Source organism: Callithrix jacchus, chromosome 6 (genome assembly GCF_049354715.1).
Source record: "Callithrix jacchus isolate 240 chromosome 6, calJac240_pri, whole genome shotgun sequence".
NCBI classification, from domain to species: domain Eukaryota; kingdom Metazoa; phylum Chordata; class Mammalia; order Primates; family Cebidae; genus Callithrix; species Callithrix jacchus.
Window position 1 is genome coordinate 27,322,415 of NC_133507.1, and position 63,763 is coordinate 27,386,177.

The following is a 63,763-nucleotide window of genomic DNA, read 5'->3' on the forward strand; positions in this document are numbered from 1 at the left end:
CATTATTGACAGAAGTTCATTTTGCTCCAGGTTTTTCACTGTTACAATACTCCAGTGAACATCTTTCAAAATCCCAGGGCAAAGGAACAGCAGAACTTTGACCAGACACCTATTTCTTCATTCCCAGGCCTGGCATCATAGTTATGAGTAACTATTAGCAAATGGCCGATGTTCTTAAGTTTCACACACTTGCATTCCACGACATAGAATCAAAAACCGGTTGCTGGATAACCCTGAATAATTTCCCCCAGTTAACTGTCAGCTGTCTCAAGGCACTTAAGGAGAAAAACTAGAATCTAAGCTATGCCAAGAAAGGAACAGCCCAAGTAAACAGCCAAGGATCTCAACTTGGAACCCTGGAGTGCAACACCCTAGGAGTATTGTCAGACCAAAGGTAGACACAGCTTTGTTTACAATGAGTGAACTCCACCTCAAGTGGGTTCAGTCCCTTATTGAATGGAGGTGATCTGCTTGCATGATAGTTGTTTACCAGAGAAAGTGGTGAATCCTCTCTGCAGAAAAATAACATCACCCTGAGCTGCTACAATGTTTTATATCAGTGCTCAGTAACTCACTGAAATGTTGTTCAGGTATATCAAGAAACTGAACCAAAAGAAAAAATAAACAATAGAAACAGACCCACAGATGACCTAGATATTGGAGTTATCAAGTATGGACTTAAAAAAATTATATTAGTGGCAAGGTAGAAAATAGCACTGGAGAGCTGAAAATGTTTTTAAAGCATCAAATGGAAATTCTAAAACTGAAAAGAATGGGTGAAGTGAAATGTGAATAGGTAGATTTAACAGCTGTTGGGACATAGTAAAAGACAAGGTTAATGAACTTGAAGTTAGTTCCACAGAAAATATTCAGACTACAGCATAAAAAGAAAAAAAAGGAAGAAAACATAACAAATAAAACTGTGATACAGTGAAAAGGTCTAAGTGTACCTGGAGCACCAGAAAGGGAAGAGAGATAAAATGGTACATGTGAATATTTAAAGAGGAAAGAGTCCAGAATTTTCAGAAGCTGACATCGAGTAACATTCAAGAAGTAATACAAACACTAAGTTAGAACATACAGAGAAAACCACATCTAGGCACATTCACAGCAAAACTGCTGAAAACCAAAGACAAAGAGAAAATATTTAAAGCAGGCAGAGAAAAATGCATATTCCCTTCAAAGAAGACAAGACCTTGGGGAATATTATTCACATGACCTCTTCCTGAAGGACATGCTAGACAGCAGCCTACAGCCAAACAAGAGGTGATAGGAAAACTTCAGGCAAAGGACTGGTGGGGAGCCTTAAATAGATGTCATTGTAAAACTGAGAAGGAAAACTAAGGTAGACAGAAAAGCAAAAAATAACACATAAATGTTACATACCCTAATCATGTATAAATAATGGAACTAACTGACAATGGGAAGAGAATGGGAAAGGAGGTAGAAATTAGAATAAGCTCCCTAATTTCCTAATGTCTTACAGCTGGGAATAAAAATCCATCTAAAGTTGACAATTCAAATTACAGAAACTAATGTACATTTAAAAGAACAAAGGTAAATAACTAGAAAGCTAATACCAGTGACTAAAATTAGTGGAAGAAAAAATAAGAAATAAGAGTAGGAATCAGGGATATAGGAAAAACAGTAATAAAATGCCTGTAATCCCAGCACTTTGGGAGGCTGAGGCCAGCAAATCATGAGGTCAGGAGATCAAGACCATCCTGGTTAACAGGGTGAAAACTTTTCTCTACAAAAAATTAGCTGGGCATGGTGGCACATGCCTGTGGTCCCAGGTACTTAGAAAGCTGAGGCAGAAGAATCACTTAAACCCTGGAAGCAGAGGTTGCAGTGAGCCGAGATTGCACTACTGCACTCCAGCCTGGGTGAGAGATCGAGACTCTGTCTCAAAAAAAAAAAAAAAAGAAGAAAGAAAGAAAAGAAAGTAAGTAAATAAAATGAGTATATTAATCACAACACTCTGCTTCCAAGGCCAAAAAAGGGAGATACCAAAAACTCAATAGAAAAATAGATTAAAAAATATTAACAGATAATTCACAAAAAAGGAAGAACAAATGAATCTTAAACACATGCAAAGATGCTTAACTTCATTAAGATAAATAAAAATTACTCTGAGAGCTACAAGGGTGTATGCATTCGTAAAATCTCAAAAATGATGCATTTAATATTTGTACATTTCACTGCCTATAAAATTTGCCTTTTAAGAAGTCTGTAAACAAATATTGAATTCTAGTTCATGACACACGTGCTGAAGTGCTTTGCAGTGAAGTGTACTAATGTCTTCATCTTACTTTGGAATGAATTCAAAAAATAAAAAGGATAAATAGGTGCATAAATATGACATTTTTAAAATGCAGCAAAATGTTAACAACATAGAAACTAGGTGGTGGATATAAATGTGTTTACTGTATAAATCTTTCAACTTCTTTGTGTGTTTGAAAATGTTTGTTATAAGATGTTAAGAAAAAAAATGCTTCTAGATAACATTTTTCTTCAAATTGGCAAAAATAAAGGATAGCTCTGTTTTCAAGATTGTGGGCTAGGCATAGTGGTTCACGCCTGTAATCCCAGCACTTTGGGAGGCTGAGGCAGGTGGATCACGAGGTCAGGAGATTGAGACCATCCTGGCTAACACAGTGAAACCCCATCTTTACTAAAAATACAAAAAAATTAGTTGGGGGTGGTGGCAGGCGCCTGTAGTCCCAGCTACTCGGGAGGCTCAGGAGAATGTCTTGAACCCGGGAGGTGGACGTTGCAGTGAGCTGAGATTACACCACTGCACCCCAGCCTGGCAACAGAGAAAGACTTCATCTCAAAAAGAAAGGTCAAAATGGTAGATTTTATGTTATGTGTATGTGGCTACATTTTTTTAAAGCTTATATGTGGTGTGTGTGTGTGTGTGTGTGTGTGTGTGTGTGTGTGTTTCTTTTTTATTTATTTATTTATTTTTTTGGAGACAAAGTCTCACTCTGTTCCCCAGGCTGGAGTGCAGTGGTGTGATCTTGGCTCACTGCAACCTTCACCTCCTGGATTCAAGTATTCTCCTGTCTCAGCCTCCTCCTGAACAGCTGAGATTTTTTTGTATTTTTTGTAGAGACGGGATTTTGCCACGCTGGTCTCAAACTCCTGAGCTCAAACAATCCTCCCACCTCAGCCTCTCCAAGTGCTGGGATTACAGGCATGAAAGTTGTTGTATTTTAAAAAGAGAGAAGAAATCAGCATCAAACGACGGAGTGTGGCAGCTCCCATTTCCATGCCCAGGGAGGAGCTACCTAGTCCAGTCCAGATCCAATCTGGAGCTGGGCACCTCAGGAAATAACCAGTCTTCTTTGCCCCTTTCTGTTCCAGTCACAGTCCAGCGCCCCCGCCAGCCAGCACAGAGCCTGCTCTCAGTGAAAGGCCACTGCTATCCTTGGGCATCCCCCACTATGCCTGACTGCTCCCCGTGCCTCCTGGAACAGCCAGGGTCCTTATGAAGTGGTGACCACTCCAGTCAGCAGGTCAGTGTCCCCGAGACTGGTGAGGGCTGAGACAAGGTCTAAGAGAGGGGAAGGCGTGGTTGACTTTGGTTCCAGAAATTCCCCAGCCAGTGGTCCCTAAGCTTGCACCGACAAGTATCTTCCTGAAGCTCCAGGCTGGGTGAGGAAGATGGAGCCCCCCTAGAGGAGGTAGAGACATCTAGAGACCTAGGATGTGGGACGTAGGACCTTGGGTACGTCATTTCCTTGCTAGAGACTCTGGTTATCTACAAGGCTTCAGGCTGTGACCATGTGAGTCCATATGTGCCCATCCCCCTCCCCTCCTCCAGGGTGGTCTGAGCAGCAAGCTCTGGCTGCAGGGTAGCAGATGAGAGGGAGCAGAGGTTGGCGCCCTGCAACAACCCCAGGCACGTGACCATGCCCTCTCTTCCCCACTGCCGTGGCTCTCTGCAGGGGCGGAAAATGGTACCAGTCAAGCCCAAGGTGGAGGAGGAGCAGCCCGAAGTCGCTGCCGCGAGATGGAGGAGCCCACACCCGAGCCCGTCTATGTCGATGTGGACAAAGGGCTGACCTTGGCCTGCTTTGTCTTCCTCTGCCTCTTCCTTGTGGTGATGATCATCCGCTGTGCCAAGGTCATCATGGACCCTTACAGTGCCATCCCCACATCCACCTGGGAGGAGCAGCACCTGGACGACTGAGGCTAGGCGGGCACCAGACCTGGCACTCTCTGGTGGCAGTGCCCCAGGATGCACCTCTGTGTCCCCTGCCCGCCTGCCATCCCACAGAGGAAGGAATGAATCTGACCACCCAGGGCAGGAGAAGGTGCAGCTTAGTTAGCCTTGCTGACCCTCCCTGGAGCACCAGCATGGAATGCCTGGGTACCATGGGGTTGCAACCATGGAGCAGCCAGGGGATAAGAGCCCTGGACCAGGACCCAGGAGGCTGGGGTTCCAGTGGGGGGAGTCACTTTGAGATGATGGGGTAGTCACTGGCCCAGGCTCCTCGGCACCTTTGGGAACTGGATTCAGAACAGACGCCCCACCCCCAGGCCCATCACACAACAATGGTCTCATCTTGAGGAGACTCTCTGTTCTTAAAATGCAAAGTAGCATATGGAGGCTCCCAGCCAAGAGGTCCCAGGTGAACCCCAGCCCCTCCCCGTGGACTAGCAGTGCAGTGGCAATGAGGGGAAAAGCAGGTTGAGGGAGTCTCACCTGAAAACTCACAAAAGGCACAGGATATGGGCTGCTTCCAAGCAGCATTTTTTTTAAACTATAGAGGGATATATTTTTCCTGTTATAAATAAAATGTGCATTTTAGAAACTTGGAAAAATGCAGATAAATAGGAAGAAAGAGGGGAAATCACATTTATAATCCCACCTCCCAGAAACCACCATTTTGATATATTTTCTTCCAGCCTTTTTACTGGTATTTTTTAGTCAAATTCATACTCTATGCATGACATTTTGTCACCTCATATGATAGCATGAATACGTCCCCATTACATCAAACACCCTTCTTAGCTGCCAGTCCTAGTGACTGAAGGGTAGCCCATCAGTTGGGTAAGTCATGGTCAAATGATCATCTTCCTTGGCTGGACACTGAATTTTTTTCGCTAAGTTTTCTTCACACAAAATTATTGCACCCAGTAATCTTTTTGAGGGTGCACAGTCCATAAGATGATACTGAATGGGGAGACCTGGTTCTAGTCCTACATTTACCAGTCAGGTTACTACGTGAACTTGAGCAAGTCACTTCACCTCTCAGTGCCTCCATTTCCTCATTGTAAGATAGGAAGAGCCTTGTCATCTTTAAAGTTTTATTTTTTGCATATACCTCATGTGAACAAAAGGACAGAAATGAGAGTGAATGTGCCATAAATGTGCCATAGTGGGAGGTTGGGGGACAAAGAAGAAGTTGATGATGATGACTCTTCTCAAGCCCTCCCTCCTCCCACCTCTTTCTGCCCTCTCCCCCACTCCCAGTCCATCACCTACATCTGTGACCTTGCAGCAAGATTATTGGAGTGGAGCCTACAAAGGTCCCGAGTCCCAGTTCCTCTACTTCCTTGTTATGGGACCCCCAAATAACTCACTCAGCCTCTCTGAGCCCCAATTTCCTCATCTGTAAAGTGAGGGAATAACATCTACCTCACAAGGTTGTTGTGAGGATGAAATGAGAGAACATAGGCAAACATGAGTGTTCTCAAATTCACCACCCCAGGAGAAGTCAGGGTTCTGAGCTGGGAGGAGCAGAGGTTTCAGGTGCCCCCTGCCCCTATAGAGCCTGCAACCCTCAGCTTTCCTCAGTTTCTGAGGGATGCTTCCTACAGGCCAAATCTCCCAGCCAGAATCATGTGGTCAGAGGAATACTCACAGCTGCCTTCCCCAGCACCTGACTTTAAGGGATGAGGTGTCTGCTAATTTACGTAATTGTCATTGTCATCAGTTTTCCCATAACATGATATGAAGTTAAACTGGAGCACCTGTGCTCCTGTTCCTCTGAGTGCATTTATTTTATCCCTCCAAGGTGTGGCCTTCCATCCCCATCCAAGAGACCTGCAGCTGTGAAGAAGCTCAAGCCATCTTTCTCACCATCTGCATCCCAGCCATTAGTCCCCAGCACAGCCCAGGCTACCCCGAAAATGGGTTTCCAAAGCACTGTCACTACTAGCAGACCCCTGAATGTGGACAAGGCCACAGCTGTTCAGGCTGCATTTCAGGGGACATCCAGTTGTTATCCTTCTCCCACCCCCACCCCTACTATTGTGAGATGCACAAAGGGACAGCTGGCAAAGGCAGTGAACCGAGATGCAGGCCCCATAGAAGGGGGAGGAGTCAAAGCAAAACTCTTGTGCATTGCCTGGGGTTCAGCTGCAGCAGCCCCCACTCTGAAGCCTACTTTTGAAGTGCCAGGCACTTCTGTGAAAAGCTCATCAGCATGCATTTACAACGTAAACTAGAACCAAGTCCCAGTCAGCTACTAACAGACCTCAGGAAAAAGAAAAGATCTTGCAGACATCCTCTGGGCACACTTTAGAACCCTCAGCAGTAAAAAAGAGGGTGTTCCGGGGCAGTGCTACTCAAACCATGGTTGAAGGACAAACACTCTGCAATACTTGAGGAGCTTGTTAGAAATCCAAACCCACAGCCCCCTCCAGGCCTATGTATAGAATGTACATTAACAAGATTCCCTCGGTGGTTTATATGCACATTAAAGATTAATAAGCACTGCCTGAGAATTCCTTGCTCCTAATCTTTTCCACACTCAGATTTGCTAATAGTTTTCACCTTATCTCTTGATTCATTTGATGGCAACAGAAATAGTAACATTTCAGGAAAGGTGGGAAATATAAAAAGCACTCCCAACCCAAGCCTCCAAAAAATAGCAATTTTCATTTTGTATCCATATATTCCCTTCTAATCAGTCCTCATGCAAGATTTTTTTCATAAAGTCCACCTGTTAGATAACTTTGTATCATACTTTCTCCAAACGTTACATCACCAGTATACTTTCCTGTGGCTGCTACATCATTCACACTTGTCACCTTAATGGTCACAAAACATGACATCTAGTGTACATATACAGTTATGTAGACTCCTATTATTAAATACTTGGATTTCTTTCATTTTCCCTGTTGAACATATTCCAACCAGAAAGGAAAGATCAAGATAGATATGATAACCCTGGAGCTTGCTTAGGACAGGGGAGAATAGATATTTACAGTACACTCCCTCTATCTAAGAGACACATGGAGCACATGGGGGAGGGAGACCGTCTAAGAACGGTACCATATTAAGGAGAAAAAAGCAACTGGAATCTCATGCTTCAGTTGTTGGAATGGGAGGCCCATGAAGTTGGCCACAACCCAGGACTTAAAGAGAACACAGTCTGGAGAGAAACTCTCCAAAGCAGAGAATGGGTGGTGGGTTTTCCAGGTGGTGCTGCCTAGTGGCCAGTTTTAAGTTGTTGCTTTTACTGTGCTCAGCTACACTCCCTTCATGTCACCCCAAACCCTCTCTAAAGTCTGATATATGATCCACTCTGCAGCAGTGGTATTTGGGACAATGAAGGCACCTCGGTGGCAGGTCATTTGGGGAAATACAATCTGGGAGGGGCCAGCAGTCCCAGAGACAAGTGAGGTAGCAGAAATATGCAGAACCAGGAGTTCGAAACGATGGTCCTTAGAAGAAATATGGCCCCTAAGGATGCTCAAAGAGGTGGATATGTATAGTGGGACCCTAGCTGTTCCATCCTGGCATATCATTCCCATCATAGCTATTTCATTTTTTCCAATTAGTTGTTTGAATGTCTACATGTACTTATCCAGTTGAAAGACCACTGTCTCCCTGTCTCATTAGATTTTCAGAACTTCAGAGGCTAAATCAAACTTCAGCCCCAAAAGGGGCTGGTCCTGCTTTCAAACACCAAGTGAAGAGAACTGCAAAGCTTAGTGTGTCCACTAGTGTGGTTTCCCAGCCCTAGGTCTTGCCGTTAATGACTGGTTCTGCCATGCATGATCAATGCCCACCTGCAATGCCCTGTTGCCCAGTCTGTGGAGAGGTGCCCCCACGGAGTTACCTGGGTCCACATCCACGTACCCAACTATTCTGGTCAATCACAGAATCCCACCCCCACCCCCACTATTGTGCTTGATGGTCATCGGCAAAGACTCTCTCCCTTTAGGAGGGTTCTCCTTGGAACCTTTAGGGTCTTGGCAAGAAAGAGATGGCACACACAAAGCACTGACTGAACATAGTTTAATGAAAGAATATTTACAGAGGTTAGGCAAGGGCACGGAAAACAACAGGGAACAGTAAAACACCCAGGGATGGCCAGGCAAGGTAGCTCATGTCTGTAATCCTAGCACTGTGGGAAGCCAAGGCAGGCAGATTGCGTGAGCCCAGGAGTTTGAAACCAGCCTGGGCAACATAAGCAAGACACTGCTTATCTACAAAATATTAAAACTGTTGAAAAAAATTAGCTGGGTGTGGTGTTGCACGCCTATAGTCCCAGCTACTCAGGAATCTGAAGTGGGAGGATCACTTGAGTCCACGAGATTGAGGTTACCGTGAGCTAGAATTACACTACAGCACTCCAGCCTGGGCGACAGAGAGAGACGCTGTCTCTAAAAATGAAAAAATGAAAACGAACTACCCAGGGACAGGCAGGCCACAAGCTATTAACATCTCAGCCTAAAGAGACAAGGAGAAGGATCTAGAACCCAGGGAGTGCCATAGCAATGGAGAAGGAGTCAGCCAACGAAAGCCCTGGCCACAGGTACAGGGTCAAAACTCCTGCACAAACTGCAGCTCAGTAGGAAGAGAGCTGGGGGAATAAACGCCTTGACCTCTCACCTCCTGTCCTCCAATCTCCTGTCTGGGTCTTCCATTGGCCAAAAAGAACAAAAGCTAAAGGGCAGGGGACCCCGGGTGATACAGTCTATACATGCAGCACACTGGAGCAAAAGACAAAAAACCAGCACAATTCCTCCTATTACCACTTAGGAGGCATTCACCAACTTTGCTTAGATGGGAGAAAACTATTTTGTCCCCAACACAAGGGAAACATCAAGTCTCACCAGCTGCCATATTGTTTGGGGGGGGGTCACAGCAATTTAGTCCCACTCCCACCTGCCACTTAAATCATAATGTAGCCACTCCTGGGTACGTGGAACACTTCCTGTAAAGCACAACTGCTGGTGTCCCTTTCTGTGGCTGGTCATTGGACCCAGAGTGGTAACTGTGGCCCTGTTCTCCCAGCATTCATTCCATAGCCCCTCTACCTTCCGGCAGTCCCTTAGCTGTCAGAGAATTTTATCTGGTGGAATGATTCAAATGTTCATCCACAGAGGATCCAAATTCTTGGTTCCCTGTCTTTATTGAGGTGCCACAGTATCCACAGATTCCTAAAGAACATGAAGAGGTCTTGAAGATCTCACCTGGAAGCACCGTAAAACTCAGAAAGAATATCAGGTGCTCTGAGGCAACACTGCTTCAACTGTAGTTTAAGGATGGACAGCACTGGCATCTCTGGGGAGCTTGATAGAAATCTAATTTCATGCCCCCACCTCAGGCTTACAGAATGAGGACAAGACATACAGGGAGTACCAAGTGCCCTAGTGAATCCCTGGGTTCCAAAGCTAATCCTCCTTGCCCCTATTGTGTAGCAGAAACCTCACTTTCCCTTGAATATTGGGGTAAATTATCCTGACAGTAAAGTGATCTCTTTCTCTGCCTACTGTTTCAGCATAAGGGGCCCCAGATGGCACAAGACCACCTTCCGATTTAACAGACCCATAACTATATTCCCAGGTGGAAGCAGTTCTTCTTGCTCACTAGAGAGTTCCAAAGCCACAAAACCTAAGGTTTCTTGGTTAAATGCCATGTATGTGGGATATGCTGAGATGAATATGCTACGATTTGAATGTGTCCCCCAAAGCTCCTATGTTGGAAACTTGATTCCCAATGCAGCAGTGTTGAGAGGTGGGGCGCGAGGAGAGGTGATTAGGCCATGAGGGCGAAATGAATGGATTAATGCTGTTATCTCAAGAGTGGGTTTGTTATGAAAGGGGGTGTTTGGTCCCCTTTTCTCTCTTGCCCATGCGATGCCTTCCACCATGTTTATGCCATGTTTATGATGCAGTGCAAAGGCCCTTACCAAATGCTGGTTCCTTGATCTTGGATTTTGCAGTCTTCATAATCATGAGCCAAATAAATTTCTACTCATTATAAATTACCCAGTCTGTGTTCTTCTGTTTTAACAGCACCAAATGAACAGAATGAAACAGCACAAATGGTGGGGAGGGACAGGGATGGCAACCATATCTGGAATATTCTATTCCTATGCCCTCCATGAAGAAAAGGACTTAGTGAAATTAATCTGCTACCAAGTGGCTGTTCTTTCTCCCACTACCCATCCCTGGGACTGGAGCTGTATCAGGGGCTTAGCATTGGTCTCATTCATTGGAAGGCTACATATCCAGAAGTTATGGAAACCAATGGACCTTAGCAAGGGAGAGCCCACAGTGTTGATAGCCTCTATCCCTTCCACTACGGTCACTTTGTTCATGATGTTATTGAGCAAACACCAGAGTAGACAGAGAAAGAGGCTAATACCCACAGGCTGAGTCATCTTACCTACCTGATCACCGAGAGCCTTTTCTGCAGTGGATGCCCTCTGGTAGGTATATAGATGGTCCTTGAATATCTTGACACCCAGGGCTCCTTCAAATATGTCTTCTCTGGACCCTCTCTTCCCATCCTGTTCAGTTGGATGGATACTGTGATTCTCCTATTGGAGATAGTTAGGAATTCCACAGAGCACCCCCATTTACAACAGACACTTCTAGTACCATTGGATCTGCTGATCTTAAGGTCCAAATGGCAGAGTAGCTTTCATCACAGTCTGAATATACCTTTTCTAGACCCCTTTACTTTTCTGGGCCCCATTCAAAACCAGCAATCTTATGATGTACCCAGTAAATGCATCAGACACCCACACAAACGTTCTCTACTTTGCCTCAAAAGTCCAGAGATCCATCAACTGCCGAGCCTCTTTCTTTATGGTGCAAGACACAAGTTGAAGCAACATGTTTCTCATCTTGGGATATTCCAACAGGCCTCAGACTGCTAGAACCCAAGAAATTTCCCCAATGTGGCAGATCACCGAACTTCCATGTTTTCTTCCCCACTCTGGCAAGCACGTGGCAGTATGGCACTTGCTAGTTCTCATTCACCCGATCGAATTAGCATAATGTTATCAATATAGCAGACAATCATAAAGTTCTATGGGCTGTCAAGATGACAAGGGTCTCATGTAATATGACAGAGAGGAAGAGGATTGGCAGATCCCTGAGGTAATACACTTAGGGTATGCCATGGACTTCTAACAGGTGAAAGTGAACTCCTTCTGATTATCCGTATTGATTGTGATGCAATAGAAACTATTTGTAGTACCATAGTCCTCAAACTTCGGTATGCATCGGAATCACCTGGACAGCTTGTTCTAACACAGCTGGTGAGCCCCCTAGAGTTTTTCATTGAGGTGGTCTTCAGTGGAGTTCTATTAATTGTACATCAAACACATTCCAAGGTGACGCTGAAGCTGCTGATCCAGGGACTACCCTTTGAGACTTACTGTTCTAGTCACCTGGCACAATACCAGGTGCACACCAGGTGCCAGGAGCTGAGCAGGCCTTCCCTAATAAAGATACCGCATCCAGAACAACTTCTGAAATAGCATCAATTCCTGACTGTGTTTATGAAAATCCACAGTCATTCTCTAGGACCCACCCGGCTTTTGCATAAGCCAGACAGGTGACTTAAATATTAATGCCGCCATAGGAAGGAGACTTGGTTCCCAATTAGAACCACCTGTTAGAACCACCTGTTCTATGGTTAGAACCACCTGTCCTGCATCGCGCAAGTCTTTGATGGGGACACAATTCAATTGCCCTGAAGATGCAGTATTGTTTTTGGTTTACTATCTCGGCAGTTTCAAGGGCTTCCATGGTGCCCCTTCTACAATAGCCCTCACTCCATGGGTCCAAAGACAAACGTGGTGATTTCACCAGTTACTAAGTACTCCTTTGCTGACTGTACATTTCAGGACCAGGGAAAGAACCGCAGGATAGGTCTGTGATCCCACTGGACCCACTAGGAGGCGCTCTCAGGCAACCTGACTTAAAAACCCACACTGACCAGTGGATCACAGTGTCATTTTCAGTCTTCAGAGATTAGCTTTAGATCTGTTTTCAAACTGCCTCAAAGTCTTGGTATTTCCTTTTTCTCAGTGTGTGAGCACCCTGACAAATGGTCACGGGTCCCTCTGGGAAATGCTTAGAGGAAGCTTTAAAATATAAACTTATGCCCAGATCAGACAGGTCTTCCTCAAAGTCTCTCCTCCCTTGAAGGACCCAAGTCTGTGAATGGGGTTAGGTGTGAGTATAAAGTCAATGGTCATGGTCCTCACTAGGATGACCCAAGTCAAATCTTGTTCCATAAAACCTAGAATTATTTCCGCCCGTATAGGTGATGCATCTGTTTCATTTCTAGTTACCACGAGTAACCACGAGTCACCCATACCACTGATCCCAGTGGTTCAGAACATTCTGACTGCCAGTCTGCACTGATTTTTATGGTAGTTGTACCCACCTTGTCTCTTATGATTAAGCACCACCCAGCCATCTCCCCGTCCACAGAACCCCATCATGACTACACAAATCTGAGAACCAAACACTACAGCCTCATCTCCCATTGTTATCTCCACCCTACAAAGAATAGCTCTTAAAGAATGCTAGGGCCGGGCACGGTGGCTCACACCTGTAATCCCAGCATTTTGGGAGGCCGAGGCAGGCAGATCGCACAGTCAAGAGATTGAGACCATGCTGGCCAACATGGTGAAACCCCGTCTCTACTAAAAATACAACAAAATTAGCCAGGCGTGGTGGCATGCACACGTGGTCCCAGCTACTCAGGAGGCTGAGGCAAAAGCATTGCTCGAATCCGGGAGTTGGAGGTTGCAGTGAGCCGAGATCGCGACACTGCACTCCAGCCTGGCAACAGAGCAAGACTCCGCCTCAAAAAAAAAAAAAAAAGAATGCTAGGACTCCCCTTAACAACACACTTCTTAATGCTTTCTTACAGGGATTGTTGTCAGGGCCCTCCAGAGAGGTATGCTCTGGGGCAACTGATCCAGTTGCACATAATGGACCCACGCCAACATTCCCATTTCCCTGGGCCTCCAAGCTCCTTCCCCTGAAGGATTCCAGGGAAATTGCAGTTACCTCAACCTTATTGACTGAAGTATACTTGCTGAGTTTAGATTCCAACTAAGCAGATCAACTTAGCAGACAGTTTACCCCACTCCCAGGTACTCAAGCCAACTTAAGTCCAGAATCCTCCATGAGTGTATGAACATCAATAAACTCCTACCTTACATCTTCCTTGGTCTAAATCTCTTGGAATCTATTCCTGTACATGCTCACTAGACTCCAGATAATACAAATTGGAAGGATTCTGCAACTGTTTCCATGTTTATGCTGAAGAACTTGCCCTTCTCCCTCTGGCCAATGCCAGGATCTAACTAGTTATGATTCTGAAGATAGTAAGGGTGTGTGTGAGAGGAGAGATTCCTGCCCTGCCCCAGGTGAAGTCACTGAAAGATTTTATGCAAAAAGATGCTGCTTCCTTCGGGGAGGGTTGAAGAGGCTATTTCATGGGAATTTGGGGATTCAAAGTTGTCGGCCTCATCTGTGTCTGCCCAAATGTGTCCATCTCAAGTGTCAGGGTCTCTCTTCACCACTGTCCTCACCACGGTCCTTCTCTTAAGAGGATCAGAAGGATTACATACTTACCTGGCGCTGGAGCCCTGGGACCAGATCCTCAGCCACGTCCGTCCTGTGGCTGAGTGAAGTAAAAGGTTTCTTTACTGCCACATAGGTACCGTCTGATTCTCCACCTGCAGCTTGGGTTGCGAATTCAAGATTGGACTCTACCTTTCTCTTTGTGTAATTCCAGGGCAATCAAGAGAAGCCAGCAAGGACTTCATGAACAAAACACCAAAAGCATTGGCAACAAAAGCCAAAATAGACAAATGGGACCTAATGAAACTCCACAGCTTCTGCACAGCAAAAGAAACAGTCACTAGAGTGGATCGGCAACCAACAGAATGGGAAAAAATTTTCACAGTCTACCCATCTGACAAAGGGCTGATATCCAGAATTTACAAAGAACTCAAACAGATTTACAGGAAAAAAACAAGCCCATTCAAAAGTGGGCAAAGGATATGAACAGATACTTTACGAAAGAAGACATATATGAGGCCAACAATCATATGAAAAAATGCTCATCGTCACTGGTCATCAGAGAGATGCAAATCAAAACCACATTGAGATACCATCTCACGCCAGTTAGAATGGCGATCATTAAAAAATCTGGAGACAACAGATGCTGGAGAGGATGTGGAGAAAAAGGAACACTTTTACACTGTTGGTGGGAGTGTAAATTAGTTCAACCATTGTGGAAGACAGTGTGGCGATTCCTCAAGGCCTTAGAAATAGAAATTCCATTTGACCCAGCAATCCCATTACTGGGTATATATCCAAAAGACTATAAATCGTTCTACAATAAGGACACATGTACACGAATGTTCATTGCAGCACTGTTTACAATAGCAAAGACCTGGAATCAACCCAAATGCCCATTGATAATAGACTGGATTGGAAAAATGTGGCACATATACACCATGGAATATTATGCAGCAATCAGAAATGATGAGTTTGTGTCGTTTGTAGGGACATGGATGAATCTGGAGAACATCATCCTCAGCAAACTGACACAAGAACAGAAAATGAAACACCGCATATTCTCACTCATAGGCAGGTGATGAAAAATGAGAACACATGGACACAGAAAGGGGAGTACTAAACACTGGGGTCTATTGGGGGGAAAAGGGGAGGGCCAGTGGGAGAGGGAGGTGGGGAGGGATAGCCTGGGGAGAAATGCCAAATGTGGGTGAAGGGGAGAAGAAAAGCAAAGCACACTGCCATGTGTGTACCTACGCAACTGTCTTGCATGCTCTGCTCATGTACCCCAAAACCTAAAATCCAATAAAAATTAAAAAAAAAATAAAAAAAAATAAAAAGAGAGAAGCCAGCCCACTCTGCAATCTGTGGAATCACTGATACTCCCATAGCAGAAAAGTACCAATAACTCTTATTTTCCTAAAGGCTTGCTCTCAGCCTGCTCCCGGTCTTATATTACCACTGGTGACATTTTGATAATTGTGACATTACTCCATGCCAGAGGTTATTAGTGTCCCACCTCCCACAGCAAGGAAGTGTTCCTCAAATATATGAACAGCTCAATTCCAGCATCTATTTTCAGTCTCTGAATCAATTCCTGACTGTGTTTATGAAAATCCATAGTCAGATAGGCCGGCAAGATGGCGGCGGCTGGGGCTGGCCGTCTGAGACGGGCGGCGTCGGCCCTGCTGCTCCGGAGCCCCCGCCTCCCTGCTCGGGAGCTGTCAGCCCCGGCCCGGCTCTATCACAAGAAGGTTGTTGATCATTATGAAAATCCTAGAAACGTGGGGTCCCTTGACAAGACATCTAAAAATGTTGGAACTGGATTGGTCGGGGCTCCAGCATGTGGTGATGTAATGAAATTACAGATTCAAGTGGATGAAAAGGGGAAGATTGTGGATGCTGGGTTTAAAACGTTTGGCTGTGGTTCTGCAATTGCCTGCAGCTCATTAGCCACTGAATGGGTGAAAGGAAAGACGGTGGAGGAAGCCTTGACTATCAAAAATACAGATATCGCCAAGGAGCTCTGCCTTCCTCCCGTGAAACTGCACTGCTCCATGCTGGCTGAAGATGCAATCAAGGCCGCCCTGGCTGATTACAAATTGAAACAAGAACCCAAAAAAGGAGAGGCAGAGAAGAAATGAGCCCTCCCTGGGCGAAGCCTCCAGCAGGCTACACCAGCTGTTTCCCACCTGCTGTGCAATCACCTTAGATGTTCAGAAGCCGCTCCCTCTACACTGAAGAGCTATGAGATAGGCACAATACTTTCTGTTCATGTTATGACTTATACAAGCAAAATACACAGTTTCATTGTTCTGAATCCATGGTTTCTTTCAGCCCACTCTTATCGCCTTAACCTAGTTCATGTATATTTTGAATTGTGTGTTGGCCTCAGAACTGAAATTGATAATGAAGTCTCAAGTTTTGATAGCCCGTGAAGTGTCTCAAGTTTTGATAGCCCATGAAGTGCATAAATATCTTAATTCTACCTGAATTGATTTGGGGGGGAAATTACCAGTAGAATGCCTTGGTCTGATTATTTGATAGAACCAATTGTACATAAAACAGATCTGCATATATATATATATAATAATAATAAAATAATGGAAGATTAAAAAAAAAAAGAAAATCCATAGTCATTCGCTACAACCCACCTGACTTTGGCATAAGCCAGACAGGTGACTTAAACAGTGATGTGATTAGAACCACCTGTTCTGCATCTCTCAAGTCTTTGATGAGGGCACAATTCAGGTACCCTGAAGATGCAGTATTGCTTTTGATTTACTATTTTGGCACAAGGAAGCAATTCCAAGAGCTTCCATGGGGCCCCTTCTACAATAATGGCCCTCGTTCCATGGGTCCAGTGTCACTCTAAACACCAATGACTTTATTAGTCAGTATTTAAGTGGCAAATTCAAAAGGTTCAGTGAAGAGGGTTTAATTTGGGGACAATTTTCAGAGGCACAGGTAGGGTTAAGAGAATCAGCAAGGGTTATTGATTAATCCAGGGTTAGCAGTGAGAAGAAGCCATGAAATTATATCTTAAATGCTCGTCCATCCCAAACATTGCCATCCCATCAACTTTAAGTGCAATGATAATTAGGTTTAGTTGTTATTTTACCAATTTTCAATCATATAAAAGCCATCGCTTTGCAAATATGTTTGTTTGGCAATTATGAAAGCAAATATAGGAGAAAAGAAAGTATCTTAGTTTGGTTTACACCTTAGGCCCTCCAAATACTAGAAGGAGACCTACGAATAAGACACAATCAGTGCTCCCAGTGAGCTCCCAGAATTCATTCACTTACTTAACATACATCAAGTGGCTCTTATGTGCTAGGTTCCGGTGAACTTTCAGTAAGCAAAAGCAGACTATCCTCAAAGAGCTTAAAATCTAATGGAGGCAGATACTGATCAAACCATCATAGACAACAAAGGTCCATTTATTTCTGGGATCATGACCTTGGCGGGCACAGATGGACCACGCTACTCCGCTTTCTCTCCGAGAAAGAACTTGTTGCTCCGGCTTTTGGGTGTGCTGTTAGCAAACAGTCTGAAAAGAAGAAGGACCTCAGCTTGATTTAGTTTTCAAGAGCAAGATTTTAAAAAACAAAAACAGGCTGGCAAGCAAGTATCCAGTCTTGCTCCATCTCCCATGAGTCTCTTTCTGCCTCTCTGCAGGAGGAGGGAGAGCAAAATACTCCGAAAGCCCTGGAAATCCTGCCGAAAGGACAGAAAAAGAGGGGATACACAGAAAACAAATTCGTACTGCAGGATACAACCCTGCCACATTTATTTTTCTGGGGTTGTTAAAAGGACTATGCTTCCAAACTAAAGAAAAGGAAAAAATATAAAAATAGAACCACTTTTGAGATCCATTTTGGTGTCAGGAATCTCAAAGATGATATTAATTATGATACTTCACACCCCAAAGTTGCCAGGCATGGTGGCCTGTAATCCCAGGACTTTGGGAGGCCAAGGAGGGAAGATCACGGGAGCACAGGAGTTCAAGACCAGCGTGGGCAACATTGTGAGATCCCGTCTCTAGAAAAAAATCAAAAAATCACCTGGGCACGGTGGTGTGCACCTATCATCCCAGCTACTTGGGAGGCTGAGGTGGGAAGATCACCTGAGCCTGAGATGTCGTCTGCAGTGGGCAGAGATAGTGCCATTCCATGCCAGCCTGGTGACAGAGTGAGGCGCTTTCTCAAAAATAAAAAACAAAACAAAAAAACAGAAACAATCCCGGAAGTCCCCTTGTCCCCAAAAACATTGCCGTGGTTCAAGTCTACATTCACCCCCAGGAGAGCTCTCAATGTTGTGTGTCAAAGGTATTTATTTCTTGTGCCCTGTGTACAGCGTGTGTGAGAGGCCTCGGGACAGAGAAGTCCCACAGTGGCAGCAAGAAGGCTGCTCTTCCTCCACTCCCCTCAGCAACAGGGACAGGGGCTCCCAGAACCTGGAATCTAGTGCCTGCCCTGGCCCAGCGCACTGGCGTGCCCCCAAGCCTAGCTCCCCTGCCACCCTGCAATAAAACCTGTGGTGGGCCCCATCCTGCCAGAAACGCCTTTGGGCTGGCTCCTCCTGGTCAGATAAAGTTTCAGGTGAAGTCTCTTCTCAGTTCCACAGTCATCCATTTATATTCTGAATGCGCCACTAGTCAAAAACAGGAAGGATAAATGGAGTATGAATGAATAAGGAAGACACAGTGACAACTATGGCCAACCTGCCTCAAGACGCTCATCATCCCATCTGCAAGCTCCATTCATCTGGTCAACATGCCTCTAGTGCTTAAAATACCACTGTCAAAAAGGAAATTTGGCCTTGAAAGTCATTTTTATCTATTTCACGTTATTACGTACGGATAGGTTTCAATAAATTAGATCTCCAAAACTAAAGACCATTAAAGTCACTTGTCATGTGACGCTGGCAGTGAGCATTTCCGGAGCTGGAGACAGTAAAACAGAGGCGCTTGTCGCTGAAGATTAAAGTAATTGCCACGTAAAGCCCAGGCTGGACCCGGCACTAACACCCGTTAGTTTGGTTTCTTAAGTGAATCTGGTGCCCGGAACGCTTCTGGCTCTTTCTGCTTGTGTGTGGTTCAGACTCGGGGACAGTCCAGTGGGTTCTCCTAACATCACCAAGCCCTTTAAGTGCATTAAATGCCCAATAAGGGGACAGGCTTGTGATCTCAACAGACGACATCGGCATTCTCTGGTGCCAGTAGGGACGAGTGGATTAATAACGATTTTAAGTGACCTTTGCCCATGACCCAGAGACCTCCAGTAAAGCCCTACCGTGTGGAGCATGAGAGCCTTTTATCCATGTGCAGGGGACGGCTTTGAGAAAAACATGAGTCACTCCTGCGGGTTGATGCCAAGAGAGAAAGTTTTAGGAACAATCTCAGAAAAGGCTAAAACAGCCTAGAGAGCAGGGGTTTTAGCTGAGTCAACAGAAGCCCCAGGAATTCACAAATATCCTGAGCAAGGTTTCGGTCTTCCAAATTCAAAGAAGTGTTTGTATCACTCTTATCTGGAGAGTAGCGTCTGGGAGATCCTGCTGACATCTGCCCCATACAGCATTTCCACTGAAATCAGCAAAGCCCTGGAGAACACGGCCCTGGAGTAGAGCTCTAGGAAGTAAAATCCACTGGGAGCAGTTCTGTCTCAGACCGTGATGCTTCCCAGCCTGTGCATACCAGAGACTAATTGTCCCCACCCCATACCCATTCTCCTCTTCTTTTAGAGCCATCAAACTAATTTTCACAGGGCAAGCAATGTGTTTAGATGAAAGACTGTATTTCCAGCCTTTCTTGTAAGGTGATATGGCCTTGTGACCAAATTCTCACCAATGAAATGTAAGAAATATATGGTATGGGACTACCAGGAAAGCTGCTTAAAGTGACCTAACTCAGGAAGAAGGAGGGCTCTTCTGCCCTTCCATCCTCCCAGTCCTCACCTCTTTGTTGTCTCTTTCTGTTGTCCTGGAACTTAGGTATACTGGTTGGAGCTCCAGCAGCCATTTTGTCCCATGAGGTAACCCTGAGACTGAAAACCACATGCTGAGGATGGCAGAGGAGAGGTATCTTTAATGACACTGCGGAGCAGCCATGCTAACTTCAGCCCTCCTGATCCCAGATTGCTTTTTTTTTTTTTTTTTTTTTGAGACAAAGTCTCACTCTGTCACCCAGGCTGGAGTGGCACGATCTTGGCTCACTGCAACCTCTGCCTCCCAGGTTCAGGCAATTCTCCTGCCTCAGCTTCCTGAGTAGCTGGGATTACAGGCGTGTGCCACCACGCCCAGCTAATTTTTATATTTTTAGTAGAGACGAGGTTTCACCATGTTTGTCAGGCTGGTCTTAAACTCCTGATCTCGTGATCCACCCGCCTTGGCCTCCCAAAGGGCTGGGATTATAGGCGTGAGCCACCACACCCAGCCCAGATTGCTTTCATGTAAAAGAGAAATACCAGCCTCCTTGATATTCTTTAGAAATGATAAGCATATTCCATCCTCCCAGCTTTGCACTGGCTGATTCCTGTGCCTGGAGGACTCGGCCCCCAGATATCCATCTGGCCTGCTTCCCTCACTCCTTCAACTCTCTAACAGAAAAATACTATGGGATTAAGGCCTTCTCTGACCACAATTGCAATAGCATTCAAATCCCCAAACAGTCCATAAAACATATCACCATCCGTCATGTCTTTTCCTTATTTGTTTATTGCCTGTCTCTTTCCACTAGAATGTAAGCATCACGTGGGCTATTCTGTTGATTGTTGTCCCTCTTCTCCTTAGAATTGTGCTGAACGCAGGAAGGTGCCCAAACAAGATTTGTTGAGTGAATGAATGAATGAATGAATGGTATGATCTGATGGATGGCCTCTGCATCCTCATCTATGCTCCCAGCCCCTGGTATAAGGCTCATCAGGTCCAGGAAAGGTCACTAGGCAACCTCCCCTGCTGTAGTCACCCAGGAACCAGGGTAGGACCAGGGCTGCCTGTGTGCAACTGATTGGGGCAGAAGAGATGGGGCACTCTCCTGACTCTCGTGGGCTTGTAAGAGGTGAAAAACGTGGTCCTTTTCTGCCATCATCACAGTTCAAGTGCACCTGTGACTCGGAGGCTCTTCCCAAAGCTTACAGTGTAGAGACACAGCCACAGGACCCAGGAACCAGGCCTGCAGCCCATATGAGCTCATCAGTTAGCCCCAAGAAATACCGGACATGGAGGCTGCCGTGATAGGCAATTTTATGTATTAATTTGCCTAGAAATATTATTTGCTGAAATATTATTCTACACGTCACTGGGAAAGTATTTTTTAGTGAAATTAACAATCAGCGGGGTAAAGCAGATGACCTGCCACAGTGTGGCTGGGCCTCATCTAATAAGTCTAAGGCCTTCAAGGAAACAATGACTGACTTCCTGGAGGAAGAGGGAATTTTGACAGCTGACTGCTTCAGACTCAAACTGCAGCTCTCCCTTGGGTCTCCAGCCAGCAACCCACCTGGCAGGTTTTGGACTTGCCACCCTTCAGAATCCCATGAGCCAGTTTGCTAAAAATCAACCCATCAATGAATCTCTTTCTCCTTGGCCTATTTCTCTGGAGAACCCTGATGACTACAGGTCCCACTCTCTTTCCATATTCTGTGGGATAACTGGAGGCCTGAAATGTCTAATAAGAAACCCCACAAAGACCCTAGACCTCACTAATAAGAGTGAGAAAACATATGAATGAATGTCTGGCAGGGAAGCTGTACACACCTTGACCCACTGGATCAAATCACGATCGTAAGCAGATACATCTGCACCTGCGGCTGTGCAGGCCTCTGAGCACAATGGCTTTATTTGTCACTGAATGAAGGTGCAGGCCTAAGCCCGAGGGAGGACCCCAGTCACAGGGCTGGGAGGGGTGCTTGAGCCCTGTTTCCAGAAGAGCAGAGAAAATCTCATGCTGGCAAGAGAGCAGGCAGCACTTTTCCGGCACACTGACCAAAGCCGATGCGGTAACCGTCCCCCTGGCAGTATCCTGGAACAGAGGAGGACAAGGGTCAGTCACAAAGTTGCTGGGCTTACCAGAACCAAGACCTAGGCAGTGGTAGTGTCCGTCAGCACACAGCTGGCCCAAGACAGGAAGGTGCCACCAGAATCACACATACATATCCTAAACCCAAGAATAACCCTCCACAGAAGCTGGGCAGAGTCTCAGGCAGGAGCACTTGGACTAGACCCTGGGCCTACCCCACAGCCAGGGATCCTCAGAGGCACTGCAAGGCCCAGCAGCTGTCCTGTGGCTGACACGGTTTGGCTGTGTCCCCCACCAAGCCTCATTTTGAATCACAGCTCCCATAATTCCCATGTGTTGTGGGAGGACATGGTGGGAGATAATTGAATCATGGACAGTTTCCCCCATGCTGGGCTTGTGATAGTGAATAAGTCTCATGAGAGCTGATGTTTTTATAAGGGGTTTCCACTTTCACTTGGCTCTCATTGTCTCTTGCCTGCCACCATGTAAGATATGCCTTTCGCATGCCACCATGATAGTGAGGCCTCCCAGCCATGTGGAATGTGAGTCCATTAAACCTCTTTTTCTTTATAAATTACCCAGCCTTGGGTATGTCTTTATCAGCAGTGTGAAAACAGACTAATACAGTGGTCAACTCTTCCCACATGGGTCTGGGTTCAAATCCTAGCTCTGCTCATTAGCCTGAAGCCAGGATACCTGAGTTCAAAGCCTGGCTCCTCCATGTATTGGCTCTGTGACCAAGGGTCCCTTCAGACCTCAGTTTCTTCATCTGTGCAATGGATCTAATGATAGTGCCCCTCCACAGTACTGCTGCAAGGATGGTGGATGCAAGTGCACAGGAAACGCTGAGAACAGTGTCCAGCCCATAATACCCTGTAAGTGTCAGCCATTGTAATCATTATGAGCTGGGTGGCAGGGGACAAGCTGTTTGACTTCAGAACTCAGCTCCCTCATCTCTACAAACAAGAAAAAAAAAATGCTTATCTCTCAAGGTTGTAAGGATTAGACTAAATATTTGGGTGAAATTCCCAGCACATCTCAGAAACATCAGTTTCATTCATTTAATTACATTTTAACAAGGCTGATAGAAAAACAGAGAAAAGCCTGTCTCTTCCCTTGAGAGGGGTCCACTTAGAGGGAGTGGCAGGTCTAGATGAGAGATACAGAGAAATGCCTACAAAATGCTGCATGAGAAGCAGGGAGGGAAAGGGGGCAGTAAGGGGGACATCTGAGCTGGGCCTTGATGGGTAGCTACAAGTTCATTAGGGAAGACACAGGAAAATGGCATTCCAGACAGAGGGAAGAGCATGTGCAAAGGCTCAGAGGTTCAGCCATGAGATACATTTGTCACATCCAAGGACAGTGAGGCTATCCTTTGGGGTTCCCTAAAAAGTCAGGTTACCAAGGGCTCTGAGAAGCCATGCTAAGAAGTTTGAACGTCATTCTAAAGGCAATGAGGTAACACAGAGGAGTTTTCAGCAACTGTCACTTATCAGAATCAAATCAATACAGAGGCCCTCTGACACCTGGATTGAATTGCTTCTCAAGGGCCCCAAGCCACGTTAAAGCCAGAAGAGGCAGTGCCAGGGCACCACTGAGATGACACCAGGCCCAGGATGGAGGCAAACACTACTCCTGAGAATGCTCATGACCTTGAGTTACAGAAAAACAGCATTGCACCCCCTCACCTGCTGGGCAAGCCCCAAACCTGGAGGTGTGCCTCCTGCTACCCAATGTCAACAGAAGCAATGAAGCATGACAAGATCCCAGAAGCCAAGAGAAAGAAATCTGAGCACAATGCGGAGAAGCCTCATGGCCATCTGGACCCAGAGACCAAGGGTGGATCTATGCAATGGGGTCAGCGACATCTTCCACAAGCCATCCCGGCCCAAAAGAGTACAGCTTCCCCGAGGTGTCCTCATGGCCGCCCCTGCTCAGCAGCACTCACCCAGCCTGTCTCCTCTGAACGGGCCTCCCAGCTCAGGCCATCTGACCACTCTTCTTCTCTGGAAAGGCAGCAGCTTGAACACCACAGTGGCATCCCCAGAAGTTTTGGTCCTGCGGCCCCTCCCCCTCCCCGGTACCAGCACAGTTGAGCCAGCCTCCCTGGCTGGATGCACCCTGAGACCCACACGCTGACAACACGCAGGGACGCCCTTTGTCGAGAGCGACACCCCCGCCTATCCCGTTGCTCAGTTTTATTATTTTCCTGTCAGTCACTTTTCCATCTCAATGCTCAGAAATATCCACACCACTGGGGGGAAGAAAAGCCTATTAAAGTAAACTGGCTCCCAGCAGAAACTTATTAAACATCCATCAAAACAACTAACTCAGAACTGAGGCATTTTTAAAGAGCCTTCTCCTGACCATGGCCCTGAAGGAGAAGAGTCACCACTTCTACACCCTGGGACCCCCCCTGCCAGCCTTGCCCAGGGATTCCATACCAGGCAAGGAAAACAATAACTCTGGGTAGAGAAACAGGAATAAACAGAGACACAGGAAGCCCAGGGGGACGACATACCTCTGAGAGATGCAGGGAAAGAAACGGAAGACTTTGGCTCAGATATTGTTTCCCAATAATATCAGATACCAAGATAGAAGCCACGACCAACCACAGCTATCAACACTTCGAAGATCTGAAGGAGAGTGAGAAACACACGTGTCCAGCAGTGCAGAGCCGCCAGTGCAAGCACCTGAGAGAACACATTCTTGCAAGTTGCAAACTGAACACCAGATGGGGCTTGTGAGCAAGACTAGGAGATGGATGAGTTACATCAAGACAGAGATTTTGTTGATGTTCGTTGGTTTACTTCCCCTGTTCCCTTGCTGAACATTTTGTAGTTTTTTGGACTCTCTCAGAAATCAGAATTTCATTGCACCATTTAAAGAGGCGAGAGGACACAAGAGTTCAGAGCACAGCTCCTGGAGCCCAGCTGCCTGGGTTCAAACCCTGGCTCCACCCTTTATCACCTGTGGGATCCTGGGTAAGTATGCATCTTTCTGGGCCTCAGTTTCCACATCTGAAAAATAGAGACAATAAGAGTAGCTGCCTTGTTTGGAATAGAAAATGTATTTCAGGTGGCCGGGCACGGTGGCTCACGCCTGTAATCCCAGCACTTTGGGAGGCTGAGGTGGGCAGATCACCTGAGGTCAGGAGTTCGAGAACAGCCTGGCCAACATGGTGAAACCCATCTCTACAAAAAAATACAAAAATTAGCTGGGTGTGGTGGTGCTTGCCTATAATCCCAGCTACTTGGGAGGCTGAGGCAGGAGAATCACCTGAACTCAGAAGGTGGAGGTTGCAGTGAGCCAAGATCGCGCCACTGCACTCCAGCCTGGGTGACAGCATGAGACTCTGTCTCAAAAAAAAAAGAGAGAAAATGTACTGCAGGTATCTGGTCTGCAGCAAGTGCTGCAGTGTTGGCGATGTCAGCACTTCTGAATATTCTATCGCATTTCCAGTGGTTAGAAATTGATATGAGGAATGAACATCCGTGATGAGAAAGCAGGGAAATGAGAGGCAGCCATAAAGGCACCTGAGCAGTTACAGAGAAGAAGGAAAGCCAGTAAGGGCCAAGGAAACCACGTGTGGCTTTCATGCAAGAAAGCAGCTCAGCAGGACCACGTGCCCAGAGAGGTCATGGAAGGTGGGGGCAGAGACACCCGCTGACGCCGGAAACCTTTGCACAAGGTGATACAGCTGACACACCGCCTCCACCTACCCGCTCCTCTGCTTGCCCCTCCTTTCCCCCCGTAAACACAGCCCAAATTTCAGCAATGAGCACTCACTTGAATTCTTCAGTGATCCCCCTCTGTATGAAATTCTCCTTTTTCTTCGTATGAATACATAATGTATGCCTCTCCTCTTAGCAAATTATAATTCTTCTTTCTTGGTTCCAGGGGATTTCACCCATCTGTTCCCATTTCCCTCTCCACTTGCCAACATGTGCTTCCTCAGATCCAAGGAACTGCCTTTTCCTGAATTCTCCGCTGGCCTCCAAAAATCCTTCAGAGCAAGGCATTGTGGACACAAACAAACATAGAAACAACTCTCAGGGCAACTTGGCTCCTTTCTCCCGCCTTCTCTGGCTCAAATGTCAAGAACACATGTGCATTCCTACTGCTTAACACCAGTCTCCTTCCTCCGAGGCCCTGGACAGCTGCCTGGTCTAGCACGGCTTAGTCAGGGGCCCTTAGCACAGACAACAGAGAGCTAACGCCATCATCTTCTCTTCTGCCATTCCATCTCTTTCCTTCCATTCCCCAAATCAAAACTTCAGAAAATGCTTTCACTCAATCCACAGAACCATGACGAAAGTCTGCAGTAGGTCTGGCAAGCAATGCAGAAAGACGAGAAATGAATCCGGGGACTCAGAGGACCTCAGTTGCAACCTGGCTTCCCCAGCTGTGGGACTGTTGTCAAGCAACTTGCCTTCTATCAGCCTAAGTTTTCTACTCTGCAAAATCAGGGCAATGACATTACTGTGAGTAAAAAATGAAATAAGGGGCCAAGCGTGGCAGCTCATGCCGATAATCCCAGCACTTTGGAAGGCCGAGGCGGGTGGATCAAGAGATCGAGGCCATCCTGGTCAAGATGGTGAAACCCCGTCTCTACTAAAAATACAAAAATTAGCTGGGCATGGTGGCGCGTGCCTGTAATCCCAGCTACTCAGGAAGCTGAGGCAGGAGAATTGCCTGAACCCAGGAGGCAGAGGTTGCGGTGAGCCGAGATGGTGCCGTTGCACTCCAGCCTGGGTAACAAGAACGAAACTCCATCTCAGAAAAAAAAAAAAAAAGAAATAAGGAAGGTGGATGTGCCTACAATATGGTTGGCTCCTAGCAGAGATTCAGTAAATATTGTCAAATTCAAATTAGAGAGGTATAATTAGGCTGCAGAAATGGGAGCAAAATGGGTTTTTTGCCTAATAATGGGTATCATCTGCTGTTTTGAGCTCTTCCTGCCTCTTCTCTACCAAATCCACTTGATTCAATGAACTAACCAACAGCCATTCTGAGCATGTACCACGTGGCTGCTTCTTGGACTGAACTTTGCTCTCCAAGAGTTCTGCAGTGGACAAATGTATGGTTCCCAAAGACATCAGGGCCTAAATCCCTAGGACTTGTAAACATTGCCTTATATAGTAAATATTTTGGAGATGTAATTAAGTTAGAATGTTAAAATGAGGAGACTTCTAGGTGGGTCGCAAATACTGTCACGTGTGTTATAAGAAAGAGGCAAAGGAGATGACGCAGATGTGACCATGGGGGCAGAGATCAGTGTGATGTGACCACAAGCCATAGAGGCTTCCACCAGAAGCTGGAAGGGGCAAGGAACAGACCCTCCCCAGAGTCTCCAGGAGCGCAGCACTGCCAACACGTGGAGTTCGAACTTACACCTTACGGAGCTGTAAGAGAATACATTTCAGTTGTTTTAAGCCACAAAGTTTGCAGTAATATGTTACTGCAGCCACAGAAAACTAACACAAGCTTTTAGTTAAGCATGGAAACTGACACGTTTTAATCACAATTAATCAGAATTCTGTGTTTTCCATGAATTGCTAGCAGAGAGGACATAGAGATTGATTCTACCTGAGCAAGCAGAGAAGGCAACATTTGGGCTGAGCCAGCGTATATCCAAAGGTTTGCACGCAATGAGAAGAGCAACGCCCTTATCACAGAGGGTTACATTTGAGAACAGGACTAAGCGGGTAGAGCAGATTCAAAGAGGAGGATATTGACTTGATGAAACAGGATCCATGAGAAGACCTTGAGCAGAAGAGTAATGGGAAAAGCAAACACGAAGCCTCATTTTTCAGGCACCATGAGCAGGATGGATTGCAGAGGCCAGCTGCAAAAGCTCTTCCAGAATTCCAGGCCTGGAAGGGTGGTGGTGTGGAGTAGGTCCGCGGCACAGAGATGGCAGGGCATTTTCCAACGATGCCCAATAGACGGTGCTGATGAAATGGGTGCAAGCTTCCAGCCCACAGATTGGCAGCCATACCAAGACAGTCAAGGAAGGAGGGGCAAGGGTGACAATTAGGCATCCCGAGGGAAATGTGTGGTCAGCAGGTGGAGAGCAGGACATGGAGTGTGAGTGCAGAAGCCAGGCACCACCTCATCCTGGGGGGCTGTTCCATGGGCCACCAGCTGCCGCTGATTCCTGCCCTTCATGTAGAGATCCCATTAAGAAGGGACCAGGCCGGGTGCGGTGGCTCACCCCTGTAATCTCAACACTTTCAGATGCCAAGGCGGGCAGATCACAAGGTCAAGAGATCGAGACCACCCTGGCCAATAAGTTGAAACCTCATCTCTACTAAAAATACAAAAATTAGCTGGGTGTGGTGGCACGTGACTGTAGTCTCAGCTACTTGGGAGGCTGAGGCAGGAGAATCACTTGAACCCAGGAGGCGGAGGTTGCAGTGAGCCAAGATCCCCCCCATTGCACTCCAGCCTAGGCAACAGAGTGAGACTCTGTCTAAAAAAAAAAAAAGAAGAAGAAGGGGTTAAGAGGCAAATCCTTCTAAAAACTGGGTTCTGAAAAAAACAGCAATGGAAATAAAGATGACTATGAAAAGACCATCACTATTTTTAAGCACTCACAAGGTAACAAGTGCTCTGATAGGTGCTTTAGACAGTATCAAAGGTGTTAAACATGGAGGTTCTGAAGACAAACTGCCTGGAGGGGAAACAGACGTCCTTCATTATTGCCTACAAGATCTTGGGCAAGTCATTTAACCCCACGATGCCTTCACTTTCTCATCTGAAACAGTGCAGTCATGATGACACTGGAACGTAAACCCAGAAGAGCAGAGACTTCATTTGTCTTTTCATCACCAGAACTCCAGGGTGGGACTCCGTGTAGGTGCTCAATAAATGTCTACTAAGGGAACAAATGAGTTCATTTCATCTTTACAATAATGCTGTGAGGTTAAGGATTGTATTCCCTCCATTTTAAAGATGAGGAAGGCCAGGTGTGGTGGCTCACACCTATAGTCCCAGCACTTTGGGAGGCCGAGGCGGACAGATCACAAGGTCAGGAGTTCGAGACTAGCCTGGCCAAATGGTGAAACCCCGTCTCTACTAAAAACACAAAAATTCACCGGATATACTAGGAAACTATTACAAGCTTATAGTTAAGCATGGAAGCTGACATATACACAATTCGCAGGCCTGTAATTGCAGCCACTTGGGAGGCTGAGGCAGGAGAATTGCTTGAACCTGGGAGGCAGAGGTTGCAGTGAGCCAAGATTGTGCCACTGCAGTCCAGACTGTGAGACAGAGCAAGACTTCATCTTGAAAAAGAAAATTAAAGATGAGGAAAGCGGAGTCTCGGAAAGGTTAAACAACTTAATGAAGGTCACGCAGCTGGTGGAGGACCTGGGAGTTCAACTTGATTCTTTCCCAACCATTATGGCACCCTTCCCCTCTATTAGGAAAATGTGGTAGGCAGAATGCCCCCCCGCCCCCCATCCCCAGAAGACTTAAAAGGCACCCTCACCTCCTTTGAATGGGCTGCTGAGAAGCCTCAGTCACTAACTCAGCTGAATCTTCCTTGACCCTAGTCATAGGCCACTGAGTTTCTGCACAGGGGGTTTACTGCAAAGTCTACACCCTGAGAAACCTGTCAGTATTTTATAGCTTTGCTCAGAGAGCAGGGAGACCAAGCAGAATGTCTACAGTCTTTCTGGCCTGGGGAGACTCACGCTTGAAGTCCCGGGTCGCCACAGCTGTGGGGAAGGACAGAACAAGCAGACAGAGACTCTGGGAGGCAGAGTGAGGATGCATTAGGACAGATGGCTTTGTGGCCAGGCGGGAGCGCCCCGCAGCTAGAACAGTGCATGGCAGGCGTGGAGGAAGACGAGCCGTGGGGTTTGGCAGCCCTCACCTGTTATGATGACTTCATCCCCGTCCAGCAGAAACTTCCTGGCCTGTCCGTTCCCCAGCTCTATGGGCTTTGTTCCCCTCCACGACAGTTCCAACATGGAGCCGAAGCTTTCTGGCTCCTTCATCACAGAAAAGGGAAGAAGGGGTAGCATTAATTTATGCCTTGGCTGTGGCACGGACACTGCTCAGCAAGACCTGAGAGTCCCGAGCAGCGGCAGGGGGACCGCATGCCCCTCAGAGACCCTGCCTCAGCCTTGGTGGGTCACTGCAGAGGTGCCCTCGAGACTTGGAACTCTGCCCATTCTTCCTGCGGGGACAGCCGTTCTTCCTTCACTAGAGACATCGCTTGTTTAGGAATCAGTGAATCCCCGATCAGAGTGCCCAGTACCTCCCACAGCGCCCACCCCACCCCGCTCTGGAGGCTGCAGTTTGCCCAGACCCCATGATTCTTAATACCCTCCTGTCAGGAAGCCACAGCTTTGGGAACAACAGGGCTCAGCCAAGCCCCCTGGGGGGTGACGGACACATGCACCAACCCCAGTCATCATCTCTGAAGGTTCTGCGACTCCCGCAGGCTTACAAGGGAATGGGTGGGTGGGAAGGGGCACAGACGCATGGCCACCTCACCCTGGGAGGGTACAGTGTGAGATGGTGACAACCAAGACACAATGGCCATCTCCTGACTCCTCCCCATGTGTCACTGCAATGCTTCCCTACGGAGGCACAGGCCCAGGCTTCCGCTCTCACACGTCTCTTTAGGTTTGAATTTGGATGAGAAGCCCCTCCTACACCCAGAGAGGAAGGCTATGAGGAAGACAGAGTTGTGAGCTACGCCCACCTCAGGCCTGAAATCCCTTCCGAGGGTGAGCTGAGGGCCCTCGGGGCTGTGTGGGGAGTAGGCATGCTCTGCATGGGCAGCCCTCAGTGAGGCTGGGTACTCACCGGCCCGCTGATGGTCCCAGAAGCCAGAAGGTCCCCCGGCTGCAGGTTGCAGCCATTGACAGAATGGTGAGTGAGCTGCTGCAGCATCGTCCAGTACATGTACTGCAGGTGAAGGATACAAAGTGAAATGAGCAGCTGCAGGCTTAGCCTCCCATACCGGGGACAGCTCAGCCCCACGTCCTGGAGCAGCTCAGCCTCGCATCCAGGAGGCAGCTCAGCCTCGCATCTGGGGGGCCCGGAGCAGCTCAGCCTTGCGTTCCGGGCACAGCCCGCTCTGCTCACGACAGCCTTCCTTGGCCTTTCCCTGGCCCCCAGCTCCCCCAGCCAGGTCTCTTCAGTCCCTGAGAGCAAGGACATACTGTCCTCCTGGAGAGCTGCCCAGAGGCCTCCCCCAAGCTCTGCCATCTCCCTCACCAGCTCCGACCTCAGCTCTTCTGCTACCTCAAGCCTGCTCGACCACCTTCTCCCCTCAGGGCTGACCTCGCTGCTCAGTCCCTCAGCCCACAACATGCCCATGTATACAACACTTCTTCCGCCCTGGGAACGCCCTCCAGTCCTGTGTTGGGAAGGTCTAAGTCTTCACCACAGCAGAGGCTTCTCATGAGCAAAGGCCTCACTCCCATTCCCCCATTCCAGGCCTTGGAATGGACATTGAGCAATGGAGCTGAATGATTCAAACATGGTATCAGGGCAGGCAGAAGAACGAGGGAAAACTACGGAGGTCAGGCTGTGGGCAGAGGGGACCAAGGCACCACGTGCCCATAGAGATGCTCAGAGGCAAAGCATGCCCATGCCTGCCCCAGGCCACAGCTTCTCACATTCACGTTCCTACAGCCACAACATCCCGGTATAGGAAACCCGAGAGATGGATTCTTGCCCACAAGTCCCCGTAAGGAGACCCCTTTATTTCTTCTTACTAGCCTAAGGAGCCCAGAATAATATTACATTAGAAGGGAAACTAGGGGAACTGGGAATACAGTGATTCGGAGGATATTCAAAAGGTCAGGAAACAAATGAGTAATGAACAGATGACCAACATGCCCAGCTCATTAGTCATGAGGGAAATGCAACCCGAAGTCACTATCCCCAGCATGGTTTGAAGGAAAAGGCAAACACCCCCAGAGCTGACGAGGATGTGGAGCAGGCAAAATGCTTACACACTGCTAGTGGGAGTATAAACTGGTATAACCACTTCAGAAAACTGTTTGCAAGTGCTACTAGGCTGATTCCACGTGTACTCTATGACCAGCTAGTGTACTGCTGGACGTACACTCAACAGAAATGTGCATATATGTGCACCAAAAGGTATGTATTAAAATGTTCATGGCAACTCTATTATAATAGCCAAAAAAATGGAGACAGCCAAATGTCCATCAACTGTGGAACTGACGTGACTTAAAAAATAAGTCAGTTGTGAAACGTTTATACAGCGCAACACTGTAAGGCACTGAGAAAAATGAGTTATCACTGCAAAGAGCAACAGGGTCAAATCTCACAAATATAACACTAACACGAGCCAGCTAGAAAAGAATACATGCTACTGTAGGACTCCATTTCTACAAAACTGAAAAATAGAAAAAACTTAATGTATGGAAATAGAGGTCAGGAGAGGAGTGACCTTTGCTAGAGAAGTGAAGAAGTGACCTGGAGGGGCCCAGGGGGCCACTGAGGTGCTGAAAATTTCCCATTTCTGAGCTGGGTGCTGGCTGGACAGGCATGTTCATTTTAGGAAAATCCCTCAAGCTGTACATGTAAAATATGTACTTTTTTAATGTTTGTTTTTTGAAATAGGGTCTGGCTTGGTCATGCAGGCTGGAGTTCAGTGGCGTGATCACAGCTCACTGCAGCCTCAACCTCCTGGGCTCAAGCATCCTCCAGCCTCAGCCTCCCAAGTAGCTCGGATCACAGGTGCATGCTACCATGCCCAGCTGATATTTTTATTTTTTTGCAGAGACAAGGTCTCATTATGGTGCCCAGGCTGGTCTCAAACTCCTAGGCTTAAGTGATCCTCCCACCTGGGCCTCCCAAAGTGCTGGGATTACAGTAATGTTTGCATTTTTATCAATGTGTATTGTGCTTCAGTTAAAAGTTCACTTAAAAAATAAGTCACTCTCATCAATACAGCCCCTGGCAGGACAGGATAAACCAGACACTAGACCTTTACAGGAATACCTATTGTCCCCCAAGAATATCACTGGCTGCATTTATGCAGGTCACAGAGTTCTATCTTGAGAGAACTCTGTGACCTCGTGGCCACTCCTGAAAGAGACAGGCCGTGGAAGCTCCAGGCCCACAGGCTGAACCACCATCATATCCCAAAAGGAATGCTCTCCTCCTGTTCCTGCCAGGAAGAAAAGTCTCTCTTCCCCTCAATTCTAAGAAGCAATCTGATCAGTGTCAAAACTCACCTTAAAATTGGACTTGCATATGGTAGCCGCCTGGCTCATTCCTTCTCCTGTTGGAAAGAGAAGCAATATCAATAAAGACTTAATTCCATTCATCAGAGAGGAAAATAAAGAAAGAATTGTTCTGTGGCTGAAGCTTCCCATTGTCCAATGTGATTTCACTTAGGGTCTGTGAAACAATCAGCTCCTAGGACATCAGAGCCAGGATGTCCAGGGTTGCCCAATACATGCACACGAGGCCTCACCGCTTCCTCCCACGCCCACAGCAGGCAGCATTAACTGATCACAGCACACGTTTGCTCTGGGTCCAGATGTAGCCTCAGAATCCTTCTTAACACAATGATCCCAGCACCCACAGATCCACTGGAGAGAGTGTGCCATTTGAAGGCTACTTGGGATCTTTGATTGAGGATAAACTCCTGTCCCCTCAGGAGCCCTCTGGATAGCTGGGTCATCTGTACCCCCCCGCAAGCTCCTCCAGAGATGGGCAGCATGCCACTTCACAATGTACTAAACAATATTTACTAAATACCTACTACAAGCACACAAGGTCCTAGGCTGTCACTGTTCCACTTCTGAACAGCACTAAGAAGTAGAAAGCTCCTTACTTCCTCAAAACCTGGTTTCCTCCCTTGCTCCTAACTTCCCCTCTGAGGTGGCACAGAACAGGTGTGCTCTTCAGCCATGCAAGGTCTGGGTCCCCCAAGCCTGCTCCTCCCTAGACCCTTTTGCCCATATCCCAACTCAGGACATCAGAACTGCCCATGTGGGACTATATGTCCAGACACTGCACTTTCTGCTAATCTCGTCCCTTCTCCACCAGTGCCCTCCCTGGGTGGGTTCACCTCTAGGCAGCCAGAAAGAAAGATCTAGAATGAAACCAGACAGAAAGTACACTCCAAGCACGCACTATGGGTGGCAGGAGGCCAGCCTAGAACTCGTGACACTGGGATGAGTCCCAGCCCCGCCATCAGCAAGGTAGGTGGCTCGGGGTGAATCCTTTTCCTCTCTGAGCCTCAGTTTCCCAACCTGGGACATGAAATAAAGGCCCAACACAGCTTCCCAGAGGGCCCTGGGCAGCCAGAAGGCTCTTCCTGGTAGCCCTCTCTCTGTGGAGCGTCCTGCTCCCACGGCAACAGCTCCATGCTCTGCCAGGGTACTGAGCCTCCTGCCAGAAACTGCCTCATGAAGGGCTAAGACCCTGGAACTGGCAATGAGACAGACTCAGCAGAGCCTGGGGTGTGCAGACAGAAGAAAGGAATGGAGCTGAAAAGGAGGCAGAGTGTGGCTAGGAGGTCTGTGTGTGGCCACCAGGCAGACCCTCCCTACCTGAGGGGCCCCCATGGGGACTGGAAAGTGACACCTGGCTCTTCCTAGGTGCAGACCCTGCCCTACACCTTTACATGAATTGACATGTTTGGCCCTCACAACGCACCATGAGGTCAAGGCCATTACGATCCCATTTCACAGATGACAAACGAGGACATGGACAGGCTGGGCAACTTGCCCAAAGTCCCACAGCTGAGCAGCAGTCACGGCCTGCAGAGCCAGTCTCTTTACCACCAACACCCTGCAGGGCTGTTCATGGAGCCGGGCTGTACAGCCACAGGGAGAGGTGGGCTTTGTCTATCTCAGGGCTGGCCCAGCGTGGGGATCGGGGGCCGGTCTGCAAGGCTCTTGGGGATGGCCCAGGATAGGAATCTGAGGCCTTGGTGCTCCGGCTCTGTGTGGCCCCAGGGGCTCAGCTAAGCCTCCTGCGAGCAGACCCACAAGGACAGACTTTCAAACAGGCACTCAATGAAATTGACCCTCACAGGAATGAGGGTCAGTGGGGGTATGTGAGCAGGGACCAGGCATACCCACAAGGACAGGCTTTCAAACAGGCACTCAATGAAATTGACCCTCACAGGAATGAGGGTCAGTGGGGGTATGTGAGCAGGGGCCAGGCATACCCACAAGGACAGGCTTTCAAACGGGCACTCAATGAAATTGACCCTCACAGGAATGAGGGTCAGTGGGGGTATGTGAGCAGGGGCCAGGCATACCCACAAGGACAGGCTTTCAAACAGGCACTCAATGAAATTGACCCTCACAGGAATGAGGGTCAGTGGGGGTATGTGAGCAGGGGCCCCTGGGGAGGCTGGAGAGGGGTCTGACATGGAAGACGGAGGTCTTGCACTCCTGCTTTCAGCCCTATCATTGAGCGCTGAGTGAGAGGCCAACGCCCTGCAGGCCCAGTGAGGCTCCCAGTGAACACAGGGGCATCCCCTCCCTTCCTCTTTCCTTTAGAAGAGCCATGCAGTCTCCAGGGCATGTGCCCCCACCTGTGCCAAAGCTAAGGAGCCTTCAGGTCAAGGCACACGGGCACACATGCCCTCAAAGCTCCTGGTCACATCAATCATCCCATGACATACCTTTCAGGGCAACGGAGAGGTTGATGTCAAATGTGTAGGGCCGGTCATGGCAGAGATACGGCAGGGGCCTGGGGTCCTGGGAGGGCAAAGCACAGCACAGAGGTCACTGGCAGGTGGGCTGAGCTCACCTGGGCTGGGGCCTAGACCAGCCAAGTCCCCAGCAGCACCTGCTCCCCCAGGCAGAGGGTCTGAGATAGCAGGAGCATTCCCTCTCCAGGGACCCAGCACTACGTCCCTCAGTGGCAGTGGGGGGGATCACACTGTGGGGCTCCAGGAAAAGCAGCCATGGAAGGGGCATTACCAGGTCAAAGGTCACAGGAGCCAAACCAGAGATGTCCCTAAAAGACACTCGAAGGGAGATTAAGGGAAGATGGGTGGCAGATGGACCCAGATGGGGAACAAAGTGTGGCCTGTGAGGAAAGGCAGGGGCTTGAAAGGGCACTGCAGAGCCCCTGGAAGGCAGAGGGGTCACAGCAGAGGCGGACAGCCCCAGCTGGTGCTGGAGCCAGCTGGGGGGCAGCTTGGACGGCCGGGCCAGAACATCTGCCCATTGGCCAAAAGCAGTGTTTTCCGAAGCATAGTACGTGAGTCACAGTGGGACATGAGATCATTTTTGGTGATTTTAATAGTTATGAAATGGTGCAGCTAGTGACACCAGTAGGAATACAAAGCTCCCTTCTTAATATATTACTAAGTGTTAAACTGGGAGCCACTCTGAAGAAAAACATTAAGTAAATAATCGTTCAGAAGGGGTAGCAGTAGTGATGGTTGAACATAAATGGTGTTCGGGAAGAGCAGGCACAGAGGAAGGGGGAGCCCAGTCATCACCAGCCAGGGCACAGCCCTGTGACCACAGACCCCGAAGAGGGCAGATGACTACAGGACAAGCAGAGAGAGGCTGTGGCCTTGCAGCCCTAGGGAGACTAGACAAGGCCACTGCCGGCTACAGAGAAAGTCAAGTCCTGGGGACTGAAAATGGCCGGCGGTGGGCAGGGATGCTGAAGTGAGGAGAGAGCAAGGGGCGAGTGTGAAAGCCCCACAGGACGCCGCTGGAACTGGCTTGCAGGGAAAGACCTCAGGTTGTTTGTAGCACGGCAAATATGAGATGACCCCAGAGGCCAAGGAGCACGGGAGAGCAGCGTGAGTGTGGGAGCTGCCCCAGGTGGTGGGAGAGGCTCCCAGCACGTGTGTGCGGAACTGCTCAAGGGAGGACGTGCAAATAGCTGGGAGCTCGGCCTGGATCCCCACAGAGAGGTCAGAATTGGAGAGGGGCATCGTGGGGACTCAGAGACACTGGAGGATGAGGACAGGTCACATGCCAGAAGCCAAGGGGTGAGGGAATGTCAACAAGAGTGAGGGGCCACAGGAAGTCCACGCTGAAGCGGACACAAGGTCATGGCACTGGCTATCGGGTCCCAGGTGACTCTGGCCAGGTATTACCAGAGATGGAGTGGGGCAGACTGCAGCAGGCTGAGAAGGGAGGATTGAGACCTGGTCAAGTGGTGCTGGGAACCAGAGGCTGCTGGGACGCCCTCGTTGCGGGGCTCCAAACTGCATTCTAAGAGTTGGGCTCCAGGAGGCGCCATTTGCATAGAACACGATTTGATGGCGCCCTGGGAGGTTGCACAATGTTGGTTCCTGCAAGGACTCTTTCTCCACCCGCTGGCCAGTTCCCCTGGTGTTAGAAGATTCTCGAGTTTACAAAATTCTGTGTTTCCTCCAAGAACTGTGCCACAGTCGGGGAAATCATAAAGGAGAAAGATGCCATGGCTGCCTGGAACTCCCTGGCACTCTGCTATGGGCATGCTGTGGGTACAGAGCTTCCCTCCCGATGCAAGTCTGCATGCCTGGCATGTCCACTCAGTGGGCACCCAGCCTCAGAGGCAGCAGGCCTGGATTTGGGGGCTTCCTCAGAAAGTGTGCTTACCTGCTCTGGGTTAGGCACAGCAAAGGGCATGAGAGCATCCATGGGCACCACCCATGGAGAGATGGTGGTCCCAAAACTCTTCCCGAGGAATGGCCCAAGAGGGACATACTCCCACTTCTGAATGTCTCGTGCTACAGAAGAAGGGCAGACGCGGGACTTACAAAGGCTGATCAGGGTCTCTCCCAAGACGCCCTCCTGCCCTTGACCAAGAAGCAAAAAGCACCCAGCACAGCCCTCTCCACAAAGCTCAGCCCAGCCAGGCTGCCCCAGGACCAAGGGGCAAGACCATTCAATACCAAGGACAGAGGTCCTTTGAGGACAGTGTGCCAGGTTACAGCAAAGAGAAGGATGACCAAATGGTGATCCTTTGCCACACAAGGGAGGAAGATGGCACCATAAGTCCCAGGAAGTGGCGGGAAAGCTCATCCTCAAACTATGAGAGAGACAATTCCTGGAGCTTACGGTGCCATCTTCTCCCCATGTGTGGCAAAGGGCTGAGAGCTCCAGCTGAGACGTTGGACTGTTTTGCTTCAAATCTTAGTTCAACAACTAATTGAAATCTCTCTGTGCCTCAGTTTCTCATCTGTAAAATCGGAATGATAATATGGCACATACCGTGTAGGACCAGTGGGAGGACAGATGTAGGGTGTTAAGCACAGGGCCTGACACGTAAGTGCTCAGTAGTTATTAGTTACGGTGTCAGCCATGTCCCTCTCTACTCATGAGGACACTGGAACTCGGAGGGGTGAATGGCCTGAGTTCTTCAAGCTGGAAGCCTGCCTGATACCCAAACCCAGGCTGTCAGTCACTGCATCACCTGCCACGTTGGACCAGCGCCAGATCTTCAGCTGCTATGAAATTGTCCCAAGTCCCCAGCCTCCTCCCGCTCATCTCCACAGGAGCAGAGGGCCAGTAATTACCACTCCAGTCATTCATCAGGACCATTCCAAAAATGTGCTCATGGGCCTTGGAAATGGGGATCGGCTCTCCCAATCTGTTTCCAGGGCCTACAAAAAAAGCCTGACATGGGGGAGAGTTCATCAGAATCTGGAGCTGATCAGCCATCCAGGTCACTTGCCACCTAGAGATCAAAGGTCAAGGTATTTCCACACTCCAGCCACGGACCAGGATGGCCACAGGGGCCTGGAATGAATCCACTGTGTTTCTAAGTCAGAGGTCAGGTGGCCACCTCAGGAAAGCAGCGTGCAGTGGTGTACCCTGCTCCCACCCCCGGCCCTCCCCCCAGGACCCTGAGCTCCACAGCAGCCTCCCCTCCCTTCAGTGTGTCCCAGGCCACTCTGCTCTTTCCTCTTCATCCCTTACAGGCTTTGCCTTTTAAGACCTGACAGCTGTGTGGGGCTTTTATAAAAAGTGAAACAATCAGGGTTTGTATTCGTGTCATGAAAAATCAGGCCAGGTACTGTGGCTCAAGTCTGTAATCTCAGCACTTTGGGAGGCTGACGTGGGAGGATCACTTGAGCCTAGGAGTTCGAGACCAGCCTGGGCAACACAGTGAGACCCCACCTCTACAAAAAAATAAACATAATTAGCCAGGCAGGTGTCTGCAGTCTCAGCTACTTGGGAGGCATACGTGGGAGGACGGCTTGCCAGGGAGGTCACGGCTGCACTCCACCACTGCACTCCAGCCTAGGTGACAGAGCGAGACCCTGTCTCAAAAAATATAAAATAATAAAAAATACAAATTTTAAAAATGAAAAATGAAAAACCAAAAGACTGCCTCCTTAATGCAGCAAATAGTGTCAGACAGAGCACAGCCCACAGCCTCTCACCCTGATCCATCGCCCCATGGCCTCTCAGGAAAAACAGCACCAACACGATGCCCATGAACGAAAAGAGTAGCCATTTGAAATAAGAAACTGGGAAAATCTTCAAAAACACAGAAATGACATTTGCAAAACTTAGTCACCATTTTATTTATTCTGTGACAGTATTTAAACATTGTAAAATTTACATCAAGATTAAAAAAAAAAAAAGTACCTAAAGGTGCTATCTTACAGAGAATCCCACGACCTTCAGACCTTCAGTCTGGGTGACCTGGGCTCTCCGCCCCAACCATTTCTCCACACGCTGACTCTCTCTCCCCCTCTCAACAGGGACCAGCAGAGGTGAAGCATCTGCCTGCAGAGTCCTTAGTTCTCTCAGAAAGAAGACCATGGCCCCAAACCAGGGCTCATATGCCCCACGCTGGTGACTCTCAGCTGGGAGTCCTCCAGAATCTCACGTGGCACCCTGGCTAAGGCGGGAGGAGGCAGAGGGCCGGCAAGGAGTGCCCTGCTACCCACGGGCTATTTGGCAGTGTCCACTCATTTCCCTCCTCTGGACTAAATCCAGAGAAATCGCAGGGAAGTCCAGGAGAGACAGGGAGCTTCAGAGAAGCAGACGGGCCTTCCAGCCTGCCTCCACTAACTGGGGCTTCCCACTGCCTCAGCCTGCCTTGGTGGCCCCATGGCAGCTTCCTCTACACCATCAGTGACGTAGCACTCAGAGCTCCCTGAGGTGACACCTAATGCTGCAGGTGCTGACTATGGGAAAGCCCTCCAACAGCCTGTCTGCATTTCCCACAAGGAGCCTGACTCCACCCTTGAGCATCCAACTATCCAGCAGATGCTGAAGACACTGCCGGCTCCCTCCTCCAGGTCAGCTCCTTCTGCCCATCACTTTCCTGGTCCCCTCACCTTAGGGCTGCCCAGATCTCAGTGTCCCCTCTGAAAAACAGCCCTGGAGCATGAGGGATCCTCGGGTGATGGGAACGACTGTACCCATCTCGACATCCAGGCTGTGATAGAGCACCATGATTAAAAAGGCTGTTACCACTGGGGGAGGCTGTGTGAAGGGTACTGGGATCTCTGTATCATTTCTCACAACTGCATGTGAGTCTACAATGACCTAAAAATAAAACGTTTGGCCGGGCATGGTGGTTCATGCCTGTAATCTCAGCACTTTGGGAGGCCAAGGCAGGCGGATCACAAGGTCAAGTGATCAAAGCCAGCCTGGCCAACACGATGACACCGCATCTCTACCAAGAATACGAAAATTAGCTGGGTGTGGTGGTGCACGCCTGTAGTCCCAGCTACTTGGGAGGCTGAAGCAGGAGAATTGTTTGAACCTGCAAGGTGGAGGTTGCAGTGAACCGAGACCATGTCACTGAACCCCAGCCTGGTGATAGAGAGAGCCTCTGTCTCAAAAAATAAATAAATAAAAAGTTTAATTTAAAAAAGTGTGCAGCCCTAAAGTGACCACAGTTCTGAGGTTGTGTGGGCCCAGCAATGGGGCTGATACAGTCAATTCATAAACATCGAGCTCACAGGCAGCAGCACTGTAACTCACCTGAACAAAGCTCATTAACACGCGTATTTTCTTCATAAGGCGCATCACATTCTTTCCATGGTAGGGACACTGGGCGGCACTTAGCACTGCACTTGGGGCCATTATAAACAAACAGCAACACCGCCAGAAAAGCACAGATATGCAAAAAACATGGCACCGAATAGACCACAGAGGGCACGTGTTTACAGCGTGGGCTCAGACAAGAAGGCTGAGTAACAACTTGTCCAGCCTCAGCTGGGCATTAGGTGCTCATCAGGTGGCTGAAATTTTTCACCACTCTGCGCATGTCCACACGTGCCCACAAAAGCTCTGTGAAATTAATCTTGGACTTATAAATAAATGTTAGCAAGTAGGTAATTCTCAAATACAGAATCTGCAAGTCATGAGGACTGACCATCCTCGTGATGGCCAGGTGGGGACACAGAGCGGTTGCCGATGTGGCTGAGAAGGAGAGGACTGGGCGGCTCATGGCGCAGGCAGCCATCCCAGAGGGCTCTCCCGCCAGGTGTCTATGGATCCCACGGGAATAAAACACTAAGCTCACTTACCATTTCCAGCTCCATGTCCAAGAGCTTGCAGGCACCATATACAGGAGGCTTCGCTGGAATGGCACCAGAAAAGAGGCTGCTGTGAGCAGGCCACAGAACTCACTGCGTGGGAACAGGGAGGGGGACCCCAGCAGGGCCTGGACATTGGGTCACTTACAGTCATCAGGTTGCATCTGTCCCATGGGCCTTCGGATAGGAGTACCAGACACCACGACAGAGGAGGCACGGCCATGGTAGCCCACTGGTAAGTGCAGCCTGAGAAAGGAAGGCAAGAGAATGCAAGGCATCAGAGGTGTTACATGTTGTCAATTAACTTTAAAATTTCAAAAATTAGAAAAAAAGAGTCGCCATATACACATGGCTCGAAAATTAAAAGGTGCTTACAAGTTTTCATCCATGAATGAACAGATAAACAAACAGTGGCACGTACATACAGTGGAATATTATTTAGCCTCAAAAAAGAAGGAAATTTTTGTTATGTGTGTTTTTCCCACAATTTTTACAAAATCAAAAGGTACTTCGGGATAAAGTAAGATTGTCTCCTATCCTCACCCCTAGCACCAATATGACACTGATAGAAATACTCAAAAAACAGCTAATAATAACAGTTAACCACGTACGCAGAACCTAGCTCAAGCCAGGAACCACACGAGGTGCTTTTCATGCTGTTTCCCATTTTGTGTATTCTTCACAAGAGCCCTGCCCGGCTGGCGTTGTCAGCCAGTAGGGAGCAAACTCCAGCTCTGAGACTGCCCGGGCTTGGTTCTGGCCACCAGTGTAAAGTGGTGACGCTGGGATTCAAACCCAGGTCTGATCATGAAGTTCTGCTGCTTCCTCGGTAGCCCACTCCCCACCTGATACAATGGTGGGGACCACCTGTGGACCCCAAGAATAGGTCACACAGCTCAGGAAAGAAGAGTCATCCCAGGTAACTGGAATATTCAAGAGCTCCGTTCTTAAGACATAAATATGGAACAGGAAATAAAAGCACTCCCAGATGTCAAAACGCACTAAAAAACAACTTAAAATAGTATAGCACTAATCAAAGGGATCAACACCTGAAAACCATGCACAGGTGAAAATGCTGTATGTGATAAAGACCTGTAAATGTCTTAGACAATGGGATAAGTTAGATCCTGTAATGGAGACAATGGTAGCTCCCCAAAAGATAGGGCCATGGACACCGGGCGCGGTGGCTCCTGCCTGTAATCCCAGCATTTTGGGAGGCCAAGGTGGGCAGATCACATAAGGCCAAGAGTTCAAGAACAGCCTGAGCAACATGGTGAAACCCCATCTCTACTAAAAATACATGAAAATTACCCAGGTATGGTGGCGCATGCCTGTAATCCCAGCTACTCTGGAGGCTGAGGCAGGAGAATCACTTGAACCTGGGAGGTGGAGGTTGCAGTGAACTGAGATCGAACCACTGCACTCCAGCCCGGGTGACAGAGCAAGACTCCGTCTCAAAAAAAAAAAAAAAAAGATATGGCCATGTCCTAACTCCCAGAAAACATGGAAAGAGTTTTGGTAGATACAATCAAGTTAAGGATCTTGAGATGCAATTATCCTGGATTATCTAGGTGGGCCCTGAATCCAATTAGAAATATCCTTATTAGAGATAGAAGAGAAGACATAGGAGGAGGAGGAGGAGGCCACGTGAACACGGAGGAGAGGCAGAGGCTGGAGTGATGCAGCCACGAGGCATGCCTGCAGCCCCCGGAAGCTGGAACCAACAAGGACAGGGACGGTCATCTAGCAGCTTCAGGGAGAGACGCCCCGGTGACACCCAGATTGCACACTTACAGCCTCCAGAACTGAAAGGATACATTCCTGTTGTGGTGGCATTTTCTTCCAGCAGCCCCAGGAAATGGATACAGACCCACAACACACCTCACACGTGAAAGGAAATCCAGATGGATTCAAGATCTAAATGTACGAAGAAAGGTTGGTACAAGCACTAGAAAAAAACCCACAACAAACTTGCAAATTCTTGGGGTGGAGAAAGCCTTTCTAAACATTGCCTAAAAGTAAATGCCTATAAGGAAAATGATTGACATGTTTGACTTTGTAAAAATGCAAAACTCTGTATCTAGAAAGACTGGCAAAGAAAAAAGATAACGAACTGGGGGGAAATATCTGCAAGGCATTGCAAAAAAGGGTTAATTTCTATCACTTATAAAACACTCTTGTAAACTAATAATAGAGAAGCAACTGCATAGATTAAACTGGCAGAGTATGCAAAAACATCTGTGAAAAAATATATAAGAAGGCCAGGCACAGTGGCTCACACCTGTAATCCCAGCAATTTGGGAGGCCAAGGCAGGCGGATCACTTTGGGTCCAGGAGTTTGAGATCAGCCTGGTCAACATGGTGAAACCCCATCTCTACAAAAAATACAAAAATTAGCCAGGCGTGGTGGCACAAACCTGTAATCCCAGCTACTTAGAGGGCTGAGGCAGGAGGATGGCTTCAACCTGGGAGGTCGAGGTTGCAGAGAACCAACATCATGTCACTGCACTCCAGCTGGGGTGACCAAGTGACACTCTGTCTCAAAAAAAGAAAATGAAAATATACATATATGTCACCGATTACCAGTTTTGCCTCTGGAGAAGGGAACTGGATGGTGGCACATAGGTGGTTGAATTCTGTTTTTTCCCACCGTTTACCCTTAAGTACCTTTTGATTTCTCAACCATGTATATATAATAACTTTTTTGTTGCTTTTAATTTTTTTAATGTTTGATAAATCATTTTGCAATATTTATGGCATACAAAAACATGTAATAACACAAGTACCACCAAGGAGCTAAAGAAGTAACACTTGGCTAATCCAGCGCAACGCATCCTTGGGACTTCTCCTTGGTCTCACTCTCCTTCCCTCCTTTCCTGCCCCTCACCCTCGAGGAAACCTGCATGGTCCTCAATTCCCTATATTTCTATATACTTTTATTACTGTACCATATTTTTTTTTCTTTTTTTGAGACGGAGACTTGGTCTGTCGCCAGGCTGGAGTGCAGTGGCGCAATCTCGGCTCACGGCAACCTTCGCCTCCTGGGTTCAAGTGATTCTTCTACCTCAGCCTCCCGAGTAGCTGGGATTACAGGCACGCGCCACCATGCCCGGCTATTTTTTGTATTTTTAGTATAGACGGGGTTTCACCATGTTGGCCAGGATGATCTCGATCTCTTGACCTCGTGATCTGCCCACTTCGGCCTCGCAAAGTGCTGGGATTACAGGCGTGAGCCACCGTGCCCAGCCACATTTTTGTATCTTTTTATAAAAATGGTATTTTGCTGTGTATTTGGCTTGTATTACCTACCCCCAAAAATATATTTTGTAGAAGACTGAGGCAGATTTAAACTTATTTACACGGTGATATGTAAGTTATGCCAATGATGAAGTGAAAAAGCAAATTTCAGCATCGTCTCTTTTCGTTAACTAAGGAAATAAAATCACATGCATATGCGCATACATGTAGGCAGGCACGTGTAACCTGGAGCAACGGACAGGAGGCACATCCAGCTTGCTCAAAGTCATTGCCTCTGGTGAGTGACTGAGGAAGAGCTCCCTTTTTTACCCACTTTGGTTCCCTTATTGGATTAAATTATAAAATTCAATCGCATGCAATGACATGGCATGTAATAATTTAAACAATTCAGATGAAAAAAGGAGTTAGTACTCTCTCTTTTTTTTTTTTTGAGACGGAGTTTCACTCTTGTTACCCAGGCTGGTGTGCAATGGCGCGATCTCAGCTCACTGCAACCTCTGCCTCCTGGGTTCAGGCAATTCTCCTGCCTCAGCCTCCTGAGTAGCTGGGATTACAGGCAGGTGCCACCGTGCCCAGCTAATTTTTTGTATTTTTAGTAAAGACGGGGTTTCACCATGTTGACCAGGATGGTCTCGATTTCTTGACCTTGTGATCCACCCGCCTCGGCCTCTCAAAGTGCTGGGATTACAGGTGTGAGCCACCACGCCGGCCCAGGAGTTAGTACTCTCCCCATCCAGCCACTCCCCTGAGGAAAGCAATGTTCATCTGGAGTCTAATATTTTTTGCCTTTCTCTATGCTCATACCAGCCTATGGAAATAACGTATGTATAAGTGTGTGCCTGTATGTGTGAGTGTGTGTGTTAAACTGAAAAAATGGCCCTCCAAAGGAGATCCAGGTCCTAATCCCTGGACCCTGTGGGTATTATTACATGCCAGAAAGGGTTTTGCAGATGTGATTAAGTTAGGAATCTTGAGATAGGGATACTGTCCCTGGTTATTTGGGTGAGCCCTAAATGTCATCACAAGGGTCCTCATAAGTCAGAGGCAAGGTCAAAGGAGGAAGCAGGAGATTAACAGTGGAAGCAAGTGGTTGGAGTGATGTGAGGAAGGGGCCAAAAGCCAAGGGATATAGGCAACCTCTAAAGCTGAAAAGTCAAGGAAATGGGTTCTCTCCTAGAACCTCCAGAAGGAAACAGCCCTGCGGACACCTTGACTTTAGACAGTGAGACTGACTTCAGACTTCCGGCCTCCAGAACTAGAAGAGAATGTATTTGTGTTTTAAGCCACCACGTCTGTGGTAATTTGTTACAGCAGCAACAGAAAACTAATACAGTGTGTATGTGCATATATCTTCCTTGTCCTTTCATAAAAGACACGCTTTACATAACCGCCTGTAGTTTACCTATTTCACTTAACATAGATCAATGCACGTCTCGCTTGATTTAAACCTTTCAGTAGCTACAAAACATTTCATATTGTGAACAGACCAATTTTTCAACCATTCCTCCACCAATAAGCATTCTAATGACTGCCAGCTCTGGGCCACTAGAAACTCTGGTAATTAACATGCTTGCTCTCAGACAGAACCCACTGGTGCTTTTATTTCTGTAAGATAGATGCAGGGAAGTGAGCATTGCCAGTCAAAGAGCAGACACATTTTAAATTGTAAATGTTTTACTTTACACATTTTCTGTAGTGTTTGCGTTAATTCCAATAATTGTATGTTACCTTTATAATAAAGGCCTTTATTAAAGGCTGTGAAGAGTCACAGCTGCAGGCCATCTTGCATCAAACATGGCTAGAGAAGGCCTGTTTGCTCTTATTCTGCAGAAGGACCGGGAGCAGGGATGGCTACGGACCCCACACTCAGTTTCAGACACAGTCAACACTCATTTCCCAGATCCCAGCTCTCCTCTCACTTCCTGGTGCCCCTGCCCACTGGCTATTGGAATTGTGGCACATGGGTGACAGCCAGCTCTTCTGGGCTGGGCAGTCCACCGGGTCATCACCACCAAGGACACACAGATAGACAAGTTGAAGCTGGCTGGGGAAATTACAGCCTGAAACGTGTACAGGGCAAGAGTCTCTAATATTTATTTGCCTGTCTCATGTGGAAGCCTGGAACCTGGAGCCTGGCTTCTGGTCTAGATTAACCTTGTTCTGCAACCTTGGTGTTGTTTCTCAACATCTCTGACTTGGAACTGCTCTCTCTCCCTTTCCTTCTGCTTCATCTTGGTTCTAACAGACCATTCCCGTCATGGCATAGCCTTCTGGAAACACTTGAGAGAGAGTAAGGCCCTGTCCCTACCCCAGTTCCTGTGTGTGGCTGGCGGCACCTGGCCTGGGATGCATGCCCTCCTCTGTGTCCAGGCCCTCTTCAGTTCCAAGGAACCATGACATCCAGGGCACAACACAGAACAAAGGGCAAGGATCCCGGCTCTGTGACCTCAGCTTGGTCAGCGGCCGGATCTGGGGGCTGGGAGACAGGCTTTGGTCCTGCCGTGCTCAGCTTCCTTCTCTGAGCCCATTTCCCCGTCCGTAAAATGGGGCTTACAATCATGGCCTTGTGACATCACAGAACTACTAGGAGGATCAAACTGATGAACGAAATGGATCACATATTGAGGAATATACAGCACTGGGCACATCTGAGGATTCTCATTCATCAGAAAATGTAAGTCTGGAACATGCTAGAGTCTAAGACTCGTCTACAGTACAATATACACAGCTTATCAATGAAAGACTCCAGAAGGAGCATAGTGATTCAGGGAATCCAATTCCAATCCCTGCTGTCCAAAGGAGCTGAAGGGACTTGCCCTTCAACCTCACAGCAGGTACTGAGCCAAGCTGAGCAGGAGACTAGAAGCCGAGACCAAGACTTCCAGAGGTCGCAACAGTCTAACTGTTTTTCCTCCGTTTACTTTAAGAAGAACTTGGCAGCTCCTGAGATAAACATGCTGCTGGAAATGAAAAGGCAGACTTTGAACTTATGCAAACATTTGACTCGGGACATACCAATTTGGCATCAATGCATTCTCCTTGCCTCTGAACATGACTCCGATGTTGGTAGCGTGCTGCCGAGAGGAATAGAAGTCTGTGTAGTCTCCTGCAGAGCAAAGACCCAAGAGATCCCATCAGCAACCCAGATGCCTCAGAAGAAGAATGAACTGTTCCAAGCACAAGAGCCATGAGTGTGCACACAATAGTGTTTACACATCCCGGAGCCCACCCTGCATCCACTACTCAGCAGTGACAGCACCAAATGCAACATACAATATCCTCACCGAAGATTTGTTTTTAGAGCCCTCAACTAGGAAACAATTAAGAAGTCAGGAGTCTAAACTTTCTGAAACTGACAGTGGAATGTGAATACCAAGAGGCTGACTCCACCCCTCTTCTCAGTCTCCCGACTTTTACCACACACAACTGCCATTCCCAAGTCCCCACAGGCTCCCTCACCATGCCTATGCTGACTGACTTCTCCCTTGTCCCTGTGTATTCAAATCCTGGCAATTCTTTCAGGGCCCCTCCTCCCTGAAGCCCTCCCTACTCTCTCTAGCAGGACCTCAGCCCCCTCCAAATCCCCTCCCTGAATCCTTCTCGGCAGGCTTCGCTTTGCACTGGTGCTCAGGTTACGTGTGTGCACACCTTTGCTGGCCTGTGGCCCTTCCAGGACAGCTCCAGCCCAGTCCTCATTTCTTAGACTCTGCCCCAGTACCAAGGATAAGGACTTGCATGCTGCAGATGCTAATCAGTGCCTGTCGATTATGATGAACTGAACGGGGTGGCCAGCAAGCTGCAGGCATCGTCTACCATTCGGAGAATTAAAAATCTGCATGAAAAACCAGCTGGGACAGTCTGCCTGTTTTATCTTCCTAAATCTCTCCTCAAAAAAGACAACGAAAACCAGCTGGGTATTCACCCATACCAACAGCCTAGACTAGCAATGGTCATGCTGAAGGATGCAGAGAGCAAGAAAAATCCATGGGGCAGGTGGAGCCTTTGCTGCTGTTTCCCGTCTTTCGTCCCAATGCGCAGAAGTAAGAGCAGAGAGATTTTTCAAAAGAATAATCCATAACAAAAAAACATAGAAAGGGCACCATCGGTCAACCAGACATGATGAGGAATCTCTGAAAGACATCTGTTTTGTGCAACAGATCGTTTGCCAAAAAACAGCACAGTCCCATGAGTGCATGAGATGGGGGAGTGAGAGGGGCTAGGAGGAGGCAGGTGACCGGGCTCCCATCCCCAAACCCATCCTCCAGCCAATTTAGCCGAAGCAGCCCAGCAGCAGAGGACTCTCCCAGAGAGGCAGTGTACCCCAGGGGAGGGTCAACCGGCCCCTTCCTCAGAGCACAGGTACCCAGGTGACCCAGCAGAGGAGGCCTGTGCACAAGGAGGAGGGCTGTGCTTTGGGCTGAGCCAGCCTCTCTGCTTCAGGCTGTTTCAGCAGCTCCAACTTCCTGAATGACGCTCCAAGCAGACATCCTGCCACGTGCTCAAAACAGGGCCCTTCACAGCCCTCTGGCCTCTTTCCTCAAAACTGCTGACTCACAGACTGAACTCAGAGAACTTGTCCCATAGCCTTTGCAGGGAAGGAGAGCAATTTGCTGTGCAGGGAGCCATGTAGCTAGTCATGAACTTGAGCAGCCTGCAACTCACCACCTGAGGCAAGATATGGCCTGAGTTAATGCCAGGCTTGGGTGCTGAGAAAGGTCAGTGATGGGAAGTGGGTAACAGCCCCAGAGCCCCTACTCCATCTCCTCCCCCAGGAGGGACCCTCCACCCAGATGCAGCACCAAAGCACCTGGCCAGCCCTCTTGGCCCACAAAGCTGCTCCATTCTCGTCTTCCTGAAGAGACTGCACTCACCTATGGCGGCTGGAAGGTGCATCGTGGCAGACACTTGGGAGATGAATGCACTGAAACGCAGAACCAGGGGCTTCAAAGTCAAGTAGGTGGCAAAGCACGGTCCCACCCACAGGCTCAGTCCCAACCATCCCCAAGATGATCAGCAATCTCCAGTGGGCACCTCCAGGCTGGCCTGGGGCCAGAGCCATGCTGAAACTTTCACAGCTGAGAGGGCATCCGTCCACTGAAGCCATTTCTATATTCTACCCTAACAAATGGGACTAGACAAGTGGGAACTCTTTCCGACTCTAGAAACCAGATGAGGGCACAGAGGACCCTGATGATGGCTGGCTGAGTAAGAGAGAGGGCCAATGGGCCCAGCCTGGCCTAGCTTGGACAGCTCCAGTTCAGGCACCCAGCCAATCCGAATGCTCCCTGCACCCTCCCATCTATATCCAGCCCAGGCAGGGGCAGTCTGAGTGCTTCCTGCGCCCTCCCATCGATATCCAGCCAGGCAGGGGCAGTCTGAGTGCTTCCTGTGCCCTCCCATCGATATCCAGCCAGGCAGGGGCAGTCTGAGTGCTTCCTGCGCCCTCCCATCGATATCCAGCCAGGCAGGGGCAGTTTGAGTGCTTCCTGCGCCCTCCCATCGATATCCAGCCCAGGCAGAAGCAGTCCAAGTGCTCCCTGCACCCTCCCATCGATATCCAGCCCAGGCAGAGGCAGTCTGAGTGCTTCCTGCGCCCTCCCATCGATATCCAGCCCAGGCAGAAGCAGTCCAAGTGCTCCCTGCACCCTCCCATCGATATCCAGCCCAGGCAGGGGCAGTCTGAGTGCTTCCTGCGCCCTCCCATCGATATCCAGCCCAGGCAGAAGCAGTCCAAGTACTCCCTGCACCCTCCCATCGATATCCAGCCCAGGCAGAGGCAGTCTGAGTGCTTCCTGCGCCCTCCCATCGATATCCAGCCCAGGCAGAAGCAGTCCAAGTGCTCCCTGCACCCTCCCATCGATATCCAGCCCAGGCAGGGGCAGTCTGAGTGCTTCCTGCGCCCTCCCATCGATATCCAGCCCAGGCAGAGGCAGTCTGAGTGCTTCCTGCGCCCTCCCATCGATATCCAGCCCAGGCAGAGGCAGTCTGAGTGCTTCCTGCGCCCTCCCATCGATATCCAGCCAGGCAGGGGCTGGATGGGGCCGGGTCTGACTTGGGCACACCAAGGTTGCCAAGCCATGACACAGAATGGCACTGACCAGCACACAGTCGTCATCCTCCCCGCTGCTGCAGCCTCTCCTCTCCCCTGCTGCAGCCCCTCCTCCCCGCCAATGACCATGTGCTTCTCACCGCTTCCGAAGTTCCGTGTCATCTCTGAGCCTGGCTTGACTCACAGACAGCAAGTTCTGCAAGAACACTCTTGCCTCCTTCCAGGCAGCCTGCCCCAGGCCCATGAAGCTGTTGAGTGTAGGCTAAGACCAAAACAGGGAGAAAGATCATGCACAGGAAAGCTTGGAGAGGATCCCTCCTGCCAATGGGATGCCAGGAGCCAGCCAGCCCCTGCCACATCTCTCCCGTTGACTCAAACTCTCAGCACCTCTGCTTTTAGTTTTGTCGTCTGCTCATCAAGCTGGAGAAAAGCATATACTCTCTTGATGTTGCCTCATGCCCTCATGCATCTGTACCAATTGTCCAAGCCCAGGAGCTGCTACTGGGCACTGCAACTGTGCTAAGCTTGGCCTGGCCCACAGTAGAAGGTGACTATGTCCTTCCAAGAGAAGCACACTCCCGCCTGCAGATGATCCAGTCCAAACTAATTCGTTTCACATCAGTTAAAAAGAGGTTTTGGGCCAGGTGTGATAGCTTATGTCTGGAATCCCAGCACATTGGGAGGCCGAAGTGGAGGATCACTTGAGCCCAGGAGTTCAAGACCAGCCTGGGCAATATAGTAAGACTTCATCTCTATTAAAAAGAATTTTTCGGGCTGGGCGCAGTGGCTCACGCCTGTAATCCCAGCACTTTGGGAGGCTAAGGTGGGTGGATTACGAGGTCAAGAGATCGAGACCATCCTGGTCAACATGGTGAAACCCCATCTCTACTAAAAATACAAAAAAATTAGCTGGGCATGGTGGCGCGTGCCTGTAATCCCAGCTACTCAGAAGGCTGAGGCAGGAGAATTGCCTGAACCCAGGAGGCGGAGGCTGCGGTGAGCCGAGATCGCGCCATTGCACTCCAGCCTAGGTAACAAGAGCGAAACTGCGTCTCAAAAAAAAGAAAAAATTCCCACTCTGTCATCTAGAGTACACTGATGTGAGCTCACTGCAAGCTCCACTTCCTGGGTTCAAGCAATTCTACTGCCTCAGCCTCCTGAGTAGCTGAGATTACAGGCATGCACCACCACACCCAGCTAATTTTTGTATTTTTAGTACAGAGGGGGTTTCACCATGTTGGCCAGACTGGTCTCGAACTCCTGACCTCAAGTGATCCACCTGCCTCGGCCTCCCAAAGTGCTGGGGTTACAGGTGTGAACCACCATGCCCAGCCTCTATAAAAAAATTTTTTAATAGGCTGGATATGGTGGCTCATGCCTTTAATCCCCACACTTTGGGAGACTGAGACCGGCAGGCAGGTCACTTGAACTCCGGAGATTAAGACCAGCCTGGACAGCATGGAAAAACCTTATCTCCACTAAAAATGCAAAACTTAGCCATGGTGACATTCACCTGGGATGCATGTCACCATGCAGTCTCCCAGCCACTCGGGAAGCCGAGGTGGGAGGATCACCTGAGCCTAGGGAGGCTGAAGCTGCAGTGAGCTCTGACCATTGTCACTGCACTACAGCCTGGGCAACAGAGGGAGGGCTTGTCTCAAAAAAAAAAAAAAAAAAGAAAAAAAAGCAGGAACTCTTTCCTACTCTAGAAACTAGACAAGGGCACAGATGATGCTGATGATGACCAGCTAAGCATGAGAGGTTTTTTAATTTAAAAAAAGAAGAGGTTTTGTAGCCAGTGAGGCATAGCAGAAAAAGCCCTTGCAGGTTCTAAGAGTCAGAGTTCCAGCCTCAGTTCTGAAACTTCTAGCGGTGCAGCTTGGGGAAACCATGCCTCATTCCAGAAGTTCAGGTCCCCATCTGGATGCTCAGGTCTCCATAGGAATTCCAATTCCTATGCCAGAGGGTGGTTGGGAGGACTGAAGGAGAGGATGAGTATGAAGCTCCTGGCACACAAGAGGTACCCATAAATCCCACCCTCCTTCCTGACCCATGCAGTAAGAAGACGCTCTACCAAAGTAGCAGACCATTTACAGGGAAGCAAATTCATGCCCATCCCTTGTGAACATGTCCTTCAGGGCTGACTCCTCCCTGGCTGTTTCTGCAGAACTGGAGGCCAGGGGTTCGTAGCTCCCTCCCTCGGGGGCCCTCACAGGCCTTGGACAGGCAGAGGCTCAAACAGCTTGACAAGGAAAGTAACCAGAGCTCCTGAAGAGCTTCATCTCAGAGACAAGTAGGAACGATCCGGGACTGCAGACACCAATAATTTCTTCACCTAGGAACTTGCCCAGAGGTGAGAAGCTGCCCTGAGTTGTCCCAAGGCCACCTCCTACTAGCTTGTCTGTCTCAAAACAACCTTAGACTTATCTAAGTATAAGCTCTGAGACCTCCAATGGCATGACCTCTGTTGGAAAGGGAACACAAGGAGCATTTTCTTGTTGGCATCCGCAGTAAGTGCCACTGAGGTCAGGAACAAGCTATTTTGTTTTATTTATTTATTTATTTTAATGAGATGCAGTCTCGCTCTGTCACCCAGGCTGGACTGCAATGGCATGATATCTCAGCTCCCTGCAACCACCTCCCAGGTTCAAGTGATTCTCCTGACTCAGCCTCCTGAGTAGCTGAGATTACAAGCACCCACCACCATGCCTGGCTAACTTTTATATTTTTAGTAGAGACAGGGTTTCACAATATTGGTCAGGCTGGTCTCGAACTCATGACCCACCTCGGCCTCCAAAGTGCTGGAAGTACAGGTATGAGTCACCGCGCCTGGGCTGCTTCACAATGTCTTACCTCACTGAAGACATCCTGGTGTTTGGAGAGGACAGGTCCAGTGAAGAGATGCTTGATGACGCTGAGGTCCAGGATCTGCTCGCCAATAGCCACGCCTATCCTCGGTCTTGGCTGGGAGGAGGAGGACATGGTCAGCACCAGAAAAAGCTCCTGGCCGGGCTTGGCTCAGACTCCAAAAGCCTGTCTATTGATGACCCAGGGGTCCCCCTTTAGATGGCCCTATATGCACAGTGGACTGAGGAACCACGTCCTCAGCATCCTGCCCCAGCTCCCTTGTGCCATCTCTGCTGCCAGGACTAAAAGGAAAAAGCATCTGTGTTCCCTGAATGGGAACTAAATCAAATATCCCTTAGACTTGAGGAAGAGCAGCCAGCCTGGTCCCAGCCACTTACCTGGGCAAAGCCCCCTGCAAAGCTCCCCAGGCATTACATAAATGCCTCCGGTGATGAGGAGCCCACCACCTCACCAGGAGGTTGGATTCTTTTCCAGGTTTAACCTAGGCCTTGGCTCAGGGTAATTCAGCTGTGCAGTAAAGAGTGAGTGCCCAGCGCATAGTGCTGAGGGCCAGGCGGTTTGGATTAATCAGCTCTGTTGTGGCTCAAATGGAGGTGAGGTCAGGTTGTAAGGAAGCTGCAGGAAGCCAGACTGCTCAGAACATCCAGGAGAAGTTCCTTTCTGCACCATAAAACCCCAGCATCAGCAAAGATGTCTTAAATATTTGTAAGGTCTGGTCTTTGTCGCCACAACCCTGAGTTTTGCTGGTCAACAAAGAACCAGAGGGCATGTCTCGCACTCAGCTTCCTGGGGCTCTGTCCTGAGCCAGGCTTCCAGCTCTCCCGAATGACCAACTTGGCCATTTCAGTGCCAGTGAGCTTAGTGGTGGGATTACCGGCTGGCCTTATCTCCACTGGCTGCTCATTTGGGTGGGCTGAGAAAAGATGGCCATTCCTCCATGCATGTCAGCTCTTGGGATGAGAGGTAAACCACAGCCACACTCATCTGAGGTCCCAGCAGAGCCTATCCTAGAAGAGTCTGCCTGAAGAGCTTAGCTACTCATGCTCAGCCCCACTGCCAGCTCCCTGGGCCTCAGTCTTCCCTCCTGAAAATGGCAAATCTGCAGTAGGCAAAGAGCTGAACCACCCCGATCCGAGTGGCTTTCCACTCAGGGAATGTGCAGGACAGACCCTTGGGCCACATCTCTGAACATGGTCCCCACACCCAGCTGAAAGCAAGAAGGAGCCACCTCTGCTGAGCAACCTCCAAAATGGGGTCACAAGAGCGGCTGCCTGCTGCCTCAAATGCAAACAAGCCCAGAAGCATCAGGTAGTGAGTTACCACCCTTGTGCTTCAAACTATGACCTGAGGACCCAGGAGAAGTCCGAGAGAGTGATTCCCTCTACTTTCAACCTTGGGAGTTAATTTCTTCAGCATGAAACTAGAGGGAGCTCGCAGGTCGGATCCAGGATTCCCGGGCTCCAAGTCTGCTCCCTCATTCACCATCTTATCATCTTGGACAAGTCCCTGGTCCTCTCTATGTATCAGTTTCCCATCTGCAACTTGAGGGAAACAAACTAAGGCAGGAGACTCCATGTGCCTGACTTCCAGAGAATGAATGAGTATTGCCTCTGTTTTCTAACAGTTGGTTATATCTGATATAAGGTTGTCGGAAGGAAAGCATTACCCAACCCTCAGCCTGACATAGAGGGGAAGTATGGGATTGGGAGGCTGACAGATGTGGGGATCAACCCCATATCTGCCTCCTACTGGCTGTGAGATCTGGAGCGTGATGCTTTGCTTCTCTGGGCCTCCGTTTCCTCATCTGTAGAATGGGAACAATAACTTCACAGTTTGTTTATTGCAAGAATTCAATTAATATCTATGATCTCCCCACAAGAACAGACACAGGATAGACGCTATTCATGCCGCAAACATTTACAGAGGATCTTCTCTGTACCAGGCTGGAGAGGGCGGAGGGCAGGAGGCAGCAGCAGGGCCAGACCCCAGGGATTTTAACAAGGCACTCAGCAAAGCAGCTCCACGCTACTACAATCCCATCCTCAGAGGCCACCAGCCCTGCCTTCACAGAGAGCGCTCCTATACATCTTACTAGTCCATGAGCCACCAGAAATGGAGGGAAGATGTCTTCTGTGTCTTTGATCCCCAACTCCCAGCCCAGGCAAGGTCTGGACAAGAGTTGGGGTCCATAACTATTCGCTGAATAAAACAACGAAAAAGTGATGACTGGATTGACTGTTGTTCCACTCAAATTAGGAAGGGCTGGCTGCTGACATGGGGGAAGGGAGGTTTTGCCTTCGCAACTAGTCTTGCCAGGCAAAGCAGCCATCACCATTGGAATGTTCACATGCCTGCAAAGAAAGCTCCAGATGAGGCTTGTTCAGCTGGAATGCCAGAGGGACCAACTCTCCTGGGATGGGGCTCTCTTTCCAGACATCTGTATTGGCTGCCCTGCACATTCTGATGTTCAAACGGCAGGACACGGTGTCTGAAAGTGCCAAGCCACACTCTAAGGGACATTAATTTGATCCCCCTGAGAAAGCAAGTCAGAGCACCCTACTACTGGAGTGTACCTGCCTGTCACAAATGTTTCTGTCTAATGGATTTGTGCTCCCACAGGAAAGGTGAGGGAGGACACATCTACAGAGGGCAAAGTGTTCAAGGCGGGCAGAGGGAGGGCTCTGTCTCCAGAAAGCGTTGTTGGCCATCACAGGTTAAGGTTTAACGTGCCTCAGATTGTGTCCTCCAGGGGACTGAGTGTCCACTTTCTGGGTCCTTGCAACATCTGGTCAGCCCAGCCAGTTGTGAAACCACAAACTGACTCTTCTAGACCAAGGCACTCACCGAAGACAGGCCCACAAAGGCAAGCCACTTGCGTCCAATGACAAGCCATGGGGGAAGGAAGGGACCCCACTTCCCAGGAAGAAGCCAGCTGCCAGGCCCCTCGTTTAGCAAGCATTTCCTGTTTCTAGGGTTCTATGGCTTACAGAGCTGAATCAGGAGTTTACCTTTAAAGCTGGGAGCAGAAATCTAAGCCAAAAATACCATCAATAAAGCCAAGGGAATCTGCTTTTCCAACCTAGGGACCCTCTTATAATCGATTTGCTGATACCCCCAGTTTTCAAATACTTCTACCAGTCAGACTACACTGACTTAGTCAAAGTTTGTTTCCCGGCCCTATTTCTTCTGATCAGTAGAGAAATGCCAGGGGGCCCTCACCAGGAGGTGAAAGAATTCCAGCTTAAGGCAGAGACACTTGCCGTCTTAGATCTTAGAGCTCTAAGCCAGGAAATACGCACGCCCCTCTGAGCTGCTGCGCATACCGGTTAACATTTCCCGGGTTCTAGGGTTAGAGGCTACCCAGCGAGATGAACCACCGGCCCTGACCTGGTCTCTTGGGGGAGAGAAACACACCGCAACCACCTTGGCGCGGGCAGCACGCCTGTGTGCGGCAGCTTCCGGTAACAGAATCCTGCTTGCTCTACTTGTCTGGGAGAGTGACACGCTTCATTTCATTTTGCATTTAATTCTCAGCAAACCTACGGACATTGAGGCTGAAAAGTTAAATAACTTGCACAGCTAGGAAGATACGGGGCGGGACTCGAGACCACAGGCACTGTCCGGGAACGGATCTTAAGAGAAAAATGGCCCAAGCCTCCATCCCGCCCCCAACTCCACTCCACTCCCTCCCCGCGCTCGGAAGCCGAAGCCCCTCTGCTCACGTCGCCTCTGGTGGAGAAGACGCCGTAGGGCAGGTTGTGGATGGGGAAGTCGGAATCCTCGGCCACTGGGATGAAGGACATGCTGGCGAGCACCCGACCCTGGCGTGCGGAGAGCTGGACTGAACTAGGCCGCCGCCGTCAGGTCCGGCCCCGCCCCCGACCCGCCCCCGGCCAACCCCCGCGGCCTCTCCCGATGACACAGCAGGGAACCCGGAGGCTCCTGCCTGCCTTTTGGTCTCGCCGTGAACACCCCGCCCCTGAACCCCGAACCCTGCCCTTCCCCTAGCCCCGTCCCGCGAGCCCCAGATCACTCAGTCTCTTCTCCCTCCCCGAGCCCCGCGCCTCCCTCCGCCCCGCCCCGCGAGCCCCAGGTCCTCCCGTCTCTCCTCCCTCCCAGAGCCCCGCCCCCTTGGCCCCGCCCCCCTTTGCCCCGCCCCGCGAGTCCCAGGTCACTCACAGTCTCTTCTCCCTCCCCTAGCCCTGCCTCTCACCTGGCCCCGCCCCCGCCCTGATCTCTGTCCAGTCCGCAAGTACACCTTGAAGAGATCCGGTTTCAGCCCCCGCTCACGGCAGCTGGTCCTACCGAGAGCAAATCTTAGCTTAGCATTTAAGGCTCTGGCCTGCCTGACTCCAGCCTTGCTCCCCGCAGCTGCTTCCCTGCTCTTCAGCTCAACAGGACGCTCGTCCGCTTCCTAGAAACAGCAGACACTTTCTCCCCAGAAGCTGCTTCGTGGGCTTCAGAACACCACGCAGTCGTGTCCTTTCTCCCTTCATAAACCATGCTGCTCCTTCCAGCTATGACAGTTCCACTTGTGTGTCAGAGAAGGGGACAGTTATGCCTATAGGAAGTCTTCAATTAATGGGAACTAATATTCTAAAAAATATAACTCACCTGTTTCACATGCCAGTGGTAAAATGACGTTGACAAGCTGCTCAACCTTGGACAAGTTACTTAACCTCTCTATACCTCAGCTTCCTTCCCTGTATAATGTTGATGATAATAGTTCCTACTTCACAAAGTTGATATGAGAATGGAATGAATTAATATTTGTGAGCACTTAGAATAGCGCCTGGCATATAAAGATTATGTGTGTGTGGAAAGAGAGAAGGGAGGGAAGAAGAGAAAAGGAAGGGAGGGGGATAAAGAAAAGAAAAAAGAGAAATAGGAAAAGAGAGAGAGGGAGAAAGAAAAGGAGGAAGGAAGGAAAGAAGGGCAAGGCAGACTATCTTAGGGTGGGTTCAACACGTTGTCTAATCACTCATGTGCAGTCAGCTGCAGTTTTTTGAGACCATGTCACAGCCAGGATACTGGGAACACGCCAGACTGAGTGTTGTGTTGTTGGTGTGAATGAGTCAGGCACACTTTAAAACAGCCAGGATGCCGGCTGAACGCTAGAAAAGTAGACGGTAGTCTGGGCAAGGGGTCCCTGAAGGTCCTTGAAGAACGACACAGTGACTGTGGCTTTAGGGGTGCTGCTGTGCAGTTGGGCTTGGGGAGAAGAGGCTGGAAGATGGCAGGATGATGTGAGCTAAATGGGCTTAAAACCAGAAGGCTAGAGACAAGTGGGTATGGCAAGCAGGGCCCGCTGTTGAGCCCCCTTCCTAGCCCCTGGGATCACTCTGGTGCCTGTCCACCAGGCGTGACCAGTGATCACCCAGTGAGGAGTGTGGGCACAGCCTCTTGGCTCTCATCTCCTGCCCTGAGGCATTCCAGGCAGCACTTGACACCTGCCTAATTCAAGCTACTCCTCCACCGCAAGGCAGTGAATTATTTCCACGATCTGTAGTCGCCCTGCCCTCTCCCATCAAAAGCAGGGGCTTTCTTACTCCCTGCAAAACTCTGTCAACACCCAGCAAATCACCTGGCACAGAATAGGTGCTCAATAAATACACAAGTCCTTAATATAAAGCTGACGACCAAAAGGAAATGAAGCAATAACCAATGTACGTACTCTATGCCAGGCCGTGGGAAAACGCCTGCAACTCACACACATCTTTAATTCCTTTTTCATGAAGTATGTGTTGTGTGGGGGATGCTAGGCCGGGAGCTTCTACTGAATACACACAAGTTAACAAAAGCCTAAATGATAAAACTCTTGGAGACAGAAAACCAAAATCTTTTAGGGAAAGGAGGTGGGGCAGATGTATGTGTGGTAAAGGGTGTGGGGATGAGATGGCTGAAGATGGAGTAAGAGTTCATAGTTTTAAAATAGACTTAACCAACCCACTAATTATACATAGTGTCTAAAAACGCCAAAGATGTTCTTTATTTGGGAAACAGCATTTGAAATAACTTGCAAGTACACTGTATTTTTTCATTTTCATTTTTTGGAAATGAATGTGTTAGGCATGTGCATCACAACAGTTATTTAAAAATAATTTTAAAAGAAACATATTGCCTATAATCCCACCAATGTGGTCTTCACATTTCCATGTTTTTTTTTCCCATGCCATTTGTACACACATAACTTTTCCATCCTTATAAACTTTACAAAGATAGGCAGGCGCGGTGGCTCCCGCCTGTAATCCCAGCACTTTCGGAGGCCAAGGCAGGTGGACCACCTGAGATTAGGAGTTCGAGACCAGCCTGGCCAACATGGTAAAACCCTGTAACTACTAAAAAATACAAAAATTAGCTGAGCATGGTGGCGTGAGCCTGTAGTTCCAGCTACTCAGGAGGCTGAGGCAAGAGAATCACTTGAACCCGGGAAGCGGAGGTTGCAGTGAGCCAGACATTGTGCCACTGCACTCCAGCCTGGCAACAGAGCGAGACTCCAAATAAAAAAAAAACTTTACGTAGATGCAATTTTTCAGTCTTTCTCTACCTTAGTCTCTTGAATATTTTTCCTTGAGACTCAATAGGCTTCATTATTGTCATTGTCATTGTCATTGGCTAAAGAAGTCGCAGTGTTTTAGATGGTAATAATAACAGTTCAGTGATGACGTACACTCACAGAACATTTTCCTTTCCTTGACGATTGTCTAAGGGTAGATTCATCAGTCAAAGGGTATGAACACTTTCAGGACCTCCATCAATGAAGGCTGGTTTGAGTCTCTGTAGCACCATATTTAGTGCCTCCCTCTGATACTAAAAAGCACACTGCGCTGCAGGTCTCACTCACACAAAGCAGGCCCCTTACTCCTTCACAAGAGAGCTGACAGAGAACTTTCTGGATCCAGGACACTGATGTCTTGCAATGGCTCTGAGAAGCTGGCGGTTGCCACTCAGTGTGAACGCTGCCTGCCCTGGGAGGCAGAATGGAGTGGCCTTTTCTGCAACATTCAGCTCTGCTGCATGGTCATCGAGGAAAAGAGGAAACTTTGTCAAAGGCCAAGCACTTTAGCCAAGTAAATGTCCTCTTTTTCATGTCTGAGCTCAATCATGTTTATGGTACACATTGTGTAGTGGGTGTGATGGGTTTGGCATGTGTCCAGTACATTTTAGTATCAAAGATATATGTCATGTGCAAATATACATGACATTCTGTTCTGTTAAAGGAGATCAAAGTTTAGAGGATCTTGGAAGTGAACTTAAGTAATTCAACTGCAAGTGAATGTTGTAACGGGGGGAGAAGGGGACTGGATAAAGTCCTAACCCACAGCCAGGGTTTCTGCAATTTAAACTTTCTTCTGCCCGCCCTTTTCAATTCTGCCTTTAGTCTGCTTTGTTTCAGATACTATTGTATCTAAGTTCTGAAATCCATTTTGGATTTAAGCTGGATTTGAAAGACTCACAAATAATAAGCAGCACCTTAAATAAAAACATGTCATTGATCTGACTTAATAACGTGTACCATATAATGAGTTCTCAGTTACTGTTACCAAAGCAGGAGCCCCTTTTCAGATTCTCCTTCATGGTGATTTCAACAAAATACTTCTAATTTTCTTATAAGTAAATACATATTCAATAGCTTTCCCATATGAATTGTTCCTTTTTTTTTCTCAGCCAAATGTTTAGTGCCTTTTTGAGCTGTAGCTGTGGATCCCACCCTGCTCCCAGGAATGCAGAGGAATGTTGACACGGAAGTTACAACCTCTGTATTCAACCTGTTTGGCATAGGTGAATAGATCATTCTCAGTGCCTCTCTTTGCAAACATTTAGTTTGTCAACAACAAATGCACACTAAAGTCCCTGTCTCTGTCTGTCTGTCTGTCTCTCTCTCTCTCTCAAGGTTGGTTAGGCATGATTTTCCTTGTGGCTCCTCTCCTAGATGTTGAACAAAAGAAAACTCTATGTAGTAAAAGAATGTATATGTTAAGATTTCAAATAAGAAAGACTGAATTCTCTCTAGAACGCTCGTATTGAGTTTGGGTTTAGGTTACCATACATCACCAAACCTTAATTTCATGCATTGGAAAATGAAATAAAAAATGATACCTGCCTTGGAAGGTTGTTTGGGAGATCAAGTAAGAAAACTCCTGCAGAGAATCTTAGCATATTATGGGACACACAGAGAGTTCTCAATAAACGTCGGCAATCCTGTTTTCCTCTTCCTTACCTCCTCATCACTAATGTACAAAAAGTGTAACATGCACGAGGGGAACTAGATCAACTCTAAGAGTGTCCTGTGTAATGAGAGCGTTCTGTCCTGCCCACCTTCCTCACCAGAATTCTGACTGTTACTGTCAGATGTGCTCCACATCTCGAGGCTGTCTGGGACAACACCTGGAGAATTTTTTCACTTTTTTAGTTGACAAATAAAAGTTATACATATTTATCACGTAAAACATGTCATTCTGAAAGAGCTATACATTGTGCAATGGCTAAGTTGAGCTACTTAACATAAACATTACCTCACTTTTCATCTTTTTGTCTTGAGAACACTTGAAATCTACTCTCTTGGCAATTTTCAAGAATATAATAAGGCCACTCGCGGTGGCTCACACCTGTAATCCCAGCACCTTGGGAGGCCAAGGCAAGTGGTCACCTGAGGTCAGGAGTTCGAGACTACTAGCCTGGCCAACATGGTGAAATCCCATCTCTACAAAAAAAAAAAATACAAAAATTGGCTGGCCGTGGTGGCTCATGCCTGTAATCCCAGCACTTTGGGAGGCCAAGGCCTCGGGTGGATCGCCTGAGGTCAGGAGATCCAGACCATCCTTGCTAACATGGTGAAACCTTGTCTCTACTAAAAATACAAAAAATTAGCTGGGCCTGGTGGCATGCACCTGTAGTCCCGGCCACTCAGGAGGCCAAGGCAAGAGAATCACTTGAACCGGGGAGGCAGAGGTTGCAGTGAGCTGAGATCGTGCCACTGCACTACAGCCTGGGCAACAGAGTGAGACTCCATTAAAAAAAAATGCATTGTTATTAATTATAGTAAGCATATTGTCCAGTAGATCTCTGGAACTTATTTCTCCTATCTGAAATTTTGTGGGTTTTGACCAATATCTCCCCAACCTCCCAGCCCTTAGCCCCTAGTAACCATCATTCTACTCTGACTTCAACTTTTTCTGTGATTCCAAATATAAGTGAGATCATGCAGTATTTGTTGTTCTGCATCTGGTTTATTTCATTTAATTAATGTCCTCCAGCTTCATCCATGTTGTCGTAGATGACAGGATTTTTTTTTATGGCTAAATAGTATTCCATTGTGTATATACGTCCTTTGTTTATGCATTCATCTGTTGATGGACACTCAGGTTGATTTCGTATCTTGGCTATTGTGAATAATGCTACAATGAACATGGAGTTGCAGGTATCTCTTTGACATACTGATTTGATATCCTTTGGATATATACTCCGCAGAGGGATTGCTAAATCACATGGTGGCTCTAGTTTTCATTTCTTGAGGAACCTCTATACTGTTTTCCATAATGGCTGTACTAATTTACATCCCACCAACAAAGCACAAGGCTTCCCTGTTCTCCACGCCCTCTGCAACACTTGTTATCTTTCGTCTTTTTGATAGTAGCCACTCTAACAGGTGTGAGATGATCTCTCGTTGTGGTTTTATTTTGCATTTTTCTGATAATGATGGTGAGCATGTTTTCATATACCTACTGGCCATTTTTGTGTCTTTCAAGAAATGTCTTTTCACACCCTTTACCCATTTTTTAAAAATCAGGTTGTTTTCTTACTGAGTTGTTTGACTTCATTATATATTTTAGATTCACATCCCCTATCAGAACTCTTAACGGTGTTAATATTTAGGTGTAGTGGAACTGGAAGACTGTGAATGTTTCGTGTGTGTGTGACAACTTTAAAAAGAAATACAAATTGAATGCAGAAAGCTGGAGCTTTGAACGTATAGGACCACTTACTAGAGCATCCCTCGCCACCTTTCATCTAAAGACATTGTTGTGAATTTCCTCATCACCATCCTGCTTTCTGTTCACATAAAATCTATTACATGCAAATGCATTTTAAAGTGTACATAGGTGAGCGTGTTGCTTTTTATACTGTACTTCCTGTATTTCTAAAGCTATACTTGAAGACTATTTTGCATACTATGCTTCCGTTTTGTTGTGTCACTATGGATCAGTTTTGGTTACTGTGTATTATTCCGGTATGTGAATATATCACATTATATTCATCCATTCTTCTTCAGCGGGGATTTGAA

The 63,763-nt window shown here is 48.3% G+C and overlaps 3 protein-coding genes across 5 annotated transcripts; 2 read left to right on the top strand and 1 right to left on the bottom strand.

Moving 5' to 3' along the window:
* Positions 1-3,955: 3,955 nt before the first annotated feature.
* CTXND1 (cortexin domain containing 1) lies at positions 3,956-10,235 on the top strand. The gene has a single exon (XM_035303995.3). The coding sequence runs from the start codon at positions 4,019-4,021 to the stop codon at positions 4,196-4,198; it is 180 nt and encodes a 59-aa protein (XP_035159886.1). The 5' UTR covers positions 3,956-4,018; the 3' UTR covers positions 4,199-10,235.
* Positions 10,236-15,435: 5,200 nt separating this feature from the next.
* Positions 15,436-16,126, top strand: LOC100411089 (iron-sulfur cluster assembly enzyme ISCU). The gene has a single exon (XM_008998514.4). The coding sequence runs from the start codon at positions 15,447-15,449 to the stop codon at positions 15,948-15,950; it is 504 nt and encodes a 167-aa protein (XP_008996762.1). The 5' UTR covers positions 15,436-15,446; the 3' UTR covers positions 15,951-16,126.
* A 5,474-nt stretch (positions 16,127-21,600) lies between these two features.
* On the bottom strand, positions 21,601-57,321 carry FAH (fumarylacetoacetate hydrolase). Of its 3 annotated transcripts, none has more exons than XM_002749202.5 (14): positions 57,201-57,321; positions 53,464-53,574; positions 50,751-50,872; positions 49,433-49,482; positions 47,577-47,667; positions 41,452-41,549; positions 41,295-41,347; positions 38,319-38,418; positions 37,399-37,529; positions 35,472-35,547; positions 33,061-33,107; positions 30,653-30,754; positions 29,712-29,829; positions 21,601-21,829 (listed from the first exon to the last, which is right to left on the bottom strand). In XM_002749202.5, exons 1-14 carry the CDS (start codon positions 57,279-57,281, stop codon positions 21,750-21,752), a joined length of 1,260 nt encoding a protein of 419 aa, XP_002749248.2. In that variant the 5' UTR covers positions 57,282-57,321; the 3' UTR covers positions 21,601-21,749. The 3 variants fall into 3 exon arrangements, with proteins under 3 accessions (XP_002749248.2, XP_078183054.1, XP_078183053.1); XM_078326928.1 differs by lacking the exon at positions 21,601-21,829 and adding an exon at positions 27,321-28,703; XM_078326927.1 differs by lacking the exon at positions 21,601-21,829 and adding an exon at positions 27,321-28,706.
* Between the last annotated feature and the right edge of the window lie 6,442 nt (positions 57,322-63,763).

Excerpts from the sequence above, each read along its gene's own strand:
- LOC100411089 (XM_008998514.4), top strand. The coding sequence starts at position 15,447 with ATGGCGGCGGCTGGGGCTGGCCGTCTGAGACGGGCGGCGTCGGCCCTG.
- FAH (XM_002749202.5), bottom strand. The coding sequence starts at position 57,281 with ATGTCCTTCATCCCAGTGGCCGAGGATTCCGACTTCCCCATCCACAAC. Across the intron at positions 41,550-47,576 it reads AATGCATTGATGCCAAATTG|GCTGCACTTACCAGTGGGCT; the intron begins GTATGTCCCGAG and ends TTCCTTTCTCAG. Across the intron at positions 38,419-41,294 it reads TGGACATGGAGCTGGAAATG|GCTTTTTTTGTAGGCCCTGG; the intron begins GTAAGTGAGCTT and ends CCCCCATGTCAG.
- CTXND1 (XM_035303995.3), top strand. The coding sequence starts at position 4,019 with ATGGAGGAGCCCACACCCGAGCCCGTCTATGTCGATGTGGACAAAGGG.